Source organism: Nycticebus coucang, chromosome X (genome assembly GCF_027406575.1).
Source record: "Nycticebus coucang isolate mNycCou1 chromosome X, mNycCou1.pri, whole genome shotgun sequence".
NCBI lineage: Eukaryota > Metazoa > Chordata > Mammalia > Primates > Lorisidae > Nycticebus > Nycticebus coucang.
Window position 1 is genome coordinate 22,823,876 of NC_069804.1, and position 60,948 is coordinate 22,884,823.

At 42.4% G+C, this 60,948-nt stretch overlaps 1 protein-coding gene and 3 pseudogenes across 3 annotated transcripts; 3 read left to right on the plus strand and 1 right to left on the minus strand.

The window, feature by feature from the left end:
• The first annotated feature begins 9,722 nt into the window (after positions 1–9,722).
• Positions 9,723–10,815, plus strand: LOC128578335 (WW domain binding protein 1-like; annotated as a pseudogene).
• A 6,101-nt stretch (positions 10,816–16,916) lies between these two features.
• LOC128578336 (high mobility group protein B1-like) lies at positions 16,917–17,520 on the minus strand (annotated as a pseudogene).
• A 13,509-nt stretch (positions 17,521–31,029) lies between these two features.
• Positions 31,030–44,150, plus strand: LOC128576716 (cell division control protein 42 homolog; annotated as a pseudogene).
• A 1,256-nt stretch (positions 44,151–45,406) lies between these two features.
• PRDX4 (peroxiredoxin 4) lies at positions 45,407–60,735 on the plus strand. Of its 3 annotated transcripts, XM_053579547.1 has the most exons (9): positions 45,431–45,763; positions 46,055–46,144; positions 49,652–49,769; positions 52,545–52,661; positions 53,625–53,747; positions 56,497–56,627; positions 58,354–58,388; positions 60,355–60,401; positions 60,633–60,735. In XM_053579547.1, exons 1-9 carry the CDS (start codon positions 45,520–45,522, stop codon positions 60,634–60,636), a joined length of 909 nt encoding a protein of 302 aa, XP_053435522.1. In that variant the 5' UTR covers positions 45,431–45,519; the 3' UTR covers positions 60,637–60,735. The 3 variants fall into 3 exon arrangements, with proteins under 3 accessions (XP_053435523.1, XP_053435522.1, XP_053435521.1); XM_053579546.1 differs by lacking the exon at positions 60,355–60,401; XM_053579548.1 differs by lacking the exons at positions 46,055–46,144; positions 60,355–60,401 and having other exon boundaries at positions 45,407–45,763.
• Positions 60,736–60,948: the final 213 nt, after the last annotated feature.

Here is a 60,948-nt window from a genome sequence, read left to right on the forward strand (position 1 = left end):
AATATAATAGAGGGCTGACTTATAACACTTCTACCACTTATACAAGAAAGGGATGTGTTTTCAATGGTCAACATGTGGACACCATAAGAGTTAGTAAATTAAAGGTAAGCTCCCAAAGGAAAACCTGAACAGACAGAAAACTCCCAAGAGAAGTGAAGACCAGTAACCCTGAGATTTTCAGTAGAATCTAGTGTCTAATTAGAAGCTAGACATACAGACCCTTCAATTAGAAGGAGACAGGCACTAGTATCTGACTCACATGGGAAAAGAACTGGGGATAGGGCTGCCCTGCAGAAACAATGACTGTGTTTTCCAACCTTGACACGTGTCTTCTATAGTCAGTGAAGCATAGGAATATTTGATGTCTATAAAGTCAAGTGTCGCGTACTGGCATGACAGAGGGACCTCTCACAACCCGGTGCAAGGAGGGAGAGTTGACCTGAGTGGAAATGGTAGGAAATTGAGAAATGAAGCCAGAAAGACGGGGAGAGGCAAAGAAACACAGGAGACACAAGATAGGATGATGTAGGAAGGGCTGATGCAGCTGATGACTGCAACCGGCCCCTGAACCGTGTAAAAATCTTTATTTATACAGCATATTAACAAAATTACATAAATCTCAACACATGGGGTAGAGATCAACCTTAAAGAGGAAGAACTGTGCTTGTCGATAACAAGTATGCATGGGCTACGTGACTTCTGGCAGGTAGAAAGAACGTTGTTAAAGGAGGAGAGTGGTTGGGGGTTCCTCCTTGAGCATTTCCCAGGCTTTGGGGGCCCTGCCAGCCACAGCCTACTCCCCACAGTCAAGAACCTAGAGCTGAAAAATGATGACCAGAATATGCAATGAGAGGGCTGACTTGAAATTGAACTGTACTTCCTCTATCTAAAGAAGAAAGTTTTGTGTTTTCCATGGTCAACATGACAATCCCATGAAAGTGTGCTTACTCAGATTTTTTTAACAGGAAAGCACCAAGGAGAAGTGCCCAAAGAGGTAAACAACCCCAAACAGCAGCATAGATCACAACAGATTAGGAACTGAGGGGGTGTCTAGTGACAGCTGGATGAAAGGCAATGGATATGGCAGGATTTGGCCATCTGAAGTCCCTTTAGGAAGCTTAAAATGCACCCATGAAAGTATCCACTGAGGTTTTCCTCGATATCACACAGTCTTATAAATTTGCAAATTATTTAAGGGTATATTCTTCCCCACATTCACTTTTTCCCCTAGGGACCATATCAAGAGTGTTGGCCAGGAAGGGAAGGTAGATGAAGGCAGGAAAGACAAAAAGAGATAAACTCTATCAATACCATATATAAATACATATACATCACATACTAGATTTTAAAACTCAAGACACCAGCTTAAAATGGGCAAAAATTTACCAGTATTCAGGAGTGCAAGTTTTTAATCATTACACTAGATGTGACTTCTAAGACTTTAGAAGTGATTACAGGATGTTTTGTTATTGAAGAGTAACCATACAGCTATATTTACTTTCCAGAGATTTCCTGACAGATTCCCCCAAGCCAGTTTTCAATGTAAGGAGGGGAAGAAAGTAACTTTCTCTTTATTCTTATGAAACAAAATTTCACGAAGTACTGGCAAAGACCTGTTCTACAAGAAATTCTTCTCTTTGGATTGTTTATAAAAGGGTATGGTTTCCACTTCCCTCTAAACATTATGGAATGACAATATCAAAATGATCACAAAAAAGACACCTGTTTTGGAATAAGCTGTGCAAACATGGCCAAATGTACTTTTTTTTTTTTTTTTTGTAGAGACAGAGTCTCACTTTATGGCCCTCGGTAGAGTGCCGTGGCCTCACACAGCTCACAGCAACCTCCAACTCCTGGGCTTAAGCGATTCTCTTGTCTCAGCCTCCCGAGTAGCTGGGACTACAGGCGCCCACCTCAATGCCCGGCTATTTTTTGGTTGCAGTTTGGCCGGGGCCGGGTTTGAACCCGCCACCCTAGGTATATGGGGCTGGCGCCCTACCGACTGAGCCACAGGCGCCGCCCGGCCAAATGTACTTCTAAGAAGGCTATCTTGTGATGCCCTAATTCCATCCATTTTGAGCAAGTGAACCAGACTTACTCCATTTTGTTAAGAGCTTGCCAACCTCCCCCCCTTTTGTAAGTAAAATAGCTCCTTGAGCAAGTAGCGGCCCTGCAAAAACATGAGGGAAATTTACCTGAGAGCTGCAAAATCCTGTGACAACTGAAAAAAATCTTGTGGGAACCACAATCCTGTCACAAGTCTACCTGGTCTGTCTGTGTGCAGTTTTTAAGACCCCCTGTAAGACTCCTCCCCACAGTTGTAACCTTGCAGATATTAGCTTCTGTAAAATTCTGCTTACGCTAGGGCTTCCCATCCTCCACTTGAAGTGCCATATAAAAACTTTGCACCCCTGCTTCAAGGGGGTCAAGAGACTTTGTGGCATGAGCCTGCTCTTGACTGGCCAGCCCAATAAACAACCTTACTTAATTTGAACTCTGTGTGCTGGCATTTCTGTATCATTCCACTCATGCCAAGTACAACATTTGGAGGCCCCAGCAAGATTTCCAGTCGAAGGGTCAGTCTCCCTGTGCAGCCCCCCAGAGAGGGCAGGAATTATAGGCAAAGCACCCCCTGAGACATTCCAGGGCCCCATAATTCCCTGAACTCCTCCTGAGGGCTTTGGACTGACTCTTGTCAACTCCTCATCCAAATTACGTCTTATAGTCCACTCTTGAGAGGTGAGTCTTATTTGTGTCTTGTTGCATTTTGTTTGTGGTTAGGGTATTCACTGAAATGGACCAGAGAATAGTCGCTGGGACACCAGCGCCACTTGGGATGCTAGTAAGTAGCCTGGGGACTGGTTTTGCACCGGGAGGAGGGCAGAGGCCCAAGAAGGAGGCATAAGAACTCCTGAGGACCACCCAGTGGAGGTCCAAGAAGGAGACGACAAGGGCTCCCAAGAGTCAACCAAGAAAGAGCCACAGAGCTCCTGAGGGCTGCCTATAAGTTGGGTAGGCCTATCCCAGGGTTCCTACAAACACCAGGACGCCAGTGGGATGCTCTGGCCTCAGATGTGCAGATTAGATTTGTTCATATGCTTCTTTCTTGTAGTTGCCATTTTTTTTGGCTGTGATTGCTTTTGTTTGTCCTCATAACACCTCTGTGTTTGTGTATCTGCTGAGTCATGGGAACTCAACAGAGTAAGTCTTTGACACCTTTACAATGTATGCTGAAGAATTTCACCACAGGCTTCTCAGAGATTACAGAGTTCAGTTCTCAAAGAATCGTGTCCAGGTCCTCTGCGAGGTCGAGTGGCCAAGTTTTAATGTGGGGTAGCCATCAACAGGCTCCCTGGACCTAGCCCTGGTGACTGCAGTACACCAAGTGGTTGCCAGGAAGCCAGGTCACCCAGACCAATTCCCTTATATTGACCAGTCGCTCAGTTTAGTTCACAGCCACCCCACCTTGGCTGCAAGTCTGTGCCGTGTGATCCTATTCTGAGGTCCTTGCCTGTCCATGCCCACAGAGAGGCCAATGAGCTCCCAGACCAGTACTCTCTCCCTCCGGGGAGGAAGAGGACCTGCCACCTCTCTACCATATGGGAAGGCCATCTTTTTTTTCCTCTCTGTATTTTTTTTTTTATTGTTGGGGCTTAATTGAGGGTACAAGAAACCACATTACACTGATTGCATTTATTAGGTAAAGTCCCTCTTACAAGGGTGTCTTGCCCCCAAAAGGTGTGGCACACACCAAGGCCCCACTCCCCGGGGAAGGCCATCTTTACCCACAGTTTCCTCTATTGAGGGAGTCCCATCAGTGCCTCAATAAGAGGCTCCAACTCCCCACCAATGTCCCCATTTATCCCTGGCATCTTGCCTCAGATCCCACACGGACCAGAAGGGGGCCCCAGTCATCCCCCTTCATGAGACACTCCCAGAAATTGACCCATTCTTGTCCATGTTCCCTTCTCTACTTATGATTTGTACAACTGGAAAACCCAAAGCCCGCCTTTTTCAGAAAAGCCACAAGCTCTTGTTTCCTTGATTGAGTCCAGAAAATGGACTCATTGTCTCACTTGGAATGCTTGTCAGTAGCTTCCCCTGACACTCCTCATAGTGGAAGAATAAGACAGGGTTCGAACAGAGGCTAGAAAAGCGTTCCTGGCCAGCTCTGGAGAAAGTGGAGAGAAAGGACAGACAGAGCTTAATAGAATTTTTCCGGCGGAGCAGCTGGACTGGGACCCCAATACCTTGGCAGGGTTGCAGGCTGTAGAAGCTTTCTACCGGTCTCTCTTAATTGGTCTGTGGGCAGCAACCCAGAAACCTATAAATTTCTCAAAAACAACTGAGGTGATCCAAGGCCTAGGGGAGTCACTACCTGGAGCATATCTAGAGAGGCTCAGAGAGTCCTTCTGAGTATGCACCCCATTTGACTCCTCAGCTCCAGAGAATGCTAAGGTGGTAAACTTAGCCTTTGTCTCCCAGTCAGCTCCAGATATCAGAAGGAAGTTACAAAGTTAGAAGGATTCACAGGCATGAACATTTCTCAGCTTTTAGAGATAGCCCAAAAGGTCTATTATAACAGAGATGCTGAGAAACAGAAACAGAGAATGGCAGAAACAGGATGTCGTGCCGGCAGGCAAAAGTTATTGTGACAGCTCTGCAGACAGTGCAAGGAACAGAGCAGGAAAAGACCGATGACCCCAAACCACAGGTCAGTTAGAATGGGAACACTTGGAGAGATATCAATGTGCATACTGTAAGAAAAAGGGCCACTGGAAAAAAAGACTGCCCCAAGTGCAGACCCAATAAGGCCTTGGCACTATCAACTGAAAAGGATAACGATTCTGACTGACAGGGGCGGGGCTCTCTCCCACTAGGCCCCTAAGAGCTCATGGCACCAGCCACAGTGGGGGGCTGCCAGATCCGATTCCTGGTGGAATGATCTGCTTTACAGGAACCACTGGGACTCTTGTTTGAAGAAAAGATCCCCATCCAGGGAGCCACTGGGGCCACTCAGATGTCTCAAGTCACCCAACATCAGACTGGTGGACCTTGGACAGAAACAAGTGACCACACTTTCCTGGTAATCCCAGATTGCCCTTATCCCCTCTTGAGCAGAGACTTGCTCTGGAAACTCCGGGCCACCATTTCATTCTCCCCACAAAGAGATGAAATACTCCTGGACCCAATCCCCACTCCAGTTCCTGAATCCCCAGTCTACCAGTTACATCTATCCACACCTTTATCTGAAAAGTACCATCTCCTCAGTAATCCTGGAGGAGAGGAAAAAGCAAAACCAGCAGCCCCGACACTATTGACTCGGCTACAAAAAGACTTCCCCTTAGTGTGGGTAGAATCAATTTCCCATGGACTGGCCAGCCACCACCCCCAGGTGTAGTCCAGATCCTTGCTGGAGCCTCCCTGGTTTGGGTCTGGCAGTACCCAATGAGCCAGCAAACCCAACAAGGTATAACCCCCCATGTCCGGCATCTACTAGAAGCTGGAATCTTAACTCCCTGCCAGTTGGCCTGGAACACACCATTTCTTCTGGTCAAGAAGCTGGGGACGTCAGACTACCAGACAGTGCAAGACCTCTGGGAGGTAAACAGCAGGGAGAAACCATTCACCTGACAGTTCCAAACTAGTACACTCTCTTGAGTCTCCTCCCATCAGAATTCCAGGTGTTTACAGACCTAGACCTAAAGGATGCCTTCTTCTCCATCCCACTGGCCCCAGCCAGCCAGCAGATCTTTACCTTTGAATGGACTGACCCAGACTCCAGAATGACCAGTCAACTGACCTACCCAAGGCTCCCCCAGGGTTTCAAAAATTCTCCCACCCTCTTTGGAGAAGCCTTGGAAAAGACCTGAAAATTTTCAAAGACAGGTATATGAACTATGTTCTCTTTCAGTATGTTGATGACATCCTGCTGGCTGCTACGAATTATGAAGACTGCTTAAAATGTACCCGGGACATCCTCCAATACCTCCAAGATCTAGGTTACAGAATGTTGGCAAAGAAAGTGCAGCTCTGCTTAACAGAGGTGACGTACCCCAGGTACACGTTGTCAAAAGGCCAACGGATGCTGACTGGAGAAAGAAAACAAGCAATCCTTCAATACCCAACTCCTACAACCAAACAGCAAGTCTGGGAATTCCTGGGGGCCGCGGGTTACTTCTGGCTGTGGATCTGCAGTTTTGCTGAGACTGCAAAGCCCCTATATGCTGCCACTGCTGGGGATGGACCCCTCAGAGGACAGACCAGTAAGACCAGGCCTTTAAAGCTTTGAAACAAACCCTTGTTATAGCCCCAGCTTTGGTTTTGCCAGACATCACCAAGCCGTTCCACCTGTTTATACATGAAACAAGCGGTATTGCAAAAGGTGTTGACCCAGACTCGGGCCATGAACGCGGCCCGTGGCTTACGTGTCTAAATGCCTAGGCCTGGTAGCCTCTGGGTGGCCAGGCTATCTATGAGCCACCGCACCTACAGCCCTACTGGTACAGGAGGCAGACAAATTAAGTCTAGGACAAGACTTAGTTTGACAGCTCCTCATGTCATGGAAACACTCCTCCAAGGGGCCATGGGTCACTGAATGTCAAATGCCAGGCTCACCCAATACCAAAGCCTACTACTTGACTAGCCTCAACTGCAGTTTGCTCAGACCCAAAACCTGAATCCTGCTATACTGATGCCAGATAATGACCCAACAGAGCCAGCACACAACTGTGAAGACGTCCTAGACTACTCCCAGCACTGGCACACCGACTTGAGAGACACATCATTCTCAAATGTCAAGGCCACAGTATTCACAGATGGCAGCAGTTATCTATGAGAAGGCTCCCGGAAAGTAGGAGCGGCAATGACCACACAAAAAGAGGTACTTTGGGCACAGGCCCTTCCTGCTAACAGCTCAGCCCAAAAAGCTGAACTAATTGCTCTCACACAGGCTCTCAGATAGGGAAAAGACAAAGTCATTAACATTTACACTGACAGCTGATATGCTTTCGACACAGCACACACCACAGGAAAAATATATATAGAGAGAGGCTTACTGACATCAGGTGGTAAGGCCATTAAAAATTAAACTGAAATTGGATGGCGCCTGTGGCGCAGTGAGTAGGGCACTGGCCCCATATACTGAGGGTGGCAGGTTCAAACCTGACCCCAGCCAAACTGCAACAAAAGAGCTGGAGGTTGCTGTGAGCTGTGATGCCACTGCACTCTACTGAGGGTGACAAAGTGAAACTCTGTCTCAAAAAAAATAAAATAAAATAAAACTGAAATTCTGGCACTGCTAAACACCCTCTGGTTTCCAAAGAAGGTTGCTATGGGGCGGCGCCTGTGGCTCAGTGAGTAGGGCGCCGGTCCCATATGCCGGAGGTGGCGGGTTCAAACCCAGCCCCGGCCAAAAACCACAAAAAAAAAAAAAAAGAAGGTTGCTACGATCCATTCCCAAGGTCATCAGAAGTCTGACACCTCAGTGGCCACAGGCAACCACCTGGCAGACAAAATAGCCTGAGAAGTGGCTCTGACACCCGTGAAACCCCTTGAGTTCTTAGATGAAACAGCCACAGAAAAAGCTTAGATCTAAAAATGAACTATAGTAGACCATACAGCTCATGGTAAGGAGAAGCGAGAGCTAAACTTAGAACACTCAGTAATCATAAGAAACATCTGTAACATCTTAGTATATGACACCTTGGTGATAAGGGCAAGGGGAAGGGTTTCAGCTCTCAACAAGAGAACACAAGAGCTTGAGAGACGAGAGCATTAGTAATTGGCAGTCTCTACACCTGTGGTGCTAAGAGCCACGAGATTACAACTATAAGAAGATGTAGGAGAAGGCATTCAAAGCACATATGTACATTCTTTTGACACAGCAGCTCACTCTGACTCTTTTGCTTCTGCCAGCGGAACACCTGCACGGCATCTCTCTACTAAGATAACTAAGACTCATTCTCTTACTAAGACTGCTTCTCTTCTTCAAATGCTGTCTCTCTCTCTCTCTCTCTCTCCTTTCTGCTAAAACAAATAGCCCTAAGGCATCTAAGGGTAATTGTTCAGGAGCAAGATAATGGCACAGCAGTCAGCAACCGGACACTAGATAATAAGGCAGGCCAGAGCCAGTCTCAGGCCCCAACAATGAACTGTCTCAGGAAACTTGAAAATTATTGCCAGTCACCAGAGTGCGGTTTCCAGATCCTAGTCTTACCACCACACCTCACTATTCACAAGAAGAAATAAAACATGCTAACAGCCTGGGGGCAACAGAAACCAATGGTGCCGGCTACAATTGCCAGGTGGCCAGATATATTTACCAGAATCAATGGGAAAAGATCTAGTCCAGCAAATACAACCACCACCCATCTAGGAGGTAAGATGCAAGAGCTACTGCAACCCACATATGCATTTAAAGGACTTTCGATACTGACCCAGTCCACTGCAACCCGTTATGTCTCTTGCGAAAAGGTCAATGCCAAGGTAGGAACAAGGCTTCCAGAGGGAATATGCCCCAGGGGGCGTTATGCCAGAGACAGTTGGGAATTGACTTTACCAAACTCCATCCAGCCGGTAAAGGATATAAACATCTCCTGGTGCTGGCAGACACCTTCTTGGGGTGGGTAGAAGCTTTTCCCACCACAAATGAAACTGCTTTAACCACTGCAAAAATGCTTCTAAATGAGATAATCCCTAGGTATGGACTACCTTTTTCAATTGTCTCAGATAATGGGCTGGCGTTCATTTCTGCCTTTACCCAAGCAATCAGTAAAGCCCTAGGTATATGGTGGAACCTCCATTGTGCCTACCAGCCACATAGCTCAGGACAGGTAGAAAGAATGAACCAGACCCTAAAAGAAACTTTAACAAAACTCATTGATGAGACCGGTAGAAAGTGGACAGAGCTCCTGCCCTTAGCCACCCTTAGAGCAAGATGTACCCCCATATAGGGCTGGTTTTACTCCATATGAGAAATTGTGTACACGATCCTCAATTAGCAGACATAACTAACCATACTCTTTTAAAGTATCTCCAGTCCTTCTCCCAGATCCAGAAAGACATCTACTCCCAGATTTGAGACACTTAACAGGATCCCAGAGGAACTAACCAGGACCCCAATGGTGCTTTCCAGCCTGGAAATAGAGTGTACATCAAATTATTCCAAAAAGAAGGACTCACCCCAAGGTGCAAAGGCCCTTTCACGGTCATCCTCATTACTCCGACAGCTGTGAGAGTCGACGGCTTGTCAGCATGGACCCACCACTCCCAAGTGAAGAAAACCACATGCAACAGTGGAACCCACTGAAAAGCGGTCCCAGGAGAAAACTCCCTCAAGCTAAGACTGCTAAAATCTTAATCTACTTTCTATATGTACATGTCCTCCTCTTTAACCCTTGCTGCCTCCCCCTTTTATTTTGTGTTGTTTGACAAAGAGGGGCAGGTCTTAGCTAATACAATCTGGGAAAAAAGTACTGTAGGTCCGGTTTTCTACACTGACCTATGCAAGTTATTAGGCCCATATCACGCAGACCATTATGGAAAATCATGGTCATGTGAGCTAATGAGTAGCTACTCCAACTATGTGCAGCATGGATGTGGAATCACTTATCTTGAATCCCTATTACAGAGCAGTCCCTTCACCCTTAATAATACCAAGTGTGTCACTGTAAAAAGACCAGAGGCTTGAGAGGAGGAGGAGGAGCAGGAGCAGGAGGGGGATGGAGAGGAGAAGGCTTCTGGGTGGCGTGGCACTCCTGCTCCTCTAGTTGCTGCCTGGTCCCCTGTCATCCAGGGTTGATCCCCGCAGGACAAGGAAATCTGTGTGGATACCAACAATCAAAGCCACATCTGTAACACAGGACATTTCTGTGGACAGTCTCAGTGCTTTAACTACTACTACGAACTCTGGTGGTTCTGGCTGGTGTGGACCATCATCATCATCCTCAGTTGCTGCTGTGTCTGCCATCACCGTCAAGCCAAGCACCGCCTTCAGGCTCAGCAGCGGCAACATGAAATCAACCTGATCGCCTACTGGGAAGCCTACAATTACTCAGCGCTGCCATTTTATTTCAGGTTTTTGCCAAACTATTTACTACCTCCTTATGAGGAAGTGGTGAACCAACCTCCAACTCCTTCCCCACCATCCAGTGCCTTCCAGCTCCAGAAGGAGCAGCAGCTGCCTCCACAGTGTGGCCCTACAGGTAGCAGCCTCCCAGGCACTGATCCCACCAGGGGTTCCTTAGGGACACAGAGCAGCCCCTTGTCTAGACCCAGCAGAAGCAGCACAAGACCCCCAAGCATTGCTGACACTGAACCCTCTGACCTGCCTGCCAACCAAGCAGCCACCAAAAGCTCCTAGAATGGAGCCCAGTGGCTCTGTGGCTGGTCTTGGGGAACTGGACCCAGGGGCCTTCCTGGACAAAGATTCAGAATGTAAGGAGGAGCTGCTGAAAGATTACAGCTCTGAGCATGGCAGTGCACTCCCTGACAGCAAAGACAAGACCCCTGGGATACATCACCACTTTACAGGTGACTCGGGCATTGAAGTGTGTGTAACCGAGGCCACCATGATGTCGTCCTGAAAGAGTTCAACACACTGATCAATGATGCTCTGGATGGGCCCCTGGACTTCTGTGATAGCTTCCACGTGCAGCTCCTGGTGACAAGGAGGAAGGCCTCTGCCAGCCCTCTGAGGAGCAGGCTAGAGAACCTGGGCATCCCCATCTGCCACGCCCACCTGCATGCCTGCTGCTGAACACCATCAATGAGCAGAACTCTGCAAACTCGCAGAGCAGCAGCTCCCCCAGCTAGAGCAGGCCCTGCCTGTACCCAAGAATTTGGTAAAACAACCAGGGTTGGGGAGAACCACAAGAGAAGCATTAAGTGACTTTCAGAGAAGGTGGTACAGCCACTTTGTCTTTTTTTTTTTTTTCTCCTCTCCTGTATTTCCCTACATCTCCAGGTACAGTTTGGGGTGGATGCCTCTTCCCCCACAAAAGCACAGTATTGTGGAGGACTGAGAAGTTGGCTCTGTGACTCATTTCTCATAAACCCACTCCCATACCCTATTTTTTAAGTCATATCTCACCTTCCTGTTTAGGTCAGAGAAAATGTGTGTTTTAAAACCCCCAAAGAAGGAGGCTAAGACTGTGCCCTGAGATAATTCTTGGTAATGGAGTGGATTTATGCTCTGATTTTAGTTTAAGAGAACTTTGCTGTGTCTCAGTCCAAGAGAGGCAGCCCATCTTGGCCTTAGGTGAAGAAGAAAGCCGACAGAGGCCCAGGATTTGTTACCTGTGACTGCCAAGATCTGCAGAGCCAGAATGGGGCTAATAAGATGTGGAACGGTGAGAGCTCATGGGCAGTTGTATGGTAGATTGGTAGGGGGCTTGTTGATCTCTCAGATTCCAGGTGACAACATAAATGCATGTTTGAGGGGCCCTTCCCAGCAGGCTCTGGCTGGCTGCAGGCTGGTTCAGGTGTAGAAAATTATTCTGCCTTCTCTTTGGTTTTTCTTTTAAAGAAAGAATTTTACCAGTGGGCACCCAATAATTCTTTTCTGGGAAAGGAAAAGTTTGTGGCTCTTTCCCAAGTTGGCCTTTAAAGATCCTGGCTGCAGCTGAGCCAGAAGAGAAATATTTTGTGTGAAGGGTTAGATAGGGGCTATCTTTGGAATGTCTATGAGCAGGAGGCCCCAGGGGCAGTGGGAAAGGTACAGCTTTCTGTATCTTTGCCTTCCGATCTGTGCCCACAAGTGCCCGGCACCAGTAAAGCATATGCTCTGCTGGCCTTCATGTTTCACTGTTCCATGTGAACAAATGGACTGAGGAAGCTGTGGGTCCCAAGGAAGGGCAGCCCCATAGCCTGGCTCTCACACGGTATTTTGCCTTTGATTTTGAATAATTTTCTTTTTTGTGTGTGTGATGGTGGTGGTTATTCGTTTTAAACTAACCACTTGGAAAAAATACCTGAGTTATCTGTGGTTTTCATGCCGTGTCCCTACCACTTCTGAGTGGAGCAACTCATTTTTCTTTTTTTTTTTATTTTTTAATCTTTATTTATTTATTTACTATTAAATCATAGCTGTGTACATTAATGCAATCATGGGGCACCATACACTGGTTTTATATACCATTTGACATATTTTCATCACACTGGTTAACATAGCCTTCCTGGCATTTTCTTAAGTTATTGTGTTGAGACATTTATAAAACATTTAGTAAGTTTCACATGTACCCTTCTAAGATGCACCGTAGGTGTGTCCCCACCAATCACCCTCCCTCCGCCCATCCTCCCACCTCTCCTCCCCTCCCTCTCCTATGTAGAGTGTAAGTGACCCAGGTACAAGTGTGAATGCAGCCGTCCTGAAGGCCTGCAGGATCCTTATGACTGTTGTTTGACTTTAGGTAACCAGTTGAGCTTTGATAGGAATAATCTAAATGGAGAAGGCAAACAGCCAAAACTAACATTCCCCATTCAGCCCTATTCAGTATTAAGAGTTTGGTTCTTCCCCCACTCTTAAATGACGATATTCAGACCAGGTATTGATATTATGGTAAGAAAGGAAGAAAAAAGAAATATATATATGTATGTATCCAAAAACAGACAAATCCAAGGCTGTGAGGTGAACAAGCGTCTGCATTTGGATTCCACAAAACTAAAATCCATGTTGAACAAAGTGAAGTCCATACACAGTAACTTTTTGGGTAACCCATGTATGTGTATGTCTGTTGTGTATGAGCCCCGAGTCCTGTTTTCCTGTGAAGATACTTTGAGTGGCAGCCATTCTGTTCACGTGGACCACACGTCTGGAGCACAAATGGCCCTCTCAAGGTAATTTATTTTATGCATTTACTGTTTACTGAACAAATGTCTGACTGCGTACTCGGGTGTATTCAGTAGCATTGTCAATGGCAGTCCCCCTTTGTTTGCCAGAGATACTGTGCTCAAAGTAGAGGTTTTACTCTGCTCGCCACTGCAATTTGCACATTGCTCCATGGACACTCAAGAGGCCTGTGTTCCCTACAAATGGAAACGTGCTCTGAACCCGTCTGCCTCCCTTGGCTGCTCCTGGCCCTCGGTATCAGCTTCCGGGGATGTCCACAACCACTTGGGACAGAAGGCAAAAGTGGAATTTCATACAGAAGCTTGATTGGATCTTCAGTGACAAGCTTGCACTACCTGTGGCCCAGACATCAGCCCTGCCCAGAATTGCCAGGAGGTGGTTTGGGGAGACACCACAGGCACCGCAGGGCCTATCTCCCTCTGCTGAGTCCAGCTGACACAAGCAAGCTGGTGTGTGGCCAGAGCTGGCCGGAGTGCATCAGCAGTCCTCAGATGCCTTTCCTTCCAGCTTTTTAAAAGAAAATCCAACTAACTCACTGAAGTATCTCAGAGAACGAGTTTTACCAAAATGAATCCTTCTTCAGTTAACTATCAAATTGATGAACTCGGACCCTCTCAAGTTTCCTTCCCCAGTTAAAGTGGGGAACGAGCCTGAGTTTAACCATTGGATTCACTGTAGCATCCTACCCTGGAGGTACGAGGAGATGAATATGCAAGCCGCAGGGCTGGGCTCAATTCCTAAGGGCACAGTCTGGCTCTGCCAGAAGAGGCTATCCTGCTCAAAAAGATGGGAATAGGATGGAAGGACGAGTTAGGGGGCCAAGGAGATTTGCTGGAGTCTGGTTTTCCAGGTGAATGAGAAGAAAGGGGTTGGTCGAGGGTTTGGTGTTACAGTCAGAAGATTTGCAAATGCTAACACATTCATGTGTGAGGCACATCACCATTTGTCAATTTTTGTGAATATGTGTATTTTAAGCAATAAAATTCAGCTAGTCAGACTTTTCTGGGCAGTCCCAGTGACATATTTCCTGTGCTGTGATTGTTCTGAAGCCAGAACTCTAGAGCCAGGCTCTAACCACTGTGAGAAGCCCAAATAAAAATTGATCCAAAAAAAAAGACCAGAGGCTTGTCACAACTATCTTGAAGGAGGTTGCTGGGCATGTCCAATACCAGGAACATGTAACTCAATTGCAATCCAGGTACAAAAACCATACGACTGAGTCTCGGGCAGCGCCTGTGGCTCAGTCGGTGAGGCGCCGGCCCCATATACTGAGGGTGGTGGGTTCAAGCCCGGCCCCGGCCAAACTGCAACCAAAAAATAGCCGGGCGTTGTGGCGGGCGCCTGTAGTCCCAGCTGCTTGGGAGGCTGAGGCAAGAGAATCGCTTAAGCCCAGGAGTTGGAGGTTGCTGTGAGCTGTGTGAGGCCACGGCACTCTACTGAGGGCCATAAAGTGAGACTCTGTCTCTACAAAAAAAAAAAAACCATACGACTGAGTCTGGCAAAAGAAACAGACTTGGAAACTCCAACTCTATACGTGCCAGCCTCAGGGGACTCAGTTTTCAATTCAGTTATTCCATCCGCCCAGGACTCCCCTGAGACTGCTGGGGCCACTAGCCAAATTATAGGACCCACTGTTCAACTCTTAATTCAGATCTCAGGAGCCCCAGGCCTGATAAGAAACCACACCAGCAACTCCCCTTGCTCCCTACTTTATTAAGCATGTTAAATGGTATGCATCATCTTTTAAATGTAACTCAACCTGAATTAGCTTCTGATTATTAGTTATGCCTACAACCCAGGCCCCCATATTATGTAGGGTTAGGTGAACTAATCTGCCCCCCAATAACTGACAAACACCTATCATCTTGTACCCCACCAGCCCCACCGCTTATTTTAGGAGATGTAACTGTACAGGCAAACGGTCTCCAAACCCCAGGCTACAACTTAATCAAATCCTCTTTAGCCACAGTATGTAATGATACTCAAAATTCAGAACCATCTTTAGCTTACTCTGCTCCAAATGGCTAGCTTGTACTACGGGCTTCACCTGATATATTACAACCAGCTTACTTCAGCCAGAGGCATTTGTGCTATAATACACATATTGCCCCAAATGTATGTGTACCCTGGTTCAAAAGCAAAGAGCTTAATTTTCTCTCAAGGATGGAGCTCACACTGTCAAAAGTGAGCACTAGTCTTAATCCCAATCCTGCTTGGTCTCACAGCTGCAAGGAGGTAGAGCTGTGGGAACTGCTGCCTTAGTAAAAGGTAATAAAGACCTTACAGCAGTGTCCTCACAATTCGATGGAACCCTAGAAAACCGCCAGTCTGCTATAAATTTACTTGAGCATCAAGTAGACACACTAGCTGAGGGAGTCCTCCAGAATCGACCAGGGCTAGACTTCTTCTTTTTGAGTCAAGGAGGTCTATGTGCTGTATTAGGAGAAGCCTGTTGTTTTTATGCCAATAAGTCAGGGATAATCAGAGATAACCTCCAAAAGTCCAAGATGATTTAAGAAAAAAGGAAAGAGAAAGCTCTTAGACCTGGTTCCAAAACTTATATGATTGGAACCCCTGGCTAACAACTTTGATCACCAGCCTCGTTGGCCCTCTACTCCTCCTTATTCTAGGATTACTAATAGGGCCTGCACTCGACTGAACTCAACTGGTTCATCAAGTTCCTAAAAACCTGACTGGCCACAATCAAACTCATGGTGATTGATTCCTACTATGACTCCATACCCTTAGATGAAAAGACAAGAGTTTAACTTGAATGTCGATGATTTGACGTAGGGATAAGACCAGTGGGGCACTGTGATGCCCTAACCCCATCCATTTTGAGCAAGTGAACCAGACTTACTCCATTTTGTTAAGAGCTTGCCAACACCCCCCCTTTTGTAAGTAAAATAGCCGCTTGAGCAAGCAGCGGCCCTGCAAAAACAGGAAGGAAATTTACCTGAGAGCTGTAAAATCCTGTGACAACTGAAAAAAATCTTGTGGGAACCACAATCCTGTCACAAGTCTGTCTGGTCTGTCTGTGTGCAGTTTTTTTATTATTATTATTAAATCATAGCTGTGTACATTAGTGCAGTCAAGGGGTACAATGTGCTGGTTTCATACACAATCTGAAATATTTTCATCAAACTGTTTAACATAGCCTTCATGGCATTTTCTTAGTTGTTGTATGAAGACATTTGAATTCTGCATTTAGTAAGTTTCACCTGTACCCATTCTAAGATGCACCATAGGTGTGGCCCCACCAATTACCCTCCCTCCACCCCAACCTCCGCCCTCCCCTTCCCTCCCTTGGCCCTTTGCCCATATTCTTTTTTTTAATAAAAAAAAATTGTATTACTTAGAAGCATTCAGAATGTCAACAAAACAGCTGCAACTTTTTTTTTTGCAATTACAGAGTGGTATTCAGTTAACAAAACAATTATTTCATATAAGCTGCATCAGAGACAACTGAAGATGAAAAAACTACCGCTCCCATGTATAACCAATTTGTGCTGTGCACCAAGAACCTGCTTTAAATTTCCATGCCAATTTACAACCCCCATACTGTACCTACCAGGCAAGGTTAGTGGCTATTGAAAATACCACCACGACAGGACTATCTAAAGACACATTCGGTAGTGTGTTAACTATACAAAAAAAAAAAAAAAAAAGACACTGGGGCGGTGCCTGTGGCTCAGTCTGTAAGGCGCCGGCCCCATATACCAAGGGTGGCGGGTTCAAACCCGGCCCAGCCGAACTGCAACAAAAAAATAGCTGGGTGTTGTGGCGGGCACCTGTAGTCCCAGCTACTCGGGAGGCTGAGGCAAGAGAATCGCTTAAGCCCAGGAGTTGGAGGTTGCTGTGAGCTGTGTGAGGCCACGGCACTCTACCGAGGGCCATAAAGTGAAACTCTGTCTCTACAACAACAACAAAAAAAAAGACACTGTACAGTTTAAAAACAAATCTTTACACAGCCTTACGTTTCAATTTTTTTCTTTAAAGGGAGTGAGTTGTGTACAGCGGGGTTAAATGCTTTATAGACAAGAAAAAAAAATGTGCTAGAACCAACTTATTCATCATCATCTTATCATCATCTTCCTCCTCCTCATCTTCCTCCTCTTCTTTCTTTTTCTTGCTTTTTTCAGCCTTGACGACTCCCTTTTATGCTGCATCAGGCTTTCCTTTAGCTCGGTCTGCAGCAGTATCCTTTTCGTATTTTTCCTTCAGCTTTGCAGCCTTCTTTTCATCAGGCTGCTTGTCCTCCGCAGCAGTGTTATTCCACGTCTCCCCCAGCTTCTTTGCAACATCACCAATGGATAGGCCGGGATGTTCTCCTTTGATTTTGGGGCGATACTCAGAACAGAACAAGAAAAAGGCCGAAGGAGGCCTCTTGGGTGCACTGGGATCCTTGAACTTCTCTGTTTCCCCTTTAGGAGGGATCTAGGTTTTCATTTCTGTTTCATAACGGGCCTTGTCCGCCTTTGCCGTATCTTCATATTTCCCTTTCTCTTTAGCAGACATGTCTTCCACCTCTCTGAGCACTTCTTAGAAAACTCTGAGAAGTTGACTGAAGCATCTGGGTGCTGCTTCTTGTGCTCCTCCCAACAAGTTTGCACAAAGAATGCATAGGATGACATTTTGCCTCTTGGCTTCTTAGGATCTCCTTTGCCCATGTTTAGTTATTTTTCCTCAGTGAGGCACAGAGTCGCCCAATGCCTGTCCAGCTCTCACTTGCCCTGGCGCTGTCTCTATGGAGCTCAATGTACTGCAATGGCTGTGAGAGTGGGAGCCAGATGCCTTCCCCATATTCTTGTGCTATAGTTGGTTTATAGCCTTCATATGAAAACTATAAATTAGTTTCATAATAGGGCTGAATACATTGGATACTTTTTCTTCCATTCTTGAAATACTGTGCTAACAAGAACATGTTCCAGCTCCATCCACGTAAACATGAAAGAAGACTGAAACCGGACCCACACCTTTCACCATTAACTAAGATAGACTCTCACTGGATTTAAACTTAAGATATGAAACCTTAAAAATACTAGAAGAAAGTGCAAGGAAAACTCTTGACGGAATCAGCCTGGGTGAATATTTTATGAGGATGACTCCCCAGGCAATTGAAGCAGTATCAAAAATACACTACTGGGACCTGATCAAACTAAAAAGCTTCTGCACAGTCAAGAATATAATAAGTATAGCAAGCAGACAGCCCTCAGAATGGGAGAAAATATTTGCAGGCTATACCACCAACAAAGGTTTAATAACCAGAATCCACAGAGAACTCAAACATATTAGCAAGAAAAGAACAAGTGATCCCATCTCAGGGTGGGCAAAGGACTTGAAGAGAAACTTCCCTAAAGAAGACAGGCGCACGGCCTTCAGACACATGAAAAAATGCTCATCATCCTTAATCATCAGAGAAATGCAAATCTGTGTGCAGTTTTTAAGACACCCTCCCCATAGCTCTAACCTTGCAGATATTAGCTTCTATAAAATTCTGCTTACACTAGGGCTTCCCATCCCCCACTTGAAGTGCCATATAAAAACTTTGCACCCCCGCTTCAAGGGGGTCAAAAGACTTTGTGGTATGAGCCTGCTCTTGACTGGCCTGCCCGAAAACAGACCCTTGCTTAATTTGAACTCAGTGTGCTGGTGTTTCTCTATAATTGCACTCACGCACCGGGTACAACAATCTTATTTGTGACACTGGAGATGATTATACTCCACTTTGAGTTTTTATACTCAAATGAGAGCTTAAAAAATTATCTGTCATGGCTCAGCACCTGTGGCTTAAGCAGCTAAGGCACCAGCCACATACACCTGAGCCGGCGGGTTGGAATCCAGCCAGGCCCGCCAAACAACGATGGCTGCAACCAAAAAATAGCCGGCTGTTGTAGCAGGCACCTGTAGTCCCAGCTACTTGGGAGGGTGAGGCAGGAGACTCGCTTGAGCCCAGGAGTTGGAGGTTGCTGTGAGCTGTGATGCCACGGCACTCTACCCAGGGCAGCAGCTTGAGGCTCTGTCTCAAAAAAAAAAAAAAAAATTATCTGTCATCATCAACCAGAGAAATAAGACAATATCTAGAAAACAGATGGTGGGAGTGGTCATGGAAGACAGGAAGACTTGGAGGAGCCACGAATAGGTCCATCCCCCAAAACAACCACTGAACTGACAAGAACTATCTGAAGCAATTCTAGGGTCTAGCTGAACAGCTATGGTGAAGTACTTATTAAAGAAAGGAGCAGGAGGGGCGGCGCCTGTGGCTCAGCCGGTAAGGCACCGGCCCCATATACCGAGGGTGGCGGGTTCAAACCCAGCCTCGGCTGAACTGCAACCAAAAAATTGCCGGGCGTTGTGGCGGGCGCCTGTAGTCCCAGCTGCTCGGGAGGCTGAGGCAAGAGAATCGCTTAAGCCCAGGAGTTGGAGGTTGCTGTGAGCTGTGTGAGGCCATGGCACTCTACGGAGGGCCACAAAGTGAGACTCTGTCTCTACAAAAAAAAAAAAAAAAGAAAGGAGCAGGAAATTTTGGTGAATTTTAGCCCCTGGAAATTCCAACTCCCCCAGAAATAAGATGAGATTAGTGTCCTAGGAGAAAAGAAATTGGATCTGAAGCTTCCCGTATAAAAGGTTCAAAGGTACTTGCTTGAGAATGAACTGCAATTTTACTGCAGGAAAAAAAAAATCAGTGTTCTCCATGGTAGATATGTGGACCCATAGAACAAGAGTATGGTGGGCATTTTCTATATTCTAATGAGGAAAGAACAAAGATTACTTGACTCTTGCTTCAAGCACATAACAAAGACCTTCATAAAACTATAGTAATATTTATTAGATTTCAAAGGATACAAGGTCTAATGTCTGATTTCATGTAGCAAGAGAACAAAGGACTCTACTTGCCCCTCCACAAGGGTCAAAATGCAGCACTTCTACCCCCTGTAGCAATTGCCTTATGATAGCCTTTCAAATGCGAAAAGAGGCAAGTGGGACATGGCCTCAGAGGAACACACATAGACTTCCCATCCTCTAACATTGTAAGAGACTACATGGTGTTTTGCTATATTCCAATAAGCTGTACATCAAGCTTTTCACTGTGTGGCCTATATAAATATGTGCAAGGTCAACAAGACAAAAATGTAGAGCCCATGCCCTATACTTGGATAACAGTCATTTCTCCTCCTGAGATGCTCATAAATAGTAAGATCACCCTTTTCTCTAAGGAAGCTGGTGCTATCCATTCACCCATTACATATTTATCTTTAGGACTCTAGTTTGTATGACTGGATGCCCACAATGGAAGATGGAGACCACTGCCTTCAAAATTATGATATAAAACACCTAGAATCCTAATATGCCATATTACAAGGGAAAAACTGAATACAAATGTTAAAACTGCTATTCACCGATCTGCAGGGCTCCCCACAATGCTAAACTCAGATTGACTAAATGCCTAAAGCTGTGGTAAAATCAAAAGTGTAAAACAACCACGCCTTAAGCGGCCTTTAAATATACAAAACAGAATTCTTGAAAAAACCTATAATACAAACATCCAGGCTTGAAAGCTCAGGGACTTCACATGGAGATAACCCAATAAAATTTCTGACAACAACCAGGACCTTTTGGGCTCAGACCAGCCTGAAAATAGTCATATGCATTAAGAGATCTACATGCACACTGGCAAATCCTACAATGAGATAAAATAGTAACTTTCCTCCACTTTACCTACCACCATTTCTCCCACATTCCTCTATTTCTCTGATTTTTCCCAATCTCTCCTACTCTTCCACACTATGCCAAAGGATATCTATATAGAGTGCAGTAGGTCTGAACTCAGGTCAGAACTCCAATCCTACAAAGAGACGTTCCTAAAGTTACATGGGCAAGAAGAGTCCAAATAAAACACATTTCCCCATTTTCATCTTCCATATGCGGATTTTCTTAAAATATATCTACCTACAATCCTGAGCCTCAATAAGTTTTCCTCTTTCCCTTTTCACAATCAACTTCTCCAATTTTAGGAAAGCAGTATGAAAAAATCTCACCCACCCAGTTCTGAAAAGGTGCATCTTCCAAAATGTGAACCACTGGGAGCACCAAAGAACATGAATACCAAAGATCTGAACTCAAAGCCAGGCTCTGTTACTATTGAGCTGTGTCCTTTCCTAGGCTCACTTTCACCCTCTCCAAATTAAGGTGATTCATGTTATATAGTCCATGCATTTCATGCAGTTCCTGGAGTCACTTTATCCCTTACAAGTGTTGAGCCTTCCATTTTGTTGTTTTCTGGACCCCATACTCATTCTCTTTCCTTAAATCACCCTCCTGTACCAAGACCATTTCTTCAACTAGTTACATCCTCCTTACCCTCAGGTACTCAAACATTACTTGCTCAAAAAAACAAAATAAAAAACTCCCTGACCACTCACTCTCCGTACTGCACTATGCTAACAGCTGTCCAAGCTAACATCTGTATCCTATCCTGTAGACACCCAGGTCAGCAGGAAGGGAAATACGTTGTCTTCATAGAAGTTACTGCTTTACATTTAAACGTCTATGCAACACTGTTTTACAGCCTGTGAAAGCCACTGGAGGCACTCAGAAGCATACGTATTCCTGAAATTAAGTCTTTAAGATCCCCTTTTTAGCAGCTTAGCTTCTGTTAAGTATGGCCAGCACTCAGCAAGAATGGGGCTTTCCTCAATACAAAAAGAATAAATGATTCAGAGAAACTACAGTCAATGACACAGCCAAATAAGGGAGACATTTACAGGTGCATGTTGTCTTTCAGGGGATTTTGGAATCACATCCAGTCAATGACTGCCTACATATGAATAAGGTCTTCACCACAAGCCAAATACCAGCCAGTGCCACCGTGATTCTTAAAAGATGATCAAAGAGAAACATAAGTGCCAAGCCATGAGAAATACTCAAGAAAGGCATCTCAGGAATGGGAAATTTCTCTCTTGCTCTTTCTTCAAAATGTAAATTAAAGTTAAAATCATGTTTAAAATCTGCTCTTCCTGCTATACAACCTTGATAACATGTACAAGTGATGACTTATTAAATTTACCCACAGTTGTCTAGAGGCTACCTTCAAAGTTCAAATGGCCAACACCAAGGTATAAGATAACTATTGTGACTCTCAGCTTTATGATCCATAGGTCATACTCCTTTGAACTCCTACCTCTAATACTGAATCTGACATTTGATTGACATAACGCATGAAAAGTTTTACTATATTAATTATCAAGAGCTGTACTAAGGCTTTATATTTAAAATCTCATTTCAGCATCACCACATAGAAATGTCAATAAATAGCCACCATTGGGCTCCGTGCCCATAGCTCAGTGGTTAGGGCCGCTCGGCCACATACACCGGGGCTGGCGGACTCAAACCCAGCCAGGGCCTGCTAAACAATGACAACAACAACCAAAAATAGCCGGATGTTGTGGCTGGTGCCTGTAGTCCCAGCTACTTGGAAGGCTGAGGCAAGAGAATCGCTTAAGCCCAAGAGTTTAAGGTTGCTGTGAGCTGTGAGTTTCATTGTGTAATGAAATTCTGTCTCAAGAGAAAAAAAAGAAAGAAAGAAAATCTACATCCAAAGTGGTACATGCTCATGGCAAGAAGGGCTGGTGGGCTCGGGGAGACCTCAGATTCTTCCCACATGAGCCTCTCTGGAGGCTGCTGGAGCATCCTCAACAATTTGGTAGACAATGTCCCCCAGGATGAGTAATCACCGTGAGAGATAGAAAGAACCTATTTTCATTTTATGACCTAGTCCCAGAAGTCACAAAACATTACCACACGTGTGTGTGTACATATATATACACACAGAGAGAAACATATATATTCTTTAGAAGTTCAAAAGTCTGGCCCATACTCTCAAGGATGGCCAACCTTTTTTCTTTTCTGCTGCACATTGGAAGAGTAAGAATTGTCTTGGGACATGTATTAAATACACAAACACTAATGGAAGCTGATGAGAAAAAAAGGTCTGTGCATGCTTTTTGCAGTATGTGACACCACAGATATGCAAAACAGTCCTCAAATAATCTGCATGCAGCCCACATGCCACAGGCTGGACACCCCCTATGAGATAATCACATTTATCCTACCATGTCAACTTGATCGCATGGGGAAGGTATTATTCTCTCTTATCTACAGATGCAGAAACTGAGGCTCAGAGATCAAATGCATTTCCCAAAGCCACAAAGCAAACAGGTGTCAGAACTCATATTTGAACCTACAAACAGCTGACCCAAACCCCATGCTCTTAACCTCCATCAGTTTTCTTAAGCAGACATGCCCATGTGTGAAATCAAAGATGCATGTGTCCTAAAGGACCAGTTAATCATCTGTGGAACTGAGGTTAAAGCACATTTTAAGTTCCCAGGTGTTGCTGAGATGCAGTCCAGGTTTAGAACTAACCCCTCTGAGCCTGATGGGTTTGTATTATTAATATGGGTGGTTGACTTGAGCTGGATGGTAAGTGCCTTGAGGACAAATACTCCACCTCAAGCTTCCTTGTGACAGCACAATGTCTGGCTGAAGGAGGCAGGCACTTTGGAAGTATCAGTAGATAGAAGGATTCTGAGCAACAAATGACAGCTGCTAGGAGGTTCCAAGGGAATGGAAGGATGCACAGGAGATGGCCAACCTGGATATTTGACAGTAGGCAGAAAGTTCACTTGACTTGGGGCCAGTGCCTAACACACACATGGACATCTCCATCCAGCCCAGAGCAAACAGGAGTCAGAAAATAATGTTCAGTATAAAGTATAAGCTTTTTCTCTCAGCTCCCAAGTGGGCTTTTGTTTGGGGCCCCTTGTGTAACCAAATCTCCATCATACCCAGAGAATATCAAAGAGTTTGTCACATCCCTAAAAGTAGAAATTTTAGGCTCAGCACCTGTAGCTCAGCGGCTAGGGCACCAGCCACATACGCCAGAGCTGGCAGGTTTGAACTCAGCCCAGGCCTGCCAAACAACAATGACAACTACAACCAAAAAATAACCGGGGCTTCTGGTAGATACCTATAGTCCCAGCAGTTTGAGGTTGCTATGAGCTGTGATGCCACTGCACTCTACCGAGGGCGAAACAGTGAGACTGTGTCTCAAAAAAAAAAAAAAGTAGAAAGTTCAGATTTCTACTAACAGCTGATTTTCCACTAACAAAATTTCCACTAACAGCTGACCCCCTTTAGTGCTGTATGTCCCACAGTAACAATGCAGGCCTACTGAAGCCTCTATGATGTGTGTGGAGTAATGCACTCAGCACTTAAGACAAAGGGTAAAAAAAAAAAAGACTTTATCAGCACTGTGTCTACCTAAAGTCTTGCTTGCCCCTTGGCGGGGGTGGGGGGGCACCTGAGCACTGGGTTCCCTTGGAATAGGCACTAGAAGAACTTAATGTGAGGGAGACCTTATACTACCAACAGATGTAAGCTGTTGACTGCTCAAATAAAGTGTTCTTCTAAACCTGATATTGGTGTTTTCTTGCAATTTGAACAGACCTATTTTATTGAGAAAACAACTTTTACCAGCACTTTCTCTTATAGGTTTGAACCTAGTGTGTTTATTTTCTCAAAAAAAAAAAAAAATCAGTATTTCACAGGGGCACCTGTGGCTCCGTGGGTAGGGCGCCGGCCCCATATACCGAGGGTGGCGAGTACAAACCCAGCCCCGGCCAAACTGGAACAAAAAATAGCTGGGCACTGTGGTGGGTGCCTGTAGTCCCAGCTACTTGGGAGGCTGAGGCAAGAGAATAGACTAAATCCAGGAGTTGGAGGTTGCTATGAGCTATGACGCCACAGTACTCTACCAAGGGCAATAAAGTAAGACTGTCTCTTAAAAAACAATAATCAGTTATTTCAGATATAATTTTCACTTTTCCAAAACTATTTTTCTACTTTTAGAAATGTGAGCATATTATAAATAACCCAATCACTGTGAAGGTACAGGATGTAACCTTTTGCTACCATCTAGTGGAACCACTAAACTTTACACTGAAACATATTTTTGCTTTAACAGCAGAGAGCCAAAGTGGTCTGGGATTTCTTACCCATGGGAAGGTGCCATGTGTTCCTAGAGAGCCTTCACTATGTACAGTGAAGTCATGCTTATGACTGCTGCTTGGCACCTTGCCTCCATTGATCCCCCTGGGTTTAAAGGTGTACAGGACCTTCTGTTTGCATGGATGACAGATGGTGGGCTGCAGACTTTCTATGTAGCTCAGCTCCCCAGCTGCCAGGAACTGGATAAGGGCAGACCTCTCATGTAACTTAGCTCACCAGCCACCAGGAACTGAATAAAGCATGTTACACCTGCCTTCCAGTGCCTGACTTATCCTCTGGTATGTCTGAATTAGAACAGTTGCATTACACATAGTCATCCTACTACATCATTACCTTCACCCATCACCAGGAAACACCCCTAAAGAAACAACAAGAGCGGCTCTGCACCTGTAGCTCAAGCGGCTAAGGCGACAGCCACATACACCAGAGCTGGTGGGTTAGAATTCAGCTGAGGCCTGCCAAACAATGACAACTACAACCAAAAAATAGCCGGGCGTTGTGGCAGGCACCTGTAGTCCCAGCTACTTGGTAGGCTGAGGCAAAAGAATTGCTTGAGCTCAGGAGTTGGAGGTTGCTATGAGATGTGATGCCACAGCACTCTACCCAGGGTGACAGCTTGAGGCTCTGTCTTAAAAAAAAAAAAAAAAAAGAAAGAAAGAAAGAAAAACAAGAGCACAATGTAAGGGTATATGGCTTACCTATACCCTGTACTCAGGTACAGTACACAACTACGATACCTAACAAATACAAACATTGTAACCAATTATTTGTACCCACACATTAACCTGAAATTTAAAAAAAGAAGAAAACAACAAGATATGTCCCTGGTGTCCATTTTGATCACAGTCTTATCCCCTTTTGGTGCTCTGCAATGAATATCACCTCCCTATACCTTTGTGCTGAGCTTACAATAGACTCGAGTAGCGTAAAGTTTACATATCAATAAAAATAATATGGGGCCAGGCACAGTGGCTCACATCTGTAATCCTAGCTCTGGGATTACACTCTGGGATACCAAAGCCGGAGACCTGATAGCTTGAGCTCACAAGTTCAAGACCAGCCTGAGCAAAAGTGAGACCCCATCTCTACTAAAAAAAAAAAATAGAAAAACTGAGGCAAGAGGATGGCTTGAGCCCACAAGTTGGAGGTTGTTGTGAGCTATGCCACCATGGCACTCTACCCAGGGCAACAGCTTGAGACTCTGTCTCAAAAAAAAAACTAAATAAATAACCTGGATATTTAGAGTTACTAATAGAGGATGGGAGAAAGAACAAAAGGAACTTCAAGAAATCCACATTGCAATATGATGACCTTTCAGACTCCTCTGTTCTGAGGACATAAGGTCAGCTAATAGAGAGAGGGCAGCTCTAATACTTCTCTAATCCAGTTCAAATCTGGTTAGAACACTAACCAAACCATACTGCTATCTGCTATGTAGTAAAGCTACCTGGGGAAGAGAAGGTTAGTTATTGACATTTATATTCCCCTTCTTTCACAGAATTAGACGTTTTACCTGAGCATACAGCCAGGCCCCTGCTTCAGACCTTATCCCCTTACCCCTGCTCCTCCTCCTAGTGCAGCAATTCTCAACCTGTGGGTTGCGGCATTAAGAAGGTTGAGAACCACTGTCATAGGGCTATCCATGATGGTTAGCAATCCCTGAATGTGTGAAGGAAGACAACAGTCTAACATGGCAGAGTAACAAGACAGCAACTCAAAACCAGCCCTATAGTTCCCCACCCAGAATTTTACATGAGAGAGAAATGAACAAGTGGAGTTGCAGACTTTCTATGTAGTTCCGCTCCCCCAGCTGATAGGAGCTGGATAAGGGCTCCTGTCCATCTCTACCACAGATTCCTGTAACCTTAGCGATATGCCTTAGTTTGGGGTTTTCTGGTACCTCCAAATCTCATGCTGAAATCTGATCACCAATGTTGGAGATAATGAGGCCTAGTAGATGTTTGAGTCATGGGCAGATCCCTCATGAGTGGCTTGGTGCTGTTCTTATGGTAATAAGTAAGTTCTCACTCTATTAGTTCCCAGGGGAGCTGGTTATTAAAAGAGTCTCGGGGTAGTGTCTGTGGCTCAAGGAGTAGGGCGCAGGCCCCATATACCAGAGGTGGCGGGTTCAAACCTGGCCCTGGCCAAAAATGGAAAAAAAAAAGTCTGGCACCTCTCCCTCCCCTCTCCCACCCTCTGCCCATATGATCTCTATACATACCAGAGCCCCCATCGCCTTCTGCCATGAGTGGAAGTAGTTTGAAGCCCTCACCAGAAGATGATGCCAGTGCCATGCTTCTTGTACAGCTTACAGAACACTGAGCCAAATAAACTTCCCTCTGTATAAATTACCCAGATTCAGGTGTTCCTTTACAGCAACTCTAAACAAACTGAGACACTATAGGAGAGCCCCTGTCTGAAGGTTGTATAATGCCACTGCTCCAGAAAGGGAACTCATGCTGGGTCCCACACAATCCCCAAGTCCTACACAGTTGCAATACAGCACAATTTTGACAGCCCCATCCCTACCAGACAGTATCCTTCTCTGGAGCCAGAGGGTAGAATGATGGTTACCAGAGGCTGGAAAAGGTAGCAGGGAGCGGAAAATAAAGTGGGAACTGGTAATGGATACAAAAATATAGTTAGATAGACAGAATTAACAATATTTGGTAGCACATCTAAGTGACTATAATCAATAATAGGGCATACTTTAAAATAACTAAAAGAGTAGAATTGGAATGTTCCTAACACAAAGAAATGATAAATTTCTGAGGTAGTGGATGATACCCCCAATTACCCCAATTTCATTAATATACATTATATGCCTATATCAAAACTACATGTACCCCATAAATATATACAACTATTATGCACCCATAATTAAAAATTAAAAAAGAAAAAGCTGGGGCAAGAACTGACATCTAAAGGTACAAAAAATAGCCACAGACATCTGGGTATTTAAGGGGAATCTGATGTCCACACAGAAGCTGGATCCATAGGCCCTTCAGGTAAAAGGAGGCAGGAACTAATCTGAGAAGAGAAAATGCAGAAGGAGCTGCTCTGCAGAAGAAATGGCCAGAGAAAGTCAATCTCTGTCCCCATAAAAAGGTGAAAGTCAGCAGCTGTATGTGCCCAGAAACTAGAGAATAGAGAAGTTGAGGCCAGGTTTAATGAAAGGGACAGAGACCTGCCTGGGAAGGCTAAAGATGGCATCTGCACAGAGGGTTGTTAGAGGTCTCTTTTTATATGGGGCCATAAGAGGTATATAGATTCCACTGCCTGTTGGAAGCTAGGGTCTTATGGTGTGAAGTTTTGGGGGCGAGGCTAGCTAGGCCCTTGTGGTCTTTTGTTGGGGGATGAAGAAGAGAAGGGAGGGTTCATGTGGGGCCTTGTTAGATCCCCAACATTCCCAACTCTTGTTAAAAGGGGTTATGGGAACCATAGTTAGTCTTCTGAAAGGCCCCTAACCAAAGGGACAATGGTAGGCATTTTCTCCATGCTCATGAAGGTGGGACAAAAATTACTTTCCACAACCTTAATCAAGTGACAAAGAGCTTCAGAAAGCTTGAGTGGTCTTTCCACTTAGTGGGACACAGGAACTAATACCTTATTCAAACAAATGAAATCAGGAATCAAGGCCTGAAAACGCCTAGCCATAAGATACAATAAGGAGGCTGGCTTGAAAATGAACTGTACTTCCACCATATGCAAAGGCAGCCCTTCAGGAGCTCCTTTGTAAAGGACTTATCAAACTGGTTTCAAAGCACAGAGCTCAGGTAATTTACACCAGAAATACCAAGGGTGGAGATGCCCCAGCTGTTGGTGAAGATGCATGAACCGGGTCCAACCAACTGTATATTTGGAAAAATAAAATTTTATCTAACAAACAAAAAAAAAAAGGTCTATGGTTTCTCCAGTTAACGTGAGAAACCTACGAAAGTGAATGTGCTCAGGTTCTCTTGAAAGGGAAGCACCAAGGTGGAACACACAGAGAAGTGATGATTCTAACAGAAGGGTGGGTCACAAGAGAGCAGGGCAGTGATTTTCAACTGGTGTGCCATAGGACATCTTAGGTGTGCCACAAAAAATTTTAAAGATCGTTAATTATTTTCAAAAGAAGTTCAAAGCACAGTAAGTATATTCTTTTTTTCACTTTTTTGATCAACATAATTTGTGCCACAGAAGTTTAACTATAGGTTCAAGTGTGCCATGAGATAAAAAAGGTTGAAAAACACTGGACTAGGAGGTGTGGGAGAGTCTAGTGGCTGGCCATAGGAAAGGCATGGGATGTGAAAGGAGCTAGCAGTAGGGTCCCTTTAGGAAGTTCAAAATATGCCCATGGATCATCAGATCAGGATTTCTTCTGTTCACAGCCTCAAATCCATATTACAACTTTGCCAGCCATGCCAGAGTGCTGTCCTCCATGCATCTCTCCCTGCAGACTACATCAAGAGTAGTGGTCAAGTCAGGGAGGAGATGAAGACAGGAAAGGCAAAAAGAGTTACTACATCCATCCTATTATACGTATATACACATCACTGGCAGGATGAAAAGACCCACGAATGTTCCAGTTTGAAGTAGAACTATCTCAGTATTCTGGAGCATAGGGTTTTGATTGATATAGTATATTAGGCTTCTAACTGCCTGGAAGTGACAGCAGGATGGCTGGTTATTTAAGAGTAAACAGACAGCTATGGGACTTTCCAAAGATCTCCTCTTAGACATGGAAAGAACAGATCCCCAAGGTAGTTTTCATGGGTAAGTAGAAAGAAGAGAAATTTACTTTCTCTTCGGGCCCATCAAAGGATACTCAACAAACTGCTGATAAAGACCTGTTCTAGAAGAAAGTCCACTTTTCAGAAAAGGGTCTGCCTTCCCTACAACAATTTCAGGATGACAATATCCTGAAATATCTCAGCCAGGTACAATGGTCCATGCCTATAATGCCAGAACTTAGGGAGGCTAAGCCATGAAGATCAGTTGAGGCCAGGAGTTCAAGATCAGCCTAAACAACATGGAAAGACCTTCGTCCCTACAAAAAATAAGACAAATTAGCCAGGCACAGTGGACATACCTATAATACCAGCTACTGAGGAGGATGAGGCAGAGGGATCACTTGAGCCCAGGGGTTCAAGGTTATACTGAGCTATGATAGTCCCTCTATGCAACTGCACTCCAGACTGAGTAACAGAGCGATCCTGTCTCCTAAAAAAAAAAAAAAAAAAGTATCTCCATTCTTGGAAAAGGCTGGCTAAATACCTTCTAAGACAGGAGATGATAATTTTTGCCAACCAGTGCAAAGGAGAACAAACCAAAGTGGGAATGGTAGGGAATGAGGAAATAAGACACACAAGAGACACATACAAGAGACAAAGATGGAATCAGCAAGACTAAAGCAGCTAAGACTGAAGCCAGCACTAAACTGTAGTTCTACCTTTATTTATATAATATCTTAAACAAGGTTACTAAATGACATAATCTTGGCACATCTGGTAAAGATTACCTTAAGAAGGCAAAGCTGCACGTGCTTTCTGGCAAGATAAAAAGGAAAGTACACGGGGGTGTGTGACTTCTGGCAGAGTAGAAATGTTTTTAAAGGAGGAGAAGCAGCTGGGGGGTCCCTGAACACTGTCTCAAGCTGTGAGGGCCCTGACACCTCACAGCCCGTCTTCCACAGGTAATGTCATACTTCACAACTATAATGCTCAAATGAAAGCATTCCATTTCAGCCTACAGCATATCACCTGTAAGTTGCATTTTTCCCTCTGGGAGCAAGGAGTGAGCACCCAGTACTTGTGAAAGCGCAACAGCTCCAGCCAGGGGCCTATAGACCACTAGAGTGGACAGACCTCTCAAGGTGCCTCCACTGCCTAGCACACAAACCAGGGTCCTGGACTGACCTGGAGCTCATAGAGTCTGGAGGACTGACATGTTGCTATATGAACAGAAGGAATATAAACATGAGAAAATGGTGTTCACCAAAATGAAGCATTACCCACAATGGTCAGCCACATTGACTAGATGTATGAAACTATAATTAAGAAGTCTTAATTTACAAAACAGGCACCCTGAGATAACCCACAATACTAAACACCCAGGTTTAAAAATGTATGGACATCACCCTGAATACAGTCCATTTGGAAAACTCGAAGAACAACCAGGTGGATTTGGAGCCAGAGAAACATGGTAAGTCATACATATGGGGTATCTGTGTACACCCTGGCAACTCCTGTAGGAGGCACCTGCGAGAAATACTTTGGCAATAAGGGATTGGGGAAGGGATTTAACATCATTGGCTCTTGCTAGTGATTCACACGAGAGCATGGAAGTATGTACATCACTGGTTAGCAGTCTCCACACCTGTGGCATAGGTGGCCATGGGATTACTTATATAAATAGCTTCGGGAGCAGTTAGCCGGGGCTCCTCCTTTGGCTCTGCTTCTTGCTTGGAAGATGCCTGATTGGTGCTCCCCTACTAAGACTGCTGCTGAGAGATTGCTGCTGAGAAGCTCGCTCCTACTAATATTGACTGTGACTTCTAAGGTGCTTTGGCACCCAAGACCTGAACAAGACCTACTCTGAGTAAGCTGGCAAAGCAGCCTGCCTCCAGACAGTTGAGTGGGCCAGGGCCAGAGACCTAGTGTCCCAGCTCCAACGAGGCCCTGGGTTGGGGCAGAGACACAACATCGCAGGCCCCAACAAACTCCTTCAAAAATGAGATAAAGGGACACTAGATTGCCTCTACCACAATTTCCCAAAATTCTTACCTGTCCCCTTTTTTCTCTTTATCTGTCATATTCCTCTTTTTCATTACTTCTCCCTGCTTTTCTCTTCTCATTCATTACACAAAGGAATATCTATAAGGAATGCTTATAGATTGGGCCTCAGGTCAGAGGCCCAATTCTACGAGACTTTCCTAGGGCTCTGGGCCTCAACTAGGCCATCCTCCCTTCCTTTTCATGATCAACTTCTCCCATTTACAAATTATAAATCTCTTAGAATGAAAAATACTTGTGACTCTTTGCAACCTTGTATTATAAAACCATTTCTTTAGTATGCTACCAACAGCAAAAGCAACCAAAGAAAAACAATTGAATTGGAAATCATCAAAATTAAAACTTTTTGTTTCAAAGAACAGTATCAAAAGATTGAAAAAACAATCCACAAAATGAGAAAATAGGTCAGTGCCTGTGGCTCAGTGAGTAGGGCACCGGCCCCATATACCAAGGGTAGTGGGTTCGAACCCAGCCCCGGCCAAAACATGTCTCCTGACATCCTACACAACAAACAAATTTCCATCTGAATATGTTCCGACTGTTTTTGACAACTAGGCAGTCACAGTTATGATTGGTAGAGAGCCATATACTCTTAGACTTTTTTATACTGCAGGGCAAGAGGATTTTGACAGATTACAACCACTGAGTTATCCAAAAACAGATCTATTTCTAGTCTGTTTTTCAGTGGTCTCTCCGTCCTCATTTGAAAATGCGAAAGAAAAGTGGGTGCCTGAGATAACTCACCATTGTCTAAAGACTCCTTTCTTGCTTTTTGGGACCCAAATCGATCTCAGAGATGACCCTTCTACTATTGAGAAACTTGCCAAGAACAAACAGAAGCCTATCACACCAGAGACTGCTGAAAACCTGGCCTGTGACTTGAAGGCTGTCAAGTATGTAGCATGTTCTGCACTTAACACAGAAAGGCCTAAAGAATGTATTTGATGAAGCAATATTGGCTGCCCTGGAACCTCCAGAACCAAAAAAGAGCCGCAGGTGTGTGCTGCTACACAGATGTGTGCCACTATCAACATCCCTCCAGAGCCCTTTCTGCACAGATGGTGTTGGCATCATACTAATAGCAATGTTTAAATCAAACTAAAGCTAAAAATTAAAATTTGTTTTTCAATAATGACAAATGCTCTGCACCTACCCACATGCACTCGTGTCAGAGGAGGTCCCTAGGTACGGCCTCCCCCTTTCTCCTCCCAGTACTAGTTAATTTTGAGTAATTGTGTATTGTCAGAAAAGTGATCAGTACTATTTTTTGTTTTGTTTCCAAAAAAAATTTTTTTTTTAAAGCAAGGCATGCTTGTGATGACTCTGTAACAGACAAATTTGAACTGTTGAAGCTGCTACCTGGTTCCACTCTAGAGAGTAATATGGGACATCTTAGTGTTCTTTTTTATTTCCTCTGTTTTGGGGGGTAATGTGGGGGGTTGTTTTTTAGTTGTTTTTTTAATTCATTGACTAGTGGATAGCCCTTAAGGGGAAGAGGATGGATTGATTCCACATTCCAGATCTAGTTTAGAAAAACATGTTCCCCATCTGGTGCTCTTAGGAAGGAGTATAGTAAATGCTTCATTTATATAACATACTCCTTTTTGAAAGTTGCCTTTTCTCCACCCTTGAGTAGATCCAGTATTTGATGAAACTCATGAAAGTGGGTTCTTGCCCCTCTTTTCTAGGATGCACTATATATGTGACTGTAACTTTCAAGGAAATTTGTTTGCCATTTGCTGATTTTCTTTGGAAATTAATTTCTAACTTCTTTCACTGATAAATGAAAAGTATTGCACCTTTGAAATACACCAAATGGACTGAGTTCATAATTAAAAAAATTTCTTTTCCTGTCCAAAAAAAAAAAAAAGTCAAACACAGGGTTAACCATATGGTACAGCAATTCCAGTCTAGGTATATGCTGAAAAGAATTAAAAACATATGTTGACTCAGTGCCCATAGCACAGTGGTTACGGTGTCAGCCACATTGACAGGCTTGAACCCGGCCCGGGCCAGCTAAACAACAATGACAACTGCAACAAAAAATAGTTGGGCGTTGTGGCAGGTGCCTATAGTCCCAGCTACTTGGGAGGCTGAGGCAAGAGAATCACTTAAGCCCAAGAGCTGGAGGTTGTTGTGAGCTGTGATGCCACAGCACTCTACCTAGGGCCACAAAGTTGAGACTCTGTCTCAAAAAAAAAAAAAAATAATAATGCTCACACAGAAATTTATCCTCAAATATTTACAGCAGCATTAGTCGTAATAGGCAAAATATGGAAACAATCCAAATGTCCATCAGCTGATCAATGTGCAAACAAAATGTGCTATAAGTTTACAATAGATTACTTTTCACCCATAAAAAGAATGAAGTATTGACATGTACTACAACATGCATGAACCATGAAACATTATGCTGCATGAAAGCAGCTGTCCTCAAGAGACCATATGATTCCATTTATAGGAAATATCCACAATAGGCAACTCCATAGAGTCAGAGAGTAAATTAGTGGTTGTCAGGTAACAAGGAGTAGGAGACATCGAAAGGGACTGCTAAAAGGTACAGGGTATCATCTGTAGTGATGAAAACATTATGGAATGAGAGAGTGGTAATCACTGAATAATTGTGGAAATACTAAAAGAAACTTGAAAATGGCAAAGTTTATGTATAGTATGAATTCTATTTCAAAAAACAATTAAAATTATTAAACAATAAGAATCATTTATCAAACTTACAGTTTGTGTGAGTCACAAATTCAGGAATGGCAGAGCTAGGAGGTTCTGGCCCACCATCTTCTGAGGCTGTAGTCAAGATGTCAGCCAGAGTTGCAGTCAGTGGAATCCACTGGAACTGGAAGATCTGCTTCCAAAGTGGTTTCTTCCCACCTGGGTCTCTCCAGAAAACACTGGAATGTCTTTAAGATGTGGTGGATGATTTCTCATAGAATAAGGGAGGGACAAATGTTGCTTCCCCACTCTCAAGAAAATAACACAGTTTTCAGAAACCTGGACTATTTGAGAGCCCATGGCAGGAGTCACATGATGACTTCTCAGCTAGGCACAACCTATATTTCCAGTAATTTTTACATAGCCCTTTAAATACGAAAGAAAAAAGCCTCCTTGAAAAAAAACACTGATCTAAAAATCCCTGATTAAAAGGTGGGAAAGAAATTCATACTGGAGATGACCTTCTTAGAACAAGGAGGCAACTAACTCAGAGAAAGCTTTAGCAGGCACACAAGTGGCCGGGTCTGCATGTACCCTAATAACTCACAGAAAAATGGGAAGAAGGGATACTGGCCTTCTCTCCTCTCTATAGCTCCCCATTCCATGGTTTTCTTTCCAAGCCCTCTTTTTCCTCCATTTTTCTTAATTACCTATTGTTTTCTTTGTTTTCCCCTCTCCTTTCCCTTCTTCTTCCTTTTCGCAACCATTTTCCCAAAGACTATATATAAAGAATGGGTCGAGGCCCCAGTGGTACAAAACTTTCCTAGGGTAACCTGGGGTCATAGAGTTTCATTGTAACCCACTTCCCCATTCTCATGTATCTATCTATCTCTCTCTCTCTCTCTCTCTCTGTCTCTCTCTCTCTCTCTTTTTGAAACTCTCACTCTGTGCCCTGGGTAAAGTGTCATGGCATCACAGGTCACAGCAAACACAAACTCTCAAACTCCAGGCCTCAAGCAATCCTTCTTGCCTCAGCCTCCTAAGTAGCTGGGACTACAGGTGTCCATCACAACTCCCAGCTTGTTTTTCTAATTTTTTGGTAGAGACAGGATCTCTCTCTTCCTCAGACTGGTCTCGAACTCCTGAGCTCAAGCTATCTACCCACCTTGGTCTCCCAGCATGCTAGGACTACAGGTGTGAGCCACCATGCCTGGCCCTCATCTTTCTTCTGTATAGGGTTTCATAAAATATATACACCTGCAAATGATCTGGGCCTTAACAAAGACATCCTACCTCCCCTTAATGATAAGGTTCTCATTAACATTCTCAGTAGTTATTTACTGGGAATATAGTATGTGTCAGACATTCTAATTGTTACTGAGAATACTACTATGAGCAAAACAGACAAAACTCTATCATTGAGTTTACAGCCTAATGGACATTTACCACATAACCACTGAGATGTATAATTACTAACTTTGATAAATACTCTAAAGGAAAAAGAAATGCAAAAATGATCAAGTTTTCACATTTTACAAAAGAAACACAAAATACTAATCCCTCTCAAATCTGAAGATAATGCATTGCAAAAAAAGTAGACCACTGGAACAATGAAGAATCTGGAAGCTGAACATCTGAGCTCAAAGCCAGGCTCCGCCAATTTCTAGCATGGTATCCTTTCCTAGGCTCAAGTTTCCTCCTCTCTAAATTAAGAGGGCAATTCATGTTACATAGTACCTGGATTTCAGCCAGATCCTGGGGTTGACTTTCTCCCTGCCAATATCAAGACTTCTATCTTATTGTTTTCTGGACTCCTAGGATGCTCATCCCACTTTCCTAAACCATCTTCCTCTACTCAGGACGCTTCATTTAGTTATACCCTCCTCATCTTCATAGGCTCAAACATCACTTCCTTAGGAAAATCTTCCCTGACTATTCACCCACCTCCATGATGACACAGGCTAACTCCAATGCCTACAGGGGTCTTCAAACTTTTTAAACAGGGGGCCAGTTCACTGTCCCTCAGACCGTTGGAGGGGCGGACCATAGTTTTTTGAAAAAACTATGAACAAATTCCTATGCACAGTGCACATATCTTATTTTGAAGTAAAAAAACAAAATAGGAACAAATACAATCACATGGCCCGATGTGGCCCATGGGCCGCAGTTTGATGACTCCTGCCGGTAGGCCCACAGAAGCCTACAATTTCCCTTTACTGCACTTTACCAGTTTACATTTAAAATTCTATGTTTTTTTGAGAGAGGGTATCTACTGCCCTGGCTAGAGTGTGGTGGCATCATCATAGCTCACTGGAGCCTCAAACTCCTGGGTTCAATTGATTCTCCCACCTCAGTCTCCTGAGCAGCTGGGACTACAGGCATGCACCAACATTCTCAGCTAAGTTTTCTATGTTTGGTAGATATAAAGTCTTACTCTTTCTCAGTATGGTCTCGAACTCCTATAACCTCACGTAATCCTCCCACCTTGGCCTCCCAAAGTGCTCAAATTACAGGCATGAACCACTATGCCCAGCCTACATTGATACATGTATGTGACTATTGACTTCATATCTGTGTCACTGTAATTTTAGCTTAAAAATGGCTAGAACGGGGCGCCGCCTGTGGCTCAGTGGGTCGGGTGCTGGCCCCATATACTGAGGTTCGAACCCAGCCCCGGACAAACTGCAAAAAAAAAAATAGCCGGGGATTGTGGTGGGCGCCTATGGTCCCAGCTACTCAGGAGGCTGAGGCAAGAGAATCACCTAAGCCCAGGAGCTCGAGGTTGCTGTGAGCTGTGATGCCAGGGCACTCTACCAAGGGCGATAAAGTGAGACTATGTCTCTAAAAAAAAAAAAAACAAACAAAAAAATGGCTGGAATGTGTCCACTTTGTTTTTATTGATCCTAAATATAGTGTCTAGTACATAACAGGTAAGAAGTATTTCTGAAATTAAGCAATTAATCCAGGATCCTTTTTTAGCAGCTATATTTCTATGAGTATGACCAGGATGCACCATGAAAGGATGATGTCTCAATTGGAGAATAAAAAGAGAAATGACAATGTTGGGCAGTGGGGCAGGTATACGCTACAAGAAAGCAGCTTGACAGTCATACCCTTGATTTTTTTTAACAACTTTATTTTGAGACAGGGTCTTGCTCTGTCTCACAAGATGGAGTATACTTGGCTTAATCATGGTTCAGTACAGCCTTAAAGTTCTGGCCTCAAATGATCCTCCTGCCTCAGCCTCCTAAATAACTGGGAGTATCGGTACATGTCATTGTAAATGGCTAATTTTTCTTATTTTTTTTAAAGACAGGGTCTCACTATGTTGCCAGGCTAATCTTGAACTCCTGGCCTCAAGCAATCCTCCCTCTTCAGCCTCCCAAAGTGCTGAGTACAGGCATGAGCTACCATGCCCAGCCAATCTTTTAGAAAGTTGTTTGTTTTTTTAATTGAGACAGAGTCTCATTTTGTCACCCTTGGTAGAGTGCCATGGCATCATAGCTTGCAGCAACCTCCAGCTCTTGGGGACAAGCGATTCTCTTGCCTCAGCCTCCCTAGTAGCTGGGACTACAGGCACCTGCCACAACAACCAACTATTTGTTTGTTTGTTTAGCAGGCCTGGGCCATGTTTAAACCCACCAGCCATGGAGCATGTGGCCAGCACCCTAACCATTAAGCTACGGGCACTCCACTTAAGTTTTTTTAAGATTTAAGAGTTTTAAGATTTTTTTTTAAAAGCTTATTATAGAAAAACACAAGTCTCTGGCTTGTGAGAAATGCTTAAGAGAGTGTTCCAGTCATTGGATGCTATCTCTTATTCATTCTAACTTAGGTAAATTAAAGTGAAATTCATGCTCATAATTTTCCCTTCTCCCATCCTTTCCCACTACTGAACCCTGCCTACATGTACCAATGACAAAGCACCAAAAATTTCCATATTGGCCTAAGGGCTACTTTCAATGTTCACACCATCTAGTCAACTGCTCATGATTCTCTGCTTCATGAGCATTTGCTGAGTACCCTAGTACTACTTTTAAACTACTACTTTTTAAACTGATTCTGGTATTTTCTAATATGAATTAGAAGAGTAACAATGTTTTTATCAGAAACTGTACTAAGACTTTACTCTTTAGGTCTGAAACAGAAATAAATATTTCTTAAACTCACAGTTTGTATGGGTCACATATTCAGAAACAGCTGAGCAGGGAGGTTCTGACCCGGGGCATCTCATGAGGCTACAGCCAAGATATCAGCTGGGGCTGCAACATCAGCATTAACCTGAGCTGAAAGATCTACTTCTAAGGAGGTAAAGTCACAAGCCTGGCAAGGTAGTGCTGGTAGTTCAAGGGAGGCCTCAGTTTCTTCCCACATGAGTCTCTCCAGAGGCTGTCTGAATGCCCTCACAACTTGGTGGATGACTTATCCTGCAATGAGAAAGGAACAACTGTTGCTTCCCCATTACCTCAAGCAAATGACAAAAGCTTATGAAAGCTTTGCTTATAGCTCCTGTAGGTTAAGGATCACAGGGACTAGTATCTGACTCACACAAGTCTAGAGACTGGAGCTAGAAAAACTTGCAGAAGGAACAATAAAATGGCAGCCTTGAATGTAAACTGAACTGCCAGCAAATGCAGAAAAATCTGTGTTTCCAAGGAAGAAATGTGGAAGAAATGTGGATCCCACAGAAGAGAATGGTCTGAGATACTCTTAAAAGTAAAAGTAGCTAAGTGTGCCACCCAGAGAGGTGGAAGGATTCCAACACAGGGATAAGGCACAATGGGCCTAGGGACTAAGGGGGAGTCTAAGTGGCCAGTCAGGGGAAAGATACTGGATATGGCAGGAGCCTACACTTGCAGTCCCCCAAGGAACCTGCAAATGTCCTTAGGACTGTATCAGACAGGGATTTCCTCCTTTTCACCAATCACCAAGGCAATATTGCAACTTTGCCAACTACACACATGTATGCCCTTCTCCCACAATTCTCACACTTTATGGGTTACCACTATAAATTAGAAACATTGTGTGATCAAGTCAAGTTAATACACAGTCACTTATGTGACCACTAATATTTGTGATCGTCACTGTAATTTTAGCTTGATAACAGCAGAAACATCTGTCTTGTTACTGCTGCCTTCCAAGACAGTGCCTGGCATATAGTAGGTACTTGAAAAGTGTCCTTATCCCTACCTCACATCATATATAAAAATGAATTCAATGGATCAAATACCTAAATTTCTAAAACCTATAACTATAAAACTCTCAGAAGGAAACACAGGATGTATTTTTATGACCTTGAATTAACCAACGGCTTCTTAAATGTTAAAAAAAGAAGCAACAAAAAATATAGATAACTTGGACTTCATCAAAACAAAACCTTTTGGCATCAAAGGACACTAACAAGAAAGTGAAAAGACAACCCACAGAATGAGAGAAAATATGTGCAAATCATACATCTAATAAGGATCTAGTACCCAAAATATATAAAGAACTCAGGTGGCACCTGTCCCATATGCCAGAGGTGGCAGGTTCAAAATATATAAAGAACTCTAACAATTCAATGACAAAAAAAAACCAATTATTAAATGGGGAGAAGACTGAAGTCGACTTTTCTCCAAAGATGACATATAGCCCAGGCATGGTGGCTCACACCTGTAATCCCAGCACTCTGGGAAGCTGAGGTGGGTGGACTATTTGAGCTCAGGAGTTTAAGACCAATCTAAGCAAGAGCAAGAGCCCGTCTCTACTAAAATAGAAAATTTAGCCAGGTGTTGGGGCAGGCGTCTGTTGTCCCAGCTACTTGGGAGGGTGAGGCAAAAGGATTGCTTGAGCCCAAGAGCTTGAAGTTGCTATGAGCTATGATGCCATGGCACTCTACCCAGGGCAAGAAAGATTCTATCTCAAAAAAAAAAAAAAAAAGATATAAAAATGGCCAAAGAACACATGAAAGGATTCTCAACATCATTAGTCATTTGGAAAATGTAAATCGAAACCACAAGGAGATGGCTCAGCACCCAGAGCTAGCAGGTTCAAATCCAGCCCCGGCCTGCCCAACAACTGCAACAAAAAAATAGCCAGGCATTGTGGCGGGCACCTGTAGTCCCGGCTACTTGGGAGGTTGAGGCAAGAGAATCACTTAAGCCCAAGAGTTTGAGGTTGCTGTGAGCTGTGATGCCACAGCACTCTACACAAAGCGACAGCTTGAGACTCTGTCTCAAAAAAAAAAACACAAGGAGATATAACCTCATATCCATTAGGATGACTATAACCAAAAAAAATGGATAATAATTGTTGAACAGGATATACAGAAATTTGAACCTCCACATATAGCTGATGTCAGTTAACAACAATGCTGACTTGGCACCGTAGCTCAGTGGTTAGGGTGCCGGCCACATACACCAGGGTTGGCAGGTTCAAACCCAGCCCGGGCCTGCCTGGGCCTGCTAAACAACAACAAAAAATAGCCAGGCATTGTGGTGGGCACCTATAGTCCCAGCTACTTGGGAGGCTGAGGCAAGAGAATTGCTTAAGCCCAAGAGTTTGAGGTTGCTGTGAGCTCTGACGCCATAGCACTCTACTGAGGGTGACACAGTGAGTCTCGGTCTCAAAAAAAATAAAATTAAATAAAATTAACAGCAGTGTTGCTATGGAAAACACTTGGAAGATCCTCAAAAAGTTAAGCATAGAGTTACTGTAGGGCCCAACAATTCCAGTCTATGTATATACCCAACAGAACTGAAAACATGTTCACACAAAAATTTATACATGAATGTTCATAGAATCATGGTAGCCATATTACTATTCATGGTAGTCTCAAAGTATAAACAACTCAAATATCCATTAACTTATGAATAGGTAACTGAAATTGGTATATCCAACAATGGAATCATAAGAAGGAATGAAGTACCATTACACACTATAACATGGATGAACTCTGCAAACATTAAGCTTAAGTGAAGGAACCAGACACAGAAGGACAAATATTGTATGATCCTGTATATGAAATACCTAAAGTATTTAAATTCAGAGAGACAGAAAGTAGAATGTTGGTTTCCAGGGCCTGGGGGAGGAAGCAATAGAAAATTAGTGTTTAATGGAAGATTTAAAAAAGTATGGATGATGATAGTGGTAAGTGCACAAAAATGTGAGGGTACGTAATGCCACTGAACTACACAGTTAAAAATGATTACAATGGCTCAGCACCTATAGCTCAGTGAGCAGGGTGCTGGCCACATACACCAAAGCTGGAGGGTTCAAGCCCAGCCCAGGCCTACCAAACAATGACAACTGCAACCAAAAAATAACTGGGCACTGTGATGGGCGCCTGTAGTCCCAGCTACTCCAGAGGCTAGGCAAGAGAATTGCTTAAGCCCATCAGTTGGAGGTTGCTGTGAGCTGTGACGCCACAGCACTCTACCGAGGGCAACATAATGAAACGCTGTCTCAAAAAAAAATGGTAAACATTAGCTTATGTATATTTTACCATAATAAATTACCAATACATGATATGTGGATGAACTTTGAATATACTATGTTTAAAAGAAGCCAGACACAAAAGGCCACGTATTTATATGATTCTATTTAGAAGAAATGTTCAGCATATGCAAGTCTATAGAAAGAGACAGATTAATTGTTGCCAGGGGATGGGGAAAGAGAGTAATTAGGGGTGATCAATGGATGATTAATAGTTATGGGGTTTCTTTTGGGGTGAAAGAAATGTTCTGGAATCAGGTAGTGGTGAGCACAAAGCACATCGTGACTATATTAACAACCATTGAATTATCCACTTTAAAACAAGAACAATCATTGTTTTGCAAATTTTATCTCAAATTTTTATAAATTGAACTAAAAGTCTTCACCCAGAATGAGTAATCTAGGTGTAAGATAGAAGCTATCCTTTTTATGACCTAGCCTCAAAAATAACAAAGCATTACTTTCGCCATACTCATCAGAAACGAGTCCCTAAATCTGGCCCACATTCAAAATTAGGCTTTACATGTATCCTATCATTTCAGTTTCACAACCTGGGGAAATTATTATTGTTTTCAGTCTGCAGATGACAAAACTGAGGCTGAGAGGTTAAATAAATTTCTCAAGGCCACAGGGCCAGTAACTGGTGGCAAAGCTCAGGTTTGAAACTAAAAATAGCTGAACCAACAACTTGTGCTATTAATCACCATAAGTGGTGCTTCTTAACCAGACATACCCATTTATAAAGGCAATTGGAGCCCCCAAGGACCTGTTAAATCATTTCTAGGGCTGTGATCCCTGCACTTAAATGTTTTTAAGCTTCCCAGGTGCTTCCAAGGTATATCCTATGTTCAGAACTACCCCTCAGTGTCTAATGGTTTTGTATTATTAATATGGACAACTGACTCCAGCCAGACGCTAAGTGCCTTGAGCACAGGGTCCCCACCTCAAACTTCCTTGTCATGTCACTGTGACAGCACAATAGCCACACAAATATCATTGGATGGGAGGAGTCAGAGCAACTGCTACCCAGACTATCAGCTGCCAAGGGGCTTCAGTGTAACAGAGGATGAGCAGCCTGAGAGCTGGCCAACCTGGTCGCTCTCTCCAGAGGGCAGGGAAGTTCACTGGGGCCCACTTCATGGGCAGTCCCTACTGCTAGGTAGAGCATCTCAGCTTAGCCCAGGGCAAAGAGGCACAGAGACACAGCACTGTCCCCAACCTTCCTTTCCAGGTCCAAACTCAGAGGCCCACCTCAGGGCCTAGAATTCACAGAGGCTTGTGCCTGTTTGTCCAACAGTCACCATGGATCACCGAAGCCGACTCCGCGGCATAGGCCTCAACCGAATCCCTGGGCCTCAGTTCCGAGTCCCCCGGGCTCCACTCCCCTTTCACGTGGAACAGGAGGCCAGGGAAGGAGAAGAGTGGGAGCGAGAGACACCTCGCCAGAGGCCTCCTACCTACAGCCCCCCAGAAAGTGAAGAGCTGCAGGACAATGTTATGGGTAAGGATATGCTCTCTCTCCCCTGACAGAAGGGGGATGGCTGGCTTCTTTTTCATCCCTTGCCTACAGGAAGCAGAAAGCAGAGCATACAAAGGGAAAGAGTTTGGTTGAGGGTCTAATGAAGGAAAGACAGTGTTAGAATGGCTAATACCCCCAGAATGAGTTTGGTTGAGGGTCTAATGGAGGAAAGACAGTATTAGAATGGCTTCTGCTGGATTCAAAAAGATATAAGGAGCTCGCGGAAAGACAGAGGGGATCCTGGGGGCATAAAAGCTACTGATGGCTCCTGTCTTTCGAGTGTGTGCTGTGGTTTCACCTCCCATCCTAGCAAGTGAATGGCTGATGAGCTATTTGTCAGAAGACAGAACAACAATGTGCTGTGACAGAGGGCTTTCTGGCAACTTTTCAAGTCTTAATTTTAAAAAAGAAAACACACACCTTGAGACAGGCATTAAGTCACCAAACTGCCTGTTTGCCCTGTACGTAGTTCCTTTGGAGATGGAAGAAAAGAAATGGTCTAGAGTAGATAACTGCTTTTACGCCTTTCTTCTCCCAAGTTTTCCAAAGTCTGGAAAAAAGCTACCTGCACAGAGGAGTGTCACGGCACTGTTCACACAAATCGCTGCAGGAAAAATAATAAAAATGTCTGTTAGTGAGATGAAATACCAGCTAGTCAAGCAGAAAGGTTAGTGTCCACGTTGGTGGGGGTATCTTTGTAGCAGGATGAAAAGGTTTCCTCCTACGGGCAGGAGACTACCTCAACAACAGGAAGCCGCTGACCAGTGAAGCAGTGTGGAAGAACCACATGCGGAATTGATGAGAGGCTCTAAAACAGTGCAGAGGGCAGGGCAGGGGACCTGTGACCGGCAAAGGTGCGAGGCCCACACTGGAGAAGCCGTTAAGTCCAGGGGAAAGGTAATGGTGGGAGGCCAATCACGAGTGAAGATTTATGGGAAAGATGGGCACGGAAGGAAAAGCAGAGTCTACAATGGCGGGAGGGTAGGAGAGAAGTTGGGCTGGAACTCACAAATGACGCCACAAATTCTTCGTAGATATGGCAGAGCTATGGCGGCCTAGGCCGGCCCCACCCCACCCCCTTGTGAGTGCGCAGGCGCAAAGGCCTGATGGCCGAGGGGCGGGGTCAGTGCCCACGGTAGCCGAATAGGGATAGCTGGTGTGCAAGAAGGGAGAGGAAGATGCTAGGGGATGGCTGATGGGACGATTAACAGAAAACAGAACAACACTGTGCTGGGATTAAGGTTTTCTGAGAACTTGTAAAGTCTTCACTTTTGAAAAAAGATATCTTTGAGACAAGATTATAAATCATTGCCTATTTGCCCTTGCCTGGTGGAGAAGTTTTCTCAGGACTTAAAAGGGCGGTAACTCAAAGAGCCATGGCACTGTTCATACAAATCATTCCCCCCCCCCAAAAAAAAAGTACTTGGCTATTAGATCTCAAAACTTGTTCCTCCTATCTGAAACTTTGTACCCTTTGACCAACACCTCCCCATTCCCTCCCTCTTCCTCCACCTCCCAGCCAATGGTTAACAGTAGCGTTAATTTAGTCAATAATGTATTATATATTTCGAAACTAGGAGAGTAAATTTGAAATGTCTCACCACAAAGGTGACAGGAAAGGTGATGGAGGGTAATGAGCGTGATTTAATCATTCCACATTAGATAAATATATGTAATCATCACGTTGCACCTCATAAACGTATACAATTATGATGTGGCAATTAAAAATAATTTTATATTTTTAAGTGACTTTTAGATTATAAGTTTAAAATGCAAGCCATTCACAGGCATGTAGGTAAGTTTTGAGGAGACAGTTTGCAGTGGTTTGGCTTTGTAGAAGAGACGGGCATGGAAGGATGTCTAAAACAGTGCAAAGGGCAGAAGCTAGGGAGCCACAGACACCGCCTTCGCAGAGCACCGGCTTCGCAGAGTTGGGCTATGCTGACGCCTTGGCCCACCCGGGGCGCAGGCGCAAAAGGCCCCTGGGCGCGAGGAGGCGGGGCTGGCTCACACGTGGCGTGTCAGGGCGAGGAGCGGAGGTGGGGGCGGGGCAGGTCTCGCGAGGCCGCGCCCAGGCTCGCGCTGACGTCGTGCACGCGGTTGTAGCTGCCAGGCGGCGGGAGAAGCCGCGCCAGCGCCAAGGGACGTGCGTCTGCGCTCGCTTGGTCATGGAGGCGCTGCCGCTGCTACAAGTTGCGACGATTCCGGCCCCTGGTCGGAATCGAAAGCTCTTGCTGCTGCCGCTGCTGCTGTTCCTGCTGCAGGCTGGGGCTCTGTGGGGCTTGGAGGCCGAGGAGAGGCCCCGGACCCGCGAAGAGGAATGCCACTTCTACGCGGGTGGACACGTGTACCCGGGGGAAGCATCCCGGTTATCCGTTGCAGACCATTCCCTGCACCTAAGCAAAGCCAAGAGTAGGTGGTGCCCCGCCAAGGGTGGGGGTGAGGGGCGGAGAGAACCCAGAAACACGTGTACACTGTGTACACCCAGAGGCCTGGGCTTGGGCGGCTCCCCTTGGGCTGCCTCTGGGACCTGGGCTGGCCTAGTTCTCTCCAATAGGTGGGGGTTGGGGGGGGTGGGGATAAAAGGGGATTCTAGCTGTGACGAAAGGGATGGTTTCCACTAATCAGATATTGAAAGAGGTAGTGGTTACACCAAAAGCCACAGATGAAGGGAAGAGAATGACCCTAGTCTTGGGCTTGCAGGCATCGAGGATGTTGTGCAAACTGAAACACTTCCTGAAACATCACAAAGTGCCTGCAGCGTGTCCCATCTCTTTTCCAGTTCTTTTTCAAGTAAGAATACATTGATAGGTTGAATAATGATTCACTGAAAGTTTGATTAAACAGAAAATTCGCTAAACAAAATGCTTGGGGTCAAACATTTCATTTTTCTTCCCTCCCTTTTTCTTTTTTGATTGCATCTTATAAAGATGATTTTTATGTAAAGCCACTTTTCCCAAAACCTGTATGGTTAGGGTATTCTCTGTGTTTCTCAGAAGTGAAGAACTGTAACACTGTAGTGTACTTTGGAGGGAAACGGGGAAGAAAGGAGGTTGGAAATAATGCATTTGGATTGATGATAAACCTCGTGGCAAATTTATGTGCTGCCAAGTTGGTTTTTGATTATTTGCATTTCTGTCCAGTGTCCAAAGCTAATAGCCACTTTTAGGAATGACACATCAAACTAAGTAGGTACTGAGAAAGTTGTGGCCTGCTGCATCTGGATATTAAAGTTAGCCAAAAGGAAGTGACGAATGGCTGTCGATAAAGGCTGTGCCTTGCTTGCTTTGCAGTAAATTGTTTTCCTACAGACCATTTGACATTCTGTAGGTGTGTATTTGGCTTTTGTGGCTCAGTTACAGCATGTTCCTTGCCAGTATTCCATTTTTTAAAAAGTAATGCTTCACAATTACGAATTCCCCTAGTTAAAGGGAATGCTCTTAGGACTTAGGATGGGGTGGGAATAATAAAGAAGAAAAACGGTTTTGCCTCCTAAAACATTTACTGTTCTTTCCTACTGAAAGTTAGCCCCTTTGGGATTTTTTGTTTTTTAGAAAACTAATCTTGCACTTTTTAAATTAGTATTTACAAGTCCAGTTGGTTTTACTTGGCTGGGAAGACATTTAGAAATAGCCAGTTAAGTGTTTATTGACATTACATATATTTCCCACAGGAAACACATACATTACAAAGCTGCTTATGGAAGCAGAAAAATACTAGTAATAACAGCTTTTCCTTTACTAGCAGAACTTTTCAAATTTTTGTTATTTGCTACATTTCTGTGTCACATGTTGGTATATCTAGAATTAAGGATACAAGAACTTTTATTCATAAAATGTAGTATTATGGAGCCATTAAGGCTATAGTTTCAAATAATTTTTAGGTGTGTGAAAAACTGTTCATTGTTTCCTTTAAGGAGAAAAAAAGTGCAACTTGTTCCAAATTTGTGTTTTAAAAAGACTGGTAAGAGAGACATCAAATATTAACTAGTTCCCAGAAAAATGGATGGCTAAAAAAATATATAATATATTTATATTGAATGTGATATACAAAATATATAATAAACATTAAATATATAACATGTTATATAATATATATAATATTTAGTATATTTAATACATAATATTATATAGTTAATAAACTATATGTAACATATCTAATATATGTTCAATATTTTAAATGTGTTGAATATAATATATGTTATATTTAATATAATAGATATAAAAACAGTTAAAATTGATGATGTTAAAAAGAGAGGGGATTTAAATATTCTTTTTTATACTTCTCTGCATTTACCAGAGTCTTTATGTTAATTACATAATTTATATTCAGGACAATTTTTGGTTTTTAATAGATACAAGGAGTTGCTTTGGGAATTCAACTTACAGATCTTAGCAAAGTAACTATAGTTCTTAAATTAAGAACCCAAGCTTGCCAAAATCGATTGTTAGATTTTGTTTTCCCAATATGCTAAAATCATTAATGAGTATCATTTGTAACATCATTACAATGATTATAACCTCTCACTTGAGTAGCATCTTAAGTAATGTATATAAAGCAATACTGGCCTGCTATCTGTTTGTCCCTCTTGGCCTTTGCCTAATCAGATAAGGATTATTATAAGAGGTAGGGTGCTGCCTCAAGATAAGTAATCACATGTTATGTATTAACTTCACAAAGAAATTCATATATTCAGTTTTTTTCTATTTTCAGAGTGACCGTAAATGCTGGCTGGCTGTTATACAAAAGTACAAGCCTTACTTTCTAGAAACCTTAGTTAAGCTTGAAAGCAAGTATAACCTCAATGTATATAATGGTTCTGAAAGTATAAGTGCTGACTGTGTTAACAGAGTATGAAGGTACAATATAATCAAAGTGTATTGACTAGAATTATAGTATACCCTTACAAGAAAGCAGCATGAACTGTTCAGTTTTCGTCAGGTAACTTGTAACCTTTTCAAGTGAGTCTCTTCTTCCAATGCTCTCTAGGAGAATTATCCTATGCTCTGGGATTTTACACTTCTGGCCAGAAGTATTTGCAAATTTCCACCTCCTTGAGTGTAGCCTTATCTACAGCACGTCCTCCATGTGTATATGAGAAACTAGACAAATTAGTACATCAGGAAGACTGTCATTAGAGAAAGGAAAATCTAAGAATTTGAAATGTAGGAAACTGATAGCTTGTAGGAGCTATAGTGAAGTATCCAGTAAGAATTTAGTGCAGGGGTGGAATGTAAGTTGCCCATGAGTATGAATAGGGGAAAAAAAGTCAGCTAGGTGCAGTGGCACATGCCTATGATCCTTACACTTTAGGAAACAGAGGTAGGAAGATTGCTTAAGACCAGCCTAAGCAACATAGCAAGACATCCCCTCCCTCCCAATCTCTACCAAAAAGAAAAATAGAGAAAAATTAGCCAGGCGTGGTGGTGGTCTCCTGCAGTCCTAGCTATTTGAAATGCTGAGGGAAGAGGATCCCTTGAGTCTAGAAGTAGAAGGTTGCAGTAAGGAAGCTATGACACCACAGCACTCAAGCCTGGGAAACAGAGTGAGATCCTGTCTCAAAATGTATTTTAGGGCTGGGCATGGTGGCTCACGCCTGTGATCCTACCTAGCACTCTGGGAGGCCAAGGTGAGTGGATTATCTGAGCTCACAGGTTTGACAGCAGCCTGAGTCAGAGCGAGACCCCCATCTCTAAAAATAGCCGGGCATTGTGGTGGGCACCTGTAGTCCCAGCTACTTGGGAGGCTGAGGCAAGAGAATCACTTGGGCCCAAGAGTTTGAGGTGGCTGTGAGCTGTGACGCCACAGCACTCTACCAAGGGGGACAAGTGACACTCTGTCTCAAAAAAAAAAAGTATTTTCACTTAACACTAATAGCAATTAAGCATTTCCTTCTATTATGAATGTCAGCAACAAACTACTTAAGGAATACTTACTTCCACCAGAATCCCAGATATTTTCATACTACATTATGGTTATTGCATGTATCAGAGATATCATTTACACTCATTGCTATGTTAGGTAGTTGTTAGACCTTGCGGTTTTAAAGTGTTTAAAAAAAAAGCATATGTATTTTCACCAATCTGTTTTTAATACTTTGACAATTTAAGTGTTTCCTTTGTAATTTTGTGTATTTTACTTTATGCATTTAATAACACTAAGAAGTTTGTAAACTTTACCAGACTGCCAAAAAGGTCTAAATGTTGAGAAGTCCTAATTTTTAGTGATTTTTCTAAAGATGTCCTTCTGCCATCCCACCAACCATCTCATTGTTACAGATCGTGTCTTTTTCTTTCTTAGTTTCTAAGCCAGCACCTTATTGGGAAGGAACAGCTGTGATAAACGGAGAATTTAAGGAGCTCAAGTTAACTGATTATCGTGGGAAATACTTGGTTTTTTTCTTCTACCCACTTGATTTGTAAGTAATACACATAAATAGCTAATAAAACCCAATCTTTCTCAATCATTCAAGAACATCAAATAATTAGAAATTATTTTATTCTTCCCTTAGTTTTTAAAAGGGCAACATCTACCATATATTTCAGTCATAACACATTGACCTCAATACATTATACTTACATCTACATGACTGATCATAGTGGAATAATTAGAAGAAAGCTACAATATGTTCATTAAGCTATACCTACTAAGGCAAGCAAATGGACTGATGATATTTTAGAAAGCCATAATTCTGTTTAATATATCTGTTAACTAGAAAATTAATAAGCCCTTCACTCTGGTGATACCATTTAACTATGATTTTGCCATTTTTATTCTTTGCTGCATCTATTGCTTTCCTTGGACTTGGAACATTTTCCTGAAAATATTATATACTGCTTGAGGAATAATGCCTATTAATATGTTGTGGGTTTTTTTCCTTACTTTAACTCTGCAACAGTGAATATTTTTGTAGATGGTCAGAAAGTTGACAAAGTATTCTTACTGTTTTACTACATCAAAGATTTATTTTGCAGAACACTTATATTCAGTGTTTTTCTTTTCTTTTTTTTTTTTTTTTTAAAGACAGAGTCTCAACTTTGTGGCCCTCGGTAGAGTGCTGTGGCATCACAGCTCACAGCAACCTCCAGCTCTTGGGCTTAGCCGATTCTCTTGCCTCAGCCTCCTGAATAGCTGAGACTACAGGCACCCGCCACAACGCCTGGCTAGTTTTTGTAGCGGTTTGGCTGCACAGCCAGTGCCTCACACACTGAGCCACAAGTGCTGCCCTTTCAGTGTTTTTCAAATCCCCTGAAAGTGAATAGAGACCAAAAAGGGAGTTATCTCAACTTTTATCCTTTTTCTATTTAAAGTTATTTTTTTGTTCCAAAAACTAGGTAGAAGATAATTCTATCTTTGCCACTGTGCCTTTTTCTATTAGGACTAATCTAGAACTATGGAGATAAAATTGAAACTTGCAGGGAAGATATACTTAAGCTCATTTCTCCAAGTTGGATCTAGGCCAGGGGTTGGTAAACCTTTTCTGTAAAGCGCCAGGTAGTAAATATTTAAGTCTTGTGACCGTCTCTATGCAGCTACTCAACTTTATCATTGTAACACAAAAGCAGCTTTAGACAACCATAAATCAAATGTATATTGCTCTTTTCTATTGAAACTATCTACAAAAAAAAATAGGCTGGATTTGGCCTAGCAACCAGTTTGCCAGTCTCTGCTGTAAGCCAAATAGGAAGAATTCTCAAAAATTAGTACCTTGAGACTAAAAGAAGTTAGAATCTACATAATGCATAGTCTTTTAAATTAGTAATAACTTATTTCTTTCTAATCAACTTGTACTATGGCTTGATTAATATGTATAACTTAATTTCTGATAGAAACCAGAAGTAGAAATCTTAGTATTCATAAAAAGTATAAGCTTTCCAAATTCATGTTGTTACTAAACCAGAAAGCTAACGTGTTAAATGTATATAATAAACACTAACCCTGAATTTTGAAATTGGTCTAACATAGCAGAAAAATATACTCTATATTTCTCTAGCATTATTTAAAACTCCATAATGAATAAGACATACCTAATTGAAATGTGGGATTAGCAATGGTCTCTGGAACAAGGAACTCCTTCCTATTGTTTTCATGTAGTGCTGGTAGAACTGTCTACTTGCACATCGCAGTGCTGTTCTCGAACAACTGAAACATTTTAAAATCCTGTATTGGGCTCTGGTGAGAACTTGTCTGCTAAGTCTATGTTTTTCAAACATTTTTGACCATGGATTACAGTAGGAAGCATATTTTTCATTGCCACCTAATAATACACATCCACACATATATAGAGAACAATTCAGTCTGTATGCGCCAGCATGGCCATGCTTCTTACTGAAAAACTTCTGTACCAGGTAGTAAATAACCACTTCCCCACCTCTGTCCCAAGTTACCCCTCCTACCTGGACCCTTTCAGAAACTTCCAGAGCTACAGCCAACTTTTAAGTTGTTAAATATTTTGAATATCACTGTTGAACACAAACATAACGCATTTGTATATTACATATGTTTCATAACCTTATCCTTAACTATGTAGGATATAGTCTCACATTTTCTATTTTTTTTAAATGTTAGTTAGAACTTACTAAATAGGTTTAAGGAGTCCCTACCAAAGTTTGAAAATACTGCCCTAGGTAATATTCTCTAAACATACCCTTCTAACAACATGAGGATGTTAAGGTGTAAAATCCCTAGCTGCCCAGGACTGGGAGACAAGGTGGGAAAGGACCTTTTCAAAAAGCAGGGCTTTGAGGCGGGGGAGACTGGAGAACACTGTCTCATCTTCAAAATACAGATAGATATATCTAGCTCATAGGGTTACTATAGGAATGTAAAAAAAAAATTAGTAAAATGGTGTAAAATTTGTAAAGCATTAAATAAATATAAAGTATAATTAAGTAAAAGCTAAAAAAAAAATAGTAGAGGGAGTATTGCCATATGGGAAAAGGAAATATTGGTTGACTACTTATCTGTTGAGTTATAAGAAGAAAGATTATTGAGATATAATTGGGAACTCTGTAATAAATGTTTATTAAATATTTGATCAAATGACGGTCTTTTAGACTACTCCATCTTGAGAAGTTTCATATATAAAACTGTTCTTAATTTGCATTTTTATTTACTAAAGGTGTTTGTAAAACTGAAATCACTTGAAAGTTCAGGTATATGCTTGAGAATAACGGATTTTTTTAACTTTCAGCACCTTTGTGTGTCCAACTGAAATCATCGCTTTTGGTGACAGAATTGAAGAATTCAGATCTATAAATACTGAAGTGGTAGCATGCTCTGTTGATTCACAGTTTACACATTTGGCCTGGTCAGTATCTTATACTGAAAATTTGTAAGAAAAAGGAATGGGTTTACTCTTAAATCATGGGCAGATAATTCTTAACATGATAGGTATATACTCATTTCTCAGACAATTCTAGATTTATCTGAGTAATAAAAAGATATGCTAATTCAATCATGCTGTGGTAAAAATACTTAAAAGATTTTATAAGACATTTCAAAATTGGGGGAAGAGTTAAATGCAATAGATATGATTTCTACAGCAAAAGCCACTGAATTATATGATAACTTTAGTATGATTAATTGGGTAACCTTAATTTGTAGAAAAAAAACTTTAAAATATACCATTTCTCTGCTACATGGTTGTCTAGTATGGTAAATCAAACTCATATTTTGTAATTTTCAAGATTTATAAAGATTAATTTAAAAGTTACAAATTTAATAAGTTTTTCCTCCATTTCCAGTCAAATATATGGTATATATTTATGTATATATAACAAATTTTAATTGGTTAGAGAGCTGCAATTTAATTACATCCCTTAAGAAATGAATTCCCTTAAATATTTTTTTTTTTTTTTTTTGGCCGGGGCTGGGTTTGAACCCGCCACTGCCGGCATATGGGACCGGCGCCCTACTCCTTGAGCCACAGGCGCCGCCCTCCCTTAAATATTTTAAAATGCAATTATATATAATCTGATTTCCTTAAGTATCTCTATTTCCAGATAGACCCCAAATATACGATTCTAATATGCCAAATTCTCTTAAACATTATAAACAACTTAATATACAAATATTAAAAATGTGTTGTCTATGATTCATATTTAGTGTTTAAAGGACATGAATATATTAAGTAGGGGGAAACAAGAAAATAGCTTTTGTTAAAGAACGTATGTATTGTGTTTGTGTATGCACGCATGCATATACAGAAAAAGAGTTAAGTTTTAATATAGGTTGTTTACTTAGCTGAGAGTTAAGCGTTCTGTTGTTACAGGATTAATACTCCTCGAAGACAAGGAGGACTTGGGCCAATGAGGATTCCACTTCTTTCAGACTTGACCCATCAGATCGCAAAGGACTATGGTGTATATCTGGAGGACTCAGGCCACACTCTTCGGTACCTTTCAGTGGTTTTACATTATGACAAATCCAAGTATATGCATAATCCTCCTTGAAATGAATGCTGTTTATGAGTTAGAAGATACAAGTTTTGACCAGGAAATATTATTTTATTCTATTTTCAAAAATGTTTTAGATATTGCTTATAATATTAATAATAAACTATTAAACTTAAACTATATTAGTTTATAATAGCCCTATTTAAATTGTGTTAGTGTCATTGACTGTTAGAACTGGAAGATTATTTAGAGGTCTTTCATTAACCCTGTCATTTTACAGATTAAAGATAGATTCTAGAGTTCCATAAACTTAGCCAAATTTATATAATTAGTTAATTGCAGAGCCCAGGTTTGAATCTAGGTCCCCCAACTCCTTGCCCATTTCTTTTTCCTTTTTCCAAAAGACAGTCTCACTACGTAGCCCTCGGTAGAGTGCTGCGGTGTCACAGCTCACAGCAACCTCAAACTCTTGGGCTTAAGCGATTCTCTTGCCTCAGCCTCCCAAGTAGGTGGGACTACAGGCGCCTGCCACAACACCCGGCTATTTTTTTTGTTGCAGTTGTCATTGTTACTTAGCTGGCCTGGGCTGGGTTTAAACCCACCAGCCTCAGTGCCTATGGCCGGCACCATAACCACTGTGCTACAGGCACAGAGCCTAGTAATGGTTTGTTTTTTGTTTGTTTTTCTAAATATAAATATCATACTAAAGTATTTAGCAAACTTGTATCTTTAGAATAGAAAATTTTCAGGAAATATTTTACCCAGAAGTTCTCGCTAAGTTACTTGAGCCAACAAATGTTAGATTTGAAAAGGGAGCAATTTTAGCTTAAAACAGTTGTAATTTTGTGATAATTGTATATTGTTGATTTGCTTTGTATCATTTCTTGGCCTTTTGGCCAAGACCAAGTGTAATTTGCTTTGCAATGCCAATAGTTACTCTTAATTGTTTTTGTTTTGTTTTGTTTTGTTTTTGTTTTTGTAGAGACAGTCTCATTTATCGCCCTCAGTAGAGTGCCGTGGCATCACACAGCTCACACCAACCTCCAACTCCTAGGCTTAGGTGATTCTCTTGCCTCAGCCTCCCAAGTAGCTGGGACTACAGGTGCCCGCCACAACACCTGGCTATACTCTGAATTGTTTTACATGAAAATATAAGTATTTTATAATCCTGTATTTTTTTGCAACAGCTTTATTTAAATGTAATCCACATACCACATAGTTCACCCACTTAAAGCAGGGGTGTCCAACTTTTGACCTGCAGGCCTCATGCTGATTTTGTAAGGACTTTTTTTTAACCTGTGGTGTTGGATATCAGGAAACATAAATTATACACAGACCTTTTTATTGTTTCTGCTAATCAGCTTTTGTTAGCGTTTGAATCTTTAACTTGTGGCTCAAGACAACTCTTATTCTTCCAATATGTGGCAGAGGAAAAAAAGATTGGACACCCCTGACTTAAAAAATACAATTTAGGTCAGCGCCTGTGGTTTAGTGGGTAGGGCACTGGCCCCATATAGCAAGGGTGGCAGAATTGAACCCAGCCCCAGCCAAACTGCAACAAAAAAGAGCCGGGTGTTGTGGTAGGTGGCTGTAGTCCCAGCTGCTCTGGAAGCTGAGGTAAGAGAATCACCTAAGCCCAGGATTTGGAGGTTGCTGTGAGCTGTGACACCACGGCACCCTACCAAGGGCGACAAAGTAAAACTCTGTCTCAAAAAAAAAAAAGAATACAATTTAATGGTTTTTAATATATATTAAATATATTCACCATTTTAATATATAATATATTTAATATCTTCACCATCACCATGATTTTAGAACATTTTCGTTACTTAATAAACTCCATACCCCTTAGCAGTCATTCTCTATTTTCCCTAACCAACCCTCCCCGGTCCTAGACAGCTACTAATGTACTTTTTATCTCTGTACTTGCCTATTCTGGACGTTAAGTTTATTTTTATATTTTAGAGGTAAGAGAGCAGGGGAAGAGGTGAGAAAGGGAGAGCAGGGAGTGCGAAAGGGGAAGATGGGTGGGGGAGAGAGAGAAAAGGAGTCAGAGAGTCACACATATATTTTAAAGGAATGCCATCTGGCTTATAGAAGTTATTGAATATTATATTTCCATTGTGGTTTCTACCTTTAATCAATGTAAAATGATTCTTTGTTCCAAATCAATAAAGTCTCTTACTAAATTAATCACCAAAGACTAAATATACTGCTAAGCAAACTCAGGCAATTTTAAAATTTGGAATTATTTTAACACTAACCAAGTAAAACTATCTGATATCAGCTATTTTATTTTATTTGAGCTAATAGTTTCCTTTTAATTATTTTTTTGTTTTGAGAGTAGCTCATGCAGTTTTTAAGTCAGATTATCTTAAGTAACCATAAATATGGCAGTGCCTTTCTTAGCCAAAAACAAATTTTTAAAGCTATATAGTTTAACAGTGACAGGCAGATGCCACCTTTGTACTGCCCAGGTGGGTCACCCCTCCCCTTTCAATAAACCTGATCTGAACATCTCTGTGGCCTCATCTTTAAGTGCCATCGTTTAAACGTTTCAACAATTCCAAATTTATATACCGGATGGGGGAAGGCGTGTATATGTGTGTGTATACCAATAGAATAGATAGCTAGTATGTTGTTAGTTCTGTATAGCATCCTTCTGTGTGGATGGTACAATAATTCACACTGATTCTTGTCTTAAATGAGAAGAAATGTCCTCACTTCTGCCATTCTTGTGTTTTGCAGAGGTCTCTTCATTATTGATGACAAAGGAATCCTAAGACAGATTACTCTGAATGACCTTCCTGTGGGTAGATCAGTGGATGAGACACTGCGTTTGGTTCAGGCATTTCAATATACTGACAAACATGGAGAAGGTACCCTTCTCTTCTAACCTTTTAATTTTTTAGTTTGAGAGAGAACAGCATAATTAGTTGGTTTCTCTTCCTAAAGTAATTTGTAAAGGCCAGGCGTGGTGGCTCACACCTATAATCCTAGCACTCTGGTATGCCAAGGCAGGTGGATTGCTTGAGCTCAGGAGTTCATGACCAGCCTGAGCATGAGAGAGATCCCATCTCTACTAAAATAGAAAAAAAAAACTATCCGGGCATGGTGGCACATGCCTATAGTCCCAGCTACTCGGGAGGCTGAGGCAGGAGGATCACTTGAGCCCAAGAATTTGAGGTTGCTATGAACTATGATGCCATGGCACTCTACCCATGGCAACAGAGACTGTGTCTCAATAGATAGATAGTAATTTGTATTTTTAAATTACTTTTTCTTTTTTTGAGACAGAGTCTCAAGCTGTCACCCTGGGTAGAGTGCCATGGTGTCATAGCTCACAGCAGCCTTCAACATCCAACTCCAGCTCAAGCGATCCTCTTGCCTCAGTTTTTCTATTTTTTCTGTTTTTGTTTTCCTTTTTTTTTTTTAGTAGAGATGGGGTCTCACTTTTGCTTAGGTGGGTCTCGAATTTGTGAACTCAAGCAATCTCCACCCACCTCGGCCTCCCAGAGTGCTAGGATTACAGGCATGAGCCACCACATCCGGCCTAAGTTACCTTTTAAATTATTAAAAGTTTCCAATTTTTTTTATTATTTACAAATTATTAGCAGATTTTTTTTAGCAGACTAAATCATAAAGTGCTTTTAAAAAAATATCACTAATATCTTCTGCTTACTGAATAAGATGCAAAAAGTATTCATTATTCTGCATAGTCCTTTTGTGTAAGCTCAAAGAGAAAAGTGTCTGCTACTGCAATTTTTCAATTTATATTTCTGTAAACTTAATGTACCTATCTGGCAATATTTAGTAATTTAGGTTTTATTTACTTGTTTACATTATTTCATTTAGCTTTTTAAATTTTTTTTGAGACAGAGTCTCATTATGTCGCCATCAGTTGAGTGCTATGGCATCACAGCTCACAGCAACCTCAAACTCTTGGGCTTAAGCAATTCTCTTGCCTCAGCCTCTCAGTAATCTATCATTTCAAGACCAGCCTGAGCAAGAGAGAGATCCCATCTCTACTAAAAACCTGGCTATTTTTGCTACAACAGAGCACTTTATATATTCCTTTTAAAAATGTGACTCAGGGCGGCACTTGTGGCTCAAGGAGTAGGGCGCCAGCCCCATATGCCGAGGGTGGTGGGTTCAAACCGAGCCCCGGCCAACAAATAAAATAAAAATGTGACTCAGTACCTGAGTCAGGATGTATTCTAAAATCTTGACAGTAAACCACAGTTATCAGTACAAAATACTACAAGAGAGGTAGCGAACAAACTTACTGGAAGTGAATATAAATTCAGAGGAATTTTTACCACACCCAGGACTTTCAGTTCACCAGATTCCCAAACTTTCCAACTTTATTAGAAGGACATTCAATTTGATTTCTTATATTGTAAATGTAACTAAACATAATTGGTAAAAATGAAAATAGATGAGATGCCTGCTGGTAAGTGAAATCAGGTGCTCACTGGTGTGGAAATATTCTTACTAATGTATTCTATTAATTTTAGTCTAACATGGAAACAGAAAAAGTCAAGAGTTGCTAAAGAGAACTGAACTTTGTTTTAACTGTCTTTTGCCCATTTTTGTTCCTCTTAGTCTGCCCTGCTGGCTGGAAACCTGGTAGTGAAACAGTAAGTCATATTGATTTTTCTGTTAAAGGGATGGCTAGAGCCAAAAAAAATTTTTAAAAAAAGCCAAGCTTAGGATAATCTCTTCTTGTAATAGACCTGCCTTAATTTTGTAAATGAACTAAACATTGCTAAGGCAAAATCATGCAGTACAGACATTGTTTTGACTGTAGGAAGAGTAGCTGAAACTGGAAAAGGCAGAATAAGGGGCTTAATGTTGTGAATCTTAATGCCAAGTGTTCAGAGAAATAATATAATTCCAAACAATAAGAAAGGCAGAGTGGAGACGGTAGCATAACTGAGACATCTTAGAAGTCATGAATGGAATTTCTTCCTTTATTGTGAGCAAAGAAAACAGTCACAACCAAAACCTTTCTTATGTAGTAAAAAGCTTTTGAGAAAATCTGGCTTAATTGACACTGAAGCTAATGATTCTCTCACTGTTATGAGGAAAGAAAAGATTGAAACATTCTTTCATTTAGGGAGGCTATATAATTTAAAGACAATCCTTGAAGTAGTCTCTGGCCAAAATATAATTTAGAAATTTCCTTGAAGCTTTTTTGAATGACATGTTTATATTCTAAAAATAAGAGCTGTAGCTCAAACTGTAGCTAAGAAATTGAAAAATACTAGAGCACTGGAGGAAGAAATCATTGTCTTAATTAAGGTAAAAAAGTATAGACTCCTAAGAATTTTTTTCCTTACGGAAAAAAATATATCATTAACAATAGACAATCAGAGGTAGACAGTTCCTCTCTAGCCTCAGGTGTACCCCTTTCTGTTACTTAAACATGCTAAGCTGGTTCCTGCCTTACGGCCTTTGCCCTTCGTGTTCATTCTGCATTGCCCTCTGCATTACTGAACCCTTCTCTTCATTCACATTTCAGCTCAAATGCCATCTTAGAAATTTTACCTTACTACTTTACAAGTGTTCAGAGAAACACCTAGGAACTATCGATCAACCACTTTTGTTTAGTTTTGGTTTTTTAGAGATAGTGTCTTGCTCGGTCTCCCAGGCTGGAGTGCAGTACCCCAATCATAACTCTCTGTAACCTCAAACTCCAGGGCTCAGCTCAAACAGTCCTCCCTCCTCAGCCTCCCTGGGAGCTGGAACCACAAACACAGGCCACCATGCCCAGTTCATTTTTTTGTTTTTCTGTAGAGATGGAGGTCTCACTGTGTTGTGCAGGCTGGTCTTAAACTTCTGGCCTGAAGCAGTCCTCCCACCTTGGCTTTCTAAAATACAGTGATTATAGATGTGAGCCACCATAGCCCTGGAAGATTTTTTTTAAATCTAACAGATTTCTAAGGCTGTGATGCACTTGGAGGGAGCACAAGAGTATTTTTATACAGTAATTAGTTATTGACAGTAATGCTTGATTTTGTATTTGAGGATTTTGTTGATTTTTAACTTTTCCAGCTTGAGATTAAAGTTGCATTATATATATATATATATATATTTTTTTTTTTTTTCTAGTTTTTAGCCGGGGCTGGGTTTGAACCTGCCACCTCCGGCATATGGAGCTGATGCCCTACTCCTTTGAACCACAGGCACTGCCCTATTTATATATTTTTCTTGAGACAGAGTCTCACTATGTCACCCTCAGTAGAGGGCTGTGGCATCACAGCTCACAGCAACCTCAAACTCCTGGGCTTAAGCAGTTCTCTTGCCTTAGCCTCCCAAGTAGCTGGGACTACAGGCGCCCACCACAGTACCAACTACTTTTTTTTGTTGTAGTTGTCATTGTTGTTTAGCAGGCCCAGGCTGGGTTCAAACCCGCTAGCACCAGTATATGTGGCCAGCGCCTAATCACTGAGCTACAGGCACTGAGCCTAAAGTTGCATTTTAGATTTAGTGAATACACTGCCCCCTTTTCAGGTTATTGTGACATTATCATTTTATCAGCAAATAATTTTAAAAATATATTAACATCTGTAGCCATGCTCTCGATGTGTTTGATTTAATTAGATCAAACCTGAAGATGCCATGAAAGCCTGGTGGCCAAGAGAAGAGCTGTAAGTAAATTTTGGGGTGCTTGAGTACAGATGTTAATTTATGAACAAATTATTTATCTTTTGGAATAGCTAAAATTGGTAGGAAAAAATCCAGTTTTTCCTAAATATGTATAATTTGATATACAAAAATAATCTTTATCTTCTTTACTCAACACATAGGCAACTAATGTCAGACTACTAATGATGTACTTTGGCTTTTAAAGTGATTAATTTGCTGTTTTGTTTTAACAGATAATCCCAGATCCAGCTGGAAAACTGAAGTATTTCGATAAACTGAATTGAAATACTTGTTCAAGTCATGATGCTTGAAACTTCTCAATAAAGCTCACGGTTTAGTACCACATTATCTTTTAGCAGTGATTTCTTGGAGAATATAAAAATCCATGTCACGGGCCAAAATTATTTAGTGTTCAGGTTAGACTGAAGCCAAAAGACAAGCAGTTAAAATTCTCTCTTTCTGAAGGAAGAAATGTCAAATTGAGTCTAACTGAGCAATAGCAATAATGACATTTATGGAGGACATACCCTGTACCAAGCATTGTGTTTT

Excerpts from the sequence above, each read along its gene's own strand:
- PRDX4 (XM_053579547.1), top strand. The coding sequence starts at position 45,520 with ATGGAGGCGCTGCCGCTGCTACAAGTTGCGACGATTCCGGCCCCTGGT. Across the intron at positions 45,764-46,054 it reads GCACCTAAGCAAAGCCAAGA|GCATCGAGGATGTTGTGCAA; the intron begins GTAGGTGGTGCC and ends TTGGGCTTGCAG. Across the intron at positions 46,145-49,651 it reads CTTTTCCAGTTCTTTTTCAA|TTTCTAAGCCAGCACCTTAT; the intron begins GTAAGAATACAT and ends TTTCTTTCTTAG.